Source organism: Solanum lycopersicum, chromosome 12, assembly GCF_036512215.1.
Source record: "Solanum lycopersicum chromosome 12, SLM_r2.1".
NCBI classification, from domain to species: domain Eukaryota; kingdom Viridiplantae; phylum Streptophyta; class Magnoliopsida; order Solanales; family Solanaceae; genus Solanum; species Solanum lycopersicum.
Genome location: NC_090811.1, coordinates 15149441 through 15221529, shown reverse-complemented (window position 1 = coordinate 15221529; position 72089 = coordinate 15149441). Strand labels below are relative to the sequence as shown.

The following is a 72089-nucleotide window of genomic DNA, read 5'->3' as shown; positions in this document are numbered from 1 at the left end:
TGACACTGTCTGGCATACCAAAAATGGGTCTCCTTATATCTCCTAGTCTTTGAACCTATACCTCTAATATAGGGATCTAGCTGGGTTCAATTCCTTATATACGCTAGCATGTTTCGGTTTACTTTTGCCGGTGAATCCACCTCTTTTTGTTGTGGGGATTACACACTAGATTTCATGATGCTCACATGATCTATGTCGGTTAAGGTTAAAGTTCCCAAAGAAAGAATGAGGCCAGCCTCAACGAATACACATAATGAAATAAACAATATCAAATGTGTTAGGATAGGATAATCAAGAGGTGATCAAGACTTAAGTAATAGCACCAGGTTATTCTTGGTCGTTGCACAGCAAACCCGATGACAGTCTTAAACTACATCCTATGTATGACTAGTGGCTGCACTAGTATTTGAAAGAATGAAAATGAAGTACACATGAATGAATGAAGCAGACTCTGTGTTTGTTAAAGAAGGCTCCCTAGTTGAGGTCCCATATGTTGAGCCCTCATTTTGGGAAGTCCTAATGTCTAGTCCATGATTCCAAGGTCACATGAAATATGAAAGAATGAAATGAACTACGTGATATAATATGTGCAATATGTTATGTGTTGCTTGTAAAATGATATGTATGATGCATGTTACTCTCATGGCATGACTTTCCTAATACAAATCTGGCAAGTCCAATGACTTTTCTAATCCAAATTTGGCAAGTCCACTAACTTTCCTAATCCAAATTTGGCAAGTCCACTGACTTTTCTAATCCAAATTTGGCAAGTCCACTGACTTTCCTAATCCTAATTTGGCAAGTCCATTAACTTTCCTAATCCAAATTTGGCAAGTCCACTGACTTTCCTAATCTAAATTTGGCAAGTCCACTGACTTTCCTAATTCTAATTTGGCAATTCCACTGACTTGACTTTCCATAATTTATATAATTAGAAGAGATACTTTTCTTAATCATGAATATCCTTGGTGTGTGCTTGCATATACCCATACTTAGTACAAGTGTGTACTAATCCCATACAACTCTATACTTTTAGGTGCGGCTTAAGTCATCGATAGCCACTTAAAGTTGTCCGCAAAATTCACTTAAACACCTCTTCTTAGGCTTGTTCCAATTGAACCCCCGTACTAATAAACAAATTTACCTATCAAACACTTTATAGAAAATTAGCTGAAATAAGAGAGAGTGTGTTATACACTTGCTGGTGATGTGGCATAGTAACAAATTAAAAAAAGACACGTGATATTGGACCTAGAATAACTAAAAAAATAATAATGAAAAATTATATATTTTTTTAGACATAAAAGAAAAAGAAAATCAACATTACCCTTCTCCTCTTTCTCCATAACCTTCCCCAAATACACCATAGACTACCATTTTTAAATCTTACTCTTATCCTCAAACTTCATTTATATTTATTGATGTTCTTTTTTCTTCTTGTGTTGTCAGTTCTTTAAAATTTAAATAAATTAACAATTTCAAAGAATAATTTCAAATTCATATTATTCTTGCCACAAAAAATGGAGTTTGCCGGAAATAATGAACACTAAAGTAAAGTAAAAAGATGATTGATAACTAATTGCTCGTTATTTTAATTTTTTTTAATCTTTATTTAATGAAATTTGCTTAACATCCCATTTCAAAGGAAAGGAATTTCTGTTTCATCTTATTCCTTTTTTTGTTTTTCTTTTGTTTTAAGATTTTTATTTAATTTATGTTTGGGTTTAATTTGAAAAAATAGATGAACAAGGTTAGATACTTTTGATGGCAGCAGAGATAACATTTTTTACGGCTGAAAAACTTACGGTGGGTAATTTGAATGTGTAGTTGGTTGTTTGAAAGGCTAAGGTTGTTTGACAATGGTAGACTTGTGGATGATAGCAACCGATTTAATAAACTGGTGTATTGGAGAAAGAGAATAGCTGAAAATAGAAAAAGAAGGAGAAAGAATTATGAGTGGTGATGGTTGCAGAATCATGAGCGGTGATGGTTGCACCTTGCCATGGAAAAATGGTGATGAGCTTTCTCAAAGAAGAAGAAGGTATAAAATCTTTTTTTTACTGAAAAGTTATGCTTTCACGCTCCTTTCTTTGTGTGTACTACAAACGCTTTTCCATGTCAGCAAAAAGGGTTTAATAGGTAAAAAATTTTGTTGTCTAGGTGTTCAATTGGAACAAGCCTAAGAAGAGGTGTCTAAGTGAAATTTGCGGACAACTTTAAGTGGCTATCGATGACTTAAGCCTTTAGGTGCAGGTGCAGGCGGATGCTAGAGCTTACGATACGACGCTGCAGCTATTCGGACGTGGAGCATTCATCCGGACTTGGTAGGCCCTCATGCTTTCGAGGACGCTTGCCCATTATTTTTTAGCTAAGATATAGATTTGAGTTAGTGGAGTATGTTCCACTAATGTATCATTTCCCGTTTCATTTCATTTGTGTTGGTGTTGTTTTGGCAAGTATACATTTAATGCAATTATGAAATGCTTCTTTCATTTGATTATTTCTATTTTAGATGGTTGACTTGTGAACGCCTATGATGTTAAGTATAATGTGTTTCACATGAAATAAGAAAACAAAAAGTTCAAATTTTTCGCTAAAATTAACCTAGATGAAGTAACGATGACATATGTAGTCTTGTTTGTGACCACTGAGAGGTCAACGACGCCGCTCTCATCAGGGGTCTAGATTCCGGTCGTGACACTCGGTCACCCCTTTCTCCCTTTTAATGTGTTTTCTTTTTTATCTAAATTACATTCGACCTGCATTCTCAAGAATGAGATACGTAGACGGCCTACATCGGTCTCAACAGTGCTCCTTAGTTAAATTTTTATGTTTTTGTAGATCCTCGATAGTCGAACTATGTTTGACCTAATTCCTACTTTAATGAGATATGTAGGCACCACAACGGCTCGGTCATCTCAACCTAAGATTTCTATTTTCTTTATAATAAAAACTGGGCAAGAAGAGAATCTCTCCAATAAGTCAAGATTGAAGCCACATTGATAATTGTAATTGGGACAGAATTTTTGAGAGGATCTCAAAAATTCCGCAATTCATTCATCGACAATTCAAGATAGTCTAAAATATTTATTTGGGACAGAAATTTTTTAGAATGACCTGAAAAATTAATCATGACTTTATTAGATATTTAAGACAATTGTGAATAACTATCGCATGATAAGGGGTAGAAGTAATTTCAAGTGATCCCCCAACGTTGTGTTAAGATTAGAATTCAACTTCAACAATCTTTGACATTTCAAGTGTTAGATCGCCCAAACTTCAACAATCTTTAGAATTTTCCAACAAGTTGTCTTATATATCTCAAAACATCAACGCCAAATGCGTTCATCAGGCTTGACATGACATGATACTCGGTAGTGACCTTTTTCAATTATAGTTTTTTAAAAACCTTATTCTTAAAGATTTTTCTATATGTTTCAAATATAGATTCATAAAAAGTTTTGTCTTGTTTATCGAGAAGTAAGAGATCAGAGCGATAAATTGAAGATATTAAGACAAGGAGCAAGCGTTTGAAGAAGTCAACACAGATCATTTTGTTTATAATAAATTAACAATTTTTCTATGGATGCAAGTTTATGATATTGCCTCAAGTTCACCAAATTCCTCCATTCAACAAGTATAGCGAAGTTAAAAGGAGTAAGGAGCTCTCCAAAATTGACAACTTTTTTGTGAATGCAGGAAAGTAATTGAAGTTTTTCAAAAGAAAAAGAAAGAGTTTTGAATACGAGCAACAACACCTCGTTTAAATTCCCAACAAAACATGAGTCGTGACAAAGACAAAGTGTTCAAAATGTGAACAAGTGAAAGTATCAGCCTCAACATATACAACCATCTTCAATGACACGAGATGACATTTCTAGCATCAAGAAAGTTTGAAGAATATTCAAAAATCTTGTCGATATCATACGCAATTATGTGAAATACGCAAAAGGACATCATTTTTACCACCCGGATGGACATTCCTAATGCATCATCAAAATGAGATAAAAGCATCAGCAGAGAGACATCATCGTCATCCTACCAATGGTTCGTCAACATTATCCTACCAATGGATCAATATTACCCTATCGACGGATCTTCATTATCGTTATCCTACCAATGGATCAACATTATCCTATCAATGTATCATCAAAATTATCCTACAAATGGATCAACATTACCCTACCGATGGAACTACATTATAATTATCCTGTGGCGGAATGGTCTGGTGGACTCTTGTACTTGTATCAGTTTGTATTATGAACCCTTCTACTTAACTATTTGTCAACTGATCCCTTAGGCTCAACGAAACTCACGATTTTGAACCCCCTTGGCTTTGTGTGAACTTCCAACGCTCAACAAAAGTGATATGTCGTCATCCACGTTAGATTTTAAATGACACATAATTAATTATTTATTTTTAAGAAAAAAATGTTTTCCCTTCTTTCCTTTTTTTCATTCTTCTTTAACCATGTTTCCCATTTTTACGTAGATCTCACCACTACAATCATCATCCTCACCATTATCAGCACTTTCCTATATTACAAAAATCACCATTATTTTTTATGTTTTTGTCATTCATAAATTTCAGTTATATTTTTTTGTAAAACTTTGTTCATCACTTGAAACTTCATAAACCTCTTTTCTCCATTAATACAAACTTTATCACCATTAAAATATCTCAATATATCCAAATATTGATTTAACAATTATTTTTTACCCATCAAAATTATTAAATTTATTGCCACACAAATTTGTAGAAATGAGAAGAAAAAACTAGATGAAGGACACCATATTATAAGCTAAAGAAAAAAAATATTTTGAAGGTGCTACCGCCACACCACCAGATCTAGCCGTCGCCGCCAGATCTGGCCGTAGCCACCACACCATCACAAAACTACCGTTGTCGTCCTTCGGCGTCATACCACTAGATCTGGCCAAAATCTCTTTAATTATTGTAACTAGATTCTCCAACCTAGCCATCGCCGCCGCACTTTCTTAGACGAGCACCACTAATATTAACCTATCCCTTTAAAGGCGAATCAATAGAGTCAAGAAGGTTTCAATGCCAAGATTTGATGACAAGAGTATAGAAAAATAAAGATTGGGCATGGAGATGGTTGCTATTGAAGGTGGAATATGGTGAAGAAGATGTGGTCTTCTTAATTATTTTTTAATTTTTGTATTATTTATTTTTTTATAAATATTTTTAAAACTCAAATATGGTACTCACTCGCCTTAAGGAGTGTGAAATCACACACTTTCGCCAACTCAACCATCTTAAAGCCACATAAGCGTGGTTAATGGTAAGAATGGTCCGATATATTGTGTTTTATTGAGTCTAAGGGTACATATGACAAATAGATAAGTAGAAGGGTTCAGAATACAAATTGATACAAATACAAGGGTCCGCCAGACCGTTTCGTCTTATCCTATCAATGGATCAACCTTATCCGACTAATGGATCGTCAACATTATCCGACCAATTGATCATATTATCCTACCAACTGATCCAAATCCTCATCATCATCATCATCGCAACAAATCTCATTCATCATTATCCTACCAATGGATCTTCATCAGTATTATCTTATAAGTGGATTATTGTTAATCATTATTTTATCGATGGAGAATTATCATCATATCAATGGAGTAGTATAATCTTACCAATGGATCATTAACAAAGAATCATCATCCTATCAATGCAGCATCAACACCATCCTGTCAATGGAGCATGAACATTATCCTACTAAGGGAGCATCGTCATCTCGCTGATAGATCATCAATCATTATCCTATGAATGGAGCATCGACATGATCATCCTATCATTTTACAACATTATCCTACCAATGGGTCATCATCATCCTAGCAATGGAGCATCATCATCATCCTATTGATAGAGCAACATCATCATCCTATTATTATCGTCATCATACCAATGAAGAATCATTATATTATAATTGAAGTATTAACATCATTATCCTATTGATGAAGTGTCATCATTATCCCTTCATTTAGCAGCTTTATCCTATCAATGGATCAAAATTATCCTAACAATGGACTATTGTCATCTTACTAATGAAGAATCATATCATTATTTTCATTTGTAGGAACGACATCAAGAAAACCATCAACGTATTTCATCAATCTATATTTTATTACTTCAGCATCAAATGAAGAGTACATTGAAGATTATAATGCAAATATGAGTCACATGACTTATTTGCTTTATGTCAAACCCGAAGAAGTTGACGTCAAATGTTCAAAGAGAAAAATCAAGTGTCAACATGGTAAAAGACACTATCTCCCCATTTGAATTTCACTTTTATGCTAAATGAGTTTTATTTCAGTCTTTGTCAAGAGCATCCAAAAGGATGAATTCTCCAAAACAAATCACAGGTGTGGACGACATCAAAGAGGATGTTGCACAACGTGAAACTTTTTCTTAACAGCAAACTGGGACATAGTCCAAAGAGAGGTATTAAACTCTTAGGATGCGAGCTGAGGAAAGACTTACACGACAATCAAACCATACCCCTATCAGAAGGCATGTGGATTTTTCTTTAGGTTTCTAAGTTTCAGCTTCGCATCCAAAATTTTAGTCTCCACCGAAAGCATCTTTCCAACTTGAGTGATAGTGTACCAAGAACTTAAAATTATGTCCATGTAAGTTCTTGCTTATGGATGTTAAGAGATCCACACTCATGGCTAAGAGGTTGCAAGCCTCTTTTTCATAATCAATTTATTTTTCACTCTTCTAGAATCGAAGGTTATCTAGCATAATAGATTCTCTTTTCAACCGATCGAGTTGAACTACAAGCAGCCTAATTTCCTAAGTTGAGGGATATGTAGGCAAGATTAGTGTTGAAAACTCGGTTGTATCCCATCATTCTCTCTTAAAACTTATTCATTAGCATTCTTGTCTCTTCATAATTTGATATTGGAATGGCTTTTAAATTCTTTCGTTATTGTGCGTTCAATCAAGCGTATCAAACTACAAGTGACCTAAATTCTCATAAAGCTAGGAAACCCATTTTCGAGGTTTGGCCAAATTCCTTAAGTCCGTAACAAATCCCTTTTCTAAATATGAATATGTGGTCAGTTAAAATTGGCTTGGCCAATTTCATTTTCCTCGAATCTCTTGCATCAATACAAGTAAAATGAGGGACAATTGTTGACACCTAATTTTGATCATCCACAATACATATTAATCATCGAGATTCTTAAATTCCAAACGATTTGAAATAATTTACTTTATAAAATTTAAAATATTTTTCAAGTTATTTTAATTAGTTTCTTCACTTTTTACAATTTTAAAATAATATGCATGTTCTATATAATTTTGTAAATAATTAGCATATTTTATAAACATTCAAAAATCATCTCAAAAATATTTTGTTTATTTGAGTATTTAATTAATTAGTTTAATTATTTGTTAGTTTATATTTTTGAGTTAATTAGTTATATATAAGTTAATCATTTTATTTCATTAAGATTAAGAAGCTTATTAATTAATTAGTATTAATTTGTCTTATTTAGATTTTAGCCGAATTTGTTGATTTAAATAAATTTGGCTATATAATAAACTCCAAGATCTAATCCTTCTATGACATCACCTGACACCCATCAATAGGCCAATTTTGGGCCATTTTCTAGTGGCCCAATTCAACAATTTGAGTCAACCCCTAGTTAAACAATTTCAGATCCATTTAAGGAAAATTTTCAAAATGTCAATATTTTGACATTTAATAGGACTAATTGTCAATATTTTCAATATTTAATAAAAATGTCAAAAAAGAAACAATTATTAAAAACATAAAGGAGAAATTAAGGGGAAAGAAAAATATTAAAAAGTACTTAAAAGTTTTATCAGTTACAAAAATTCAAAAACAAAGAACTAATTGGCAATTTATCAAAATACAACAACTTCCATCTCTTTCTTCTTCTTTCACAATGTTCTAAAAAACACACCTATCACCATTATTCTAAAAATTCAATTTTTGATTTTCTTGATTTTTTTTTGTTTCTAAACACGTTTATTTTCCATACATTATCATATTTGAAGTAGTTTATTCTATTAAGGTATCATTTTGACATTATGAAATTATAATTTTATATTTAAAAATGTCTAAAATTTTATGAAGTTATTTCGCTATCATGTTAAGGTTATGAAGTTTATGTGTCTCCTTTTAAGAAATTTTCCAATATTCAAAATATAATACTCATCTATTCATGGTATAGGTATTAATCCATCTTACATATATATTTTATTTTGCTTATTTCCAATATCACTTTGTATACCAAATAGTTTGTATTTAGATTTGATTTTATATTCGTCCTAATGTATACCAGATAGTTTGTATTTAGATTTGATTTCGTATTCGTCCTGATGTATACCATAAAATTTTGTATTTATATTTTGATTTCGTATTCATTCTCAACTATAAATAGCCAAAATACAGTTTATTTATGTATTCATTATATGTGTATTGGGATAATGCCCAAGTACCCCCTCAACCTATGCCCAAAATCCCAAAGACACACTTATACTATAGTAAGGTCCTATTACCCCCCTGAACTTATTTTATTAATAATTTTTTACCCCTTTTCGGCCTACGTGGCACTATCTTATAGGCCCAACGATGATTGACTTTTTTTTTAAACTAGTGCCACGTAGGCAAAAAAGGGGTAGAAAATTACTTATAAAATAAGTTCTGGGGGGTAATAGGACCTTAGTATAGTATAAGTGTGTCTCTGGGATTTCGGGCATAGGTTGAGGGGGTACTTGGGTATTTTCCCTATGTGTATTCATCCTAATTGAATCAGTCAAATAGTTTTGTATTTTATTTTGCTCATTATATGTGTACTTTGATTTCGTATTCATTCACAATTTTAAATAATCAAAATACAGGTTTGTATTTAGATTATCACTTTGTAAAAACTAATTTGACTACAAACTACAGAACATACAAAATACTTTCAGATACTTTTGCGAAACAACTCAATACCTAAATGCTAATGTAGATTCTACTAAATTTGAAATATAAAAACAAATAATAAAAAAAGATAAACAAAAAATATTTTTAAATACTAAAATTCTGAAATACAAAAATAATTGATGAGTATGTTAACAAATTCACATAAAAATTAAAAAAAAGAATGACGAAAAATCTTCAATACATACAATTCAAAAGTTCAACATAATGTGTGATTTTGAAAATAAAATCTTGCAAAATAAATGATGAATTCAAAAATACCTTTATCAATTGAGAGATTTTTTGATTAATTGATAAATCTGAACAAATTGTTACTAACTTGAATTATTAGTTCTTCTTCAACAATTAGAGAGAATAATGGCGAAATTTTGATGAAAGAAAAAAAAGTGAATGATGGATGGTGAAAACTGAAAAGTTGATGAAAGAGAAAAAATTTGAAAAGTGAAAAATGAAAAATAAATTTAATGGTACTAAAGCATTGGAAGAAGTGTAAATGGATAATGAATGTAGAATTTGATTCGAAATTGGACTATTTTGAGAAATAAAATTTGAATACAAATTATTTTCTAAAATATTGATATTTTGACATTTTCAATAATTATTTTAAAGTGTAGATGTTTTTACTAATTAAGTTAAGGATTGTGACTAGTTTGCTAATTTTTCCTTATTTTTTTAATTATCCAAATATTATATAAAGCCTCAACTTAAATCAATAATGTGATTTCAAAATTTCAATAAAGTTTAAATTCTTCTACTTGCAATTGTTGAAAGAAATTTAATTTTCATCAGGTAAAGAAAGTTCTAAACATCATTTAGTCCAAGTAAGTTGCCAAATATTTTTATAGTTTTCTTTGTTCATCAAAACGAATTGTAATTAACCTCCATTTTGTGTGTTATTCTACTTCAATTTTGTGTTTGAAATTATGACAACAAAGAGCAACATTAGAGTAAAATTACGACTCAAAAAGGATGCTCATAATTTGGGAATGGGACAGTTTTTTTAGGATTCTTTTAAAATCAAATCTGAAAAGTTGAAAATCCTTTTAGAGGATAATCAAAATTATTTAACAATATTCATTTAAAATCAAAAAGAAAAGAAGAAGAAGCAAACAAAATTTTAATGACATAAAAATTAAACTGACGATTTGTTCAAATATGCAATTACTACTTATTTTTGAATTTCTATACTAAAGGAAATCATCTACCTATTTATGCATTGATTCCTTCCTTCTATAAATATATGTCCTCTTTTTCAAGAAAAAAATATTGATTTCCGATAAGTTTTTTTAATTTTGTTGAATATTAATTTTGATTTTCTTTATGAAATTCAAACTTTAAAATGATTGAATTTTACATGAATAATCAGGATGATGAAAATAACAATATAATTTAATTCTTAAAAGTTATTTTTCTCAATTTGATTATTAATAATTAGAAATCATATATCGTTTCAATAATTAAAATTAAAATAGATAAAGGATTAACATCTATCTTAATTTGATTTGATTTAAAAATGTAATAAAAAAATTACTCAAATGAAATTACATTTGCTTTTCTACTTCTAAAAAATATGTAGCACAGACAATTTGACTATTAATATATTTAATTAATTTAAAAGAATAAGAATGTGAACAAATTAAATTTAAGAAAACTAGATTTTCATCTTAAATCATATTATATATAATGATTTATTTTAAGCTCACATTAATTTAAGTTAATTTTTTATTTTTAAAAAAATCATGAATATAATTATGATTATTTTAAATAATTACGTTAAATCAAAACAGTTTTAAACATTATTTTTCAATGCATAGAGAAACCGTTAACTATATTATATAATTAATTAAATATTTAGTCTTATTAGTTGAAATTTTAAACTAAATAAAAAATATAAATAACAATTAAATGTACTGCTAAAAAATTCAAATAATTTACACTATTTATTAACCGTTTGTATAATATTTGTTTATTCTTATTAAATTAATATATTTGCTTATTCTAATTAGTTTTAAATTTAAAAGAAGTCCCTTTATAAATTTTATATAAAATAATACGATAATTAAAAGAACAGAATTCCCCATTACATCTGCATTACTATGTAGTCCTAAAAAATTATGAAAAACTATGTCGATAACCATTATTATATCATTAGGCATCTTAAATTAAATTTAAAATAGAAATGAATAATTACGTATTTTAAATAATATCAAATTATAAAAAAATAACATTATTTTTGCCTTTATATTGTAAGTTTATGTTTGTTTATGATTATTTTATTTCGTAAAAATAAAAATATAATATTACATAGTGTTAAACAATAATTATACACAATTCATTTCACTTTTCAGATATAATATTTAAAATTAATATGAAAAGGTAACGTTTTGAGTTTTTTTTTTCAGGATGATTGGTGTGGGAGTGGATTTAAATTTTTATTTTTTTTCGACATATTGTTAAAGTTATTATCTACACATACTTAAAGTTAAGAATTTTTTTGATAATATTATTTAATAATTAGATAATTTTTTGAAATTGTCTATAGATCAATTTATGATTATATATTTATCAACTAATCGCGCAATGCGCAGCACGTATACTAGTATTACCTTATAGACGATATTTGTTGTGCATTTTTCATTAGTCAGATGTATTTTGCACGTGCATTTCACATTAAACTGTATAGATATTTTTCTTAGAACTATTTTTTTGGTGTATTAATTTTTATTTTTATAAGTTATAACATAGTAGATGACGTTCTTGCTGTTGTCACTCATATTTGACTTCTCGATTCACTGTATACATAAATCAAAGATAGTTATCTCACTGCCGATAGTTAACTCAGAAAGATTTTCATTTTTTAACCGAAAAAACTAAAATTTAAAAGTAAAGAATTTATTATATTCGTACTAAATATAATGACCTGTTTATTTTACACCCAACAAAAACATTATTCATATACTTGTAAATAATTTTCAATTTATTTAACTAAGAATTATTTGTCAAAGAATAAATAACAACATGAGTTATCACATATATAGGAACGATATAATGATATGAACAACTATTTATCAAGGATTAATACAAAAAAAAAAGATGAAAGATAAAAATAATTAATTTAATAACTATGAGAATTCATAATATTATAATTAAATAATGTTAAAGAGTGTGAATAACATTTGCAATAATTATTAATATCTAAAACAATGTATAATCTTATAACTAAAGAATTAAGGTGCAATAGCTGAATTTCTAAACAATCTTATACATACATAAATAAATAAGATTTTAAATTAATGTTATGATTTTTTATATAGTTATTAGATTTTAATTTAGTTTAGGGACAAAATGTAAATGTTTATTCCATATCAATGAATATAAATTTATTTTGTAAATGCTAAATTTAAATGATTCATATATATTCACATATTTTCACATTTGTTGTAAGTTTTTCTCTTAAAAAAGAAACGTACTCAGAACATTATAAAATAATATATGATGAAGTTAGAAGATCTTATTAACTTGATATATAATACATCCATACATATATAATACTTTAATTTTAATAAAGATACCTTTTAAAAAATAAACTAATACATACTATGTTTATATAGTAATAATTATTTTGAAGCAAACTTTCTGACAATTTAAATCACAAATGTGAATTGATAAATATAGTAGTCATTGTTTTATTTTGAACATAAAAAAAAATCATGACAATTATCTAACTCTTAAGAAATCTAATAATTTTGAAAATAGTTATTCAGAAGTATATATCTACATCACAAGAGAAATTGTTAACGAAAATAAATGTATTTAGATTACATCATGTTAACTTCATATGTTGGAACATTACATACTAATGTATATATTAAGTAAAAAATAATTATTATATCATCAAATTTATTTTTCTCAATTACTCATGGTTATGAAATATATATTTTTAGGATATAACAATTTACTTCATCAGAACAGCGGTGTCTCATATTCTACTCTCACTCAATGACAATACAGAATAGTGGTGTCTCATATTCTACTCTCAGTCAATGACAATAAAATTATACGTTTTAAAAAAAATGTAATAAGAAGAAGAGTAGAAGATTAAATAAAATTGTATTTGAAAAATAAGAGGAAGACCTTCTATTTATAGTTAACAAAGGGTAGTATGAAAAAATTATTTTTGTGTCTTATCTTGAAAAGTCATGACCTTTTTTGAGAAAGTCACAATTCTTTGGAAAAGTCACAACTTATTGAAAAATTCACAAATCTTTGAAAAAGTCACAATTCATCGAAATATCACAACCCTTTGAAAAAGTCATTACAAAAAAGTCACAACTCATCGAAAAAGACACAGCTCTTTGAAAAAGTCACAACTTAATGAAAAAGTCACAACTCATCGAAAATGTCACAACCTAAGTTGGAAATATTGTAGTAATTTAATATTAAAGTTAGGAGTTCATGCGTTTAAGGTAATATAAAAGATATAGATAGATATAGATGTACATTGGTATGTATTCAGTAAATTAAGAATATTTTTATACTTAAATACTGATGCTATTTCAGATTGTATTATGAATTCTTATTGGATGATTTTGTATTCATCATGATATATTTGTTGTATTTGTGTTGTGTGATTTTAGAAGGTATTGTACCTGGAGGTTTTTGTGTTCATTATGCTTTGTATATCATTTTTTCAGTTATGGACATTGTGAAATCGTTGTGTATCCAATTAAGTAAAGATACACATTAACTTATAAATGTCACGACCCAAAAATGGGCGTGATGGCACTCGTCTTATCCCACCAAGACAAGTTAGCCTAAAACTCAACCATTACAATAAAGTGCGGAAGTAAAATATAAGTAACTTAATAAAACCCCCCAAAACCTGGTAGTCACGTGTACAAGCCTCTAAAGTATTACAATTGATTCAAAAGAAAACTCAAGTCTCAAATGAACTTGTTTCTAGAATAGAACAAGATCATAATTAAGGAGAAGAAAGTCTGTTGCGATGGAAACAACTACCTGACAAATCTCCAAGAAGCCTCGGAAAAGAAGAGAATGACAAGTAAAACAAAAATTCAGGCTCATAACCTACAAAAATTTGTAGAAGCAAGGGGTGAGTACCAAACCACACGGTACTCAGCAAGTAAACGTCTAAACACAAGCTAAGGGAATGAAATACGGGTACCCCTACCTCCCCAACCGAACCTCCACAACTACAACCTGCATAAAATTCAGTCTAACCTAATAGTTTATATTTACATAGCACGTAACTCTACAACAACAATTATAAAAATTACATATATATCCTCCACAACCACACTTTATCAAATTACATATCCTCATTAACAAGCTCAGTATTATCAATCAAAAATTCCGCAGAAAGGCAATCACAAGATCAGCAAAACACAATATCAAGTTCACCAATGAAAAGTATGTGTAATGCAATGTCAAGTATAATGATGCATGTCTGACCTAGTGATACACACCCGCTGTCTCTCAGTCCGGGACCCATGGGGGACATATTTGTCCATGCATCTGTCGCGGCGCACGACACGACCCTCGATAATAGTAACCATCGCGGCGCGCGATACGTCCCTCGAAATACAGTATCCATCGCGGCGCGCGATACGTCCCTCGAAATAGTACATCCTCTTTAAGTTATCATTCTTTCTCAAGGCACATAACACTTTCACAACCATGTCTCAGAATAATGCAAATGACATGTTCACACAAATAATGAGGATATGACCATTTTCACAACACTGCACAATTCACAACAACATCAACAATGATTCAACAAACTTTTCAAATCATTCTTTATTATCAACACATCACACACAAGCAATTATTCACATTGCCTTTTATCACCCTTTGTTTTCATCATTAGAATTATTCAATGTGGACAAGTCAACCCATCACCAAGTCCCATTACTCCCAAACATATACCACATATACCACAAGGAAATACACGCATTCCATACACTTAACAAGTGTTTAGAAATTCACTTGCCTCAATTTATCGAACAATCACTTTGGAACTTTAGTCTTCCTCCTTTGTTACACTTCCAAATAAAATTCGGTCTATTCAAATTAAACACTATTAGGTTTCGAAGTTAACAACACACATATTGCACGTGTCTAGACTAAACCAAAAAAACTCACGCAAATTTATAATTAAGTTCTTAAGTTTCAAGATTAGGATTAAATTTTTAATTTCTTTTCAATATCATAAATCTTAAGACATTCACTTAATACCATATACCTAATACTTAATTATATATATTAATATATCAAAAGTTAAATGATAATATGGAAACTATTAAAAGGATCTCAAATTGATCCCAATTTATATCACCCATATTTGAACACCAAAATAAAGATATTTCATGAAATACTTTTATACGGAAGGCTTCTTGCATGTCTATTTACCTCCCTTCCCAATAATTGTTTCATGATCATCAACAATTGGTTATAATTACTTAATGACTAAGGTGAAATTTATGCTAAATAACATATGCATACGTGTACACAAAATTAAAATTAGTTTCACATATTAGTGTAAATTATACACGTTTTAATCTAAAAATCTACTTCTAATTACATAAAAACTTAATAGAAAGGATGAAAATAATTACCTTGACGCCTTGAGATGAAAATATTGATTTTTCTCCTCCTTTTCCCTTTTATTTTCTCCCTTTCTTTTCTTTTCTTCTCTGCTTTTTTTTCTTTTTCAAATCGTTTTTTCTTTCCTCAAATAAGCCGTCACGGGCTTTTTATAAATTTAGGGCACTTTGCCCCTTTTCTTTTTATTTTATTTCATTTATTTAATTAATTAATTTCCTTTTCTTTTTTTTCATTATTATTAGCAACAAAAAAATCTTTTATTAAATCTAAAAATCGTGCCACTCATTCTTACAAGTCATATAAATTATTTATAAAATCTACTAAAAAGGTTAATACAAAAAAAATAATAGTTGAAATTTCTAAAACGACTAAGAGGGTCATTACAATAAATTTGTATTCCTTTTGAAATGACTAGTGATTATATTTCAGATTGTATTCACTCCTTGTTATTTGATTGTTTCGTATACATTATGACATATTTGTTGTAGTTGTGTTATGAGCTTTAAAAGTTACTATATTTACATGTGTTTATATTCATTATGCTATGTGTATCATTTTTTAGTTATGAACATTGCGAGAGTATTGTTTGTATCCAGTCAAGTTAAGATACATATTAACTTATACATTTGTATTGATTTTAAACAAACATTGTGTAACGACCTGTTTAGTCGTTTTGAGCAGCAGATATTATTTCTGGAAAAACAGGCTGAGACGACGGAACCCACGACGGAACCCACGACGGAATGTCATGGGCACGACGGACCGTCGAGGGTGTCTCGTCCCAAAACACTTAGAAATTCTGAAATTTGGGTGCTGAAATCGACTCTCTGAACTTTGTAATGAAATGGCAGGACGGACCGTCACAGGTGTGACGGACCGTCACAGACCCTTGGTGGAAATTTGGGTCTCTGAACTTTGCGACGACCTGCAGGACGGACCGTCGCAGGCACGACGGACCGTCACAGGTTGCGCAATCCCAGTCTGGGTCGGATTTCTTGATACGTTTTAAGGGACGTTTTTGACTATTCTTGCCTTAATTATAAAGTTAGTGGGTTAATGTTAATAAGTCTAATTACTTGGGGGTTAAAAGAGGTAACCTTAAGTTAATTAGTGGGGCATTATTGCCATCTTTTATTCTTAATTATATACTAATTAGGGTAAAAGAAAGAGGGTTGAATAAAGAAAATAGAATGAACAAGAGAAAGAGAGAGAAAGTTGAACGAGAGAGAGAATCGAACGAGAGAAAAAACACAAAGCTTGGGAAATTGCTTGCTTGATCACGAATCTTCGAAGGAGGTAGGTTATGGTTTTCATGCTTTCATAGTAAACTCTTAATAGAGAATGATATGTATTGGTAGTATTGTAAACCCTGCTATGTGCTTAATTGTATGCATGCATGAACGTGATTATATAATTGTGATTATATTAAGCATGATGAAGTTATTGAATCTCAAATCTTGATAAAAACCTAATCTCTTTTTAATGATGATGCCTTGGTAAGGGAGAAGGCTTGATGAACTAAAGTAATGAGATTGATGATGCTTTGGTAAGAAAGAAGGCTTGATGAATTGATGGAAGGAGATTTAGGGGATCGGGTGTCATGAACCGACACGTAGAATTAGGGGATCGGGTGTCACGAACCGACACGTAGATTTAGGAGATCGGGTGTCACGAACCGACACGTAGAATTAGGGGATCGGGTGTCACGAACCGACACGTAGAATTAGGGGATCGGGTGTCACAAACCGACACGTAGATTTAGGGGATCGGGTGTCACGAACCGACACGTAGATTTAGGGGATCGGAGTGTCACATACCGACACAAGAGGATTAATGAATATGAGGGATCGGAGTGTCACGTACCGACACAGGAGGATTAATGAATATGAGGGAGCGGAGTGTCACGTACCGACACAAGAGAAATAAAGATAATGAATCTTGAAAGATGTTAATATACTCAATCTAATGAACATGATTCCCAAATGAGTATGGTATCGAGGCTTGAGTCCTCATGTGTGAACTTGACGGTAACTGTTAATAATATAGTATTTGTTGTTGCTACATGTTGAGTATCACAGTTGACTTTATGATATTACTTGGTATATATTGATTTCTATTTTGAGTTGGCCGATGATATCTACTCAGTACCCGTGTTTTGTACTGACCCCTACTTTTATGTTCTCTTCTTGTTTATTTGTGGAGTGCAGCAAACGTGCCATCGTCTTCAATTCAACAGTAATTCAAGCCAGTCTTACTACATCGGAAATTCAGGGTGAGCTAATGCTTCTAGCTTGGACTGGATCTTCTTCTTCAAGTCTTGATGCCTTGAACTTCCGGCATGGACTAGCTTCTTATGTATTTTTAGCTTTTAGAATACTCTTAGTATAGTCGTTTGATCGTAGATGTTCTTGTGATGATGACTTCCAGATTTTGGGGAATAATAGATGTTGAATTTTAGAAGTTAATGAATTGGTCTTTAGTTAATGAGTTTAAGTCTTCAGCATTACTTTCTGTTGATATTATATTGAAATGTTAAGGTTAGATTGGTTGGTTCGCTCACATAGGAGGGTAAGTGTGGGTGCCAGTCGCAACCCGGTTTGGGTCGTGACAAACTTGGTATCAGAGCATTAGGTTCGTTGGTCTCATCACACAAGAACGAGTCTAGTAGAGTCTTAAGGAATGGTAGGGGGTGCCTTTACTTTTCTTTGAGAGGCTATAAGACTTTAGGAAAATTCCATTCTTTCTTTCTTTCTTTCGTGCTACTACTTGAATCCAATTGGTATCTAGGTGATACAAATTGGTATCTGACCATCTTCACTCTCTTTCGCAGATTGTTAGAACTAGAGCAACGACTACGCCAACACCAACACCAGCACCGGCGGGACAGGGTGCGTCTGAGCAAGCCACTGGGGCTGTTGCTCAGGAAGAGTAGCGGCAAGAGGCCGTGGTAGAGTTCGTGGGAGGACGTCTTCTACGGGAAGAGGACGATCACCTAGCCCATCTGATACTAGGGCAGTGACTCCTCCACCGACTGAGGAAGTAATAAGAGAAAGGGAGGATGGGGAAACTGAACAAGTGCAGAATGAGGGATTGCCACCCCAACCTACCCCAGAGATGATCAATCAGGTTCTCGCCTATCTCAGTGGGTTGTCTGATCAAGGTCTGGCACCTCCAGTGTTTTCTGCGCCAACACCTACGGTTTCAGAAGTGCAACATGCAGCCACTATGGCTCCTCGTATGGATGCCTCATTGGACATAGGCACATTTCCACGTCTGACTACTAGGCCTATAATGACAAATGATCAGCATGAACTTTTCAGGAAGTTCTTGAAATTGAAACCTCCGGTCTTCAAGGGTGCTGAATCAGAGGATACTTATGATTTTCTGGTTGACTGTCACGAGCTACTACACAAGATGGGTATAGTAGAACGGTTTGGTGTGGAGTTTGTGACTTATCAGTTTCAAGGGAACGCCAAAATGTGGTGGCGGTCACATATTGAGTGTCAACCAACAGAGGCACCACCTATGACTTGGGCCTCATTCTCTAGCTTGTTTATGGAGAAGTATATCCCCCGAACTTTGAGGGATAGGAAAAGGGATAAGTTCTTGAGCCTAGAGCAAGGTAGGATGTCGGTCAATGCATATGAGGCTAAGTTTCGTGCATTATCCCGGTATGCCACCCAACTATGTTTCAGTCCACAAGAGCGGATTCGCCGTTTTGTGAAGGGGTTGAGGTCAGAGTTGCGGATTTCAGCCTTACAGGTAGCGGCTACGGCAAAATCCTTCCAAGAGGTGGTAGACTTCGTGATAAAGGTGGAAGGAGTGAAGCCAGATGACTTCACCACGAATCGACATCAAAAAGGTTTCGAAAGGGAGGCGAGTTTAATGGTTCTTACTCTAGAGGACAAGGTTTCGGAGGTTACTCAGTTCGACCCATTCAGTCTTCATTACAGACTGTAGTTGGGGGTCCACCTCAGACCGGTCAACACTTCTCTGAGAGACCTATGCTTGACTCCAGAGAGTGTTATGGATGTGGGGAGACTGGACATATTAGGAGGAATTGTCCAAAACAGAGTTATAGACCCCCAATTGCTAGAGGTAGAGGTGGTCATGGTAGAGGCCGTCATTCTGGAGGACGTGGTGGTCGAGGTAATGGTGGTCACCAAAACGGCCGAGGTGATGGGCAAACTGGAACCACTACATCACAACATGGTAGGGGCAACGGACAGACGAACGATAGGGCCCATTGTTACGCTTTTCCTGGGCGGTCTGAAGCGGAGGCATATGATGCTGTCATCACAGGTAATCTTCTGGTTTGTGATTGCATGGATTCTGTATTGTTTGATCCTGGATCCACATTTTCTTATGTATCTTCATCATTTGCTAATGGTCTAAATTTACATTGTGAATTACTTGATATGCCTATTCGTGTTTCTACTCCGGTGGGTGAGTCCGTGGTAGTTGAAAAGGTGTATAGGTCTTGTTTGGTGAACTTTGTGGGGAGCAACACTTATGTAGATTTGGTTATCTTAGAAATGGATGATTTTGATGTAATTTTGGGTATGACTTGGCTTTCTCCGCAATTTTCGATTTTGGACTGTAATGCTAAAACGGTGACGTTAGCCAAGCCTGGGACAGATCCGTTAGTTTGGGAGGGCGACTACACTTCCAATCCGGTGCGTATCATCTCCTTTCTTCGTGCTAAGAAAATGGTTAGTAAAGGGTGTTTAGCTTTCTTGGCACATCTCAAGGATGACACTACCCAAGTACCCTCGATTGAGTCGGTTTCGGTGGTCCGTGAATTTCTGGATGTGTTCCCCGCAGATCTTCCTGGTATGCCACCAGATAGGGATATAGATTTTTGTATTGACCTTGAACCGGGTACTCGACCCATTTCGATACCCCCTTATAGAATGGCTCCCGCGGAGTTAAGAGAGTTAAAAGCCCAACTTCAAGAGTTGTTAAACAAAGGCTTTATTAGACCAAGCGCATCTCCTTGGGGTGCTCCGGTTTTGTTTGTGACGAAGAAGGATGGGAGTTTTCAAATGTGTATAGACTACAGACAACTAAACAAGGTAACCATAAAGAACAAGTATCCTCTTCCCCGCATTGATAACTTGTTCGATCAGTTACAAGGTGCTTGTGTCTTCTCTAAGATTGACTTGAGATCCGGTTATCATCAATTGAAAATACGGGCAACGGATGTGCCAAAGACTGCTTTTCGAACGAGGTATGGGCATTACAAATTTGTAGTGATGTCTTTTGGTCTTACGAATGCCCCTGCTGCGTTCATGAGCTTGATGAACGGGATTTTTAAGCCACATTTGGACCTCTTCGTGATCGTATTTATTGATGATATATTGGTATACTCAAAGAGCAAGAAGGAACATGAAGAGCATTTGAGAATGGTATTGGAAATGTTGAGGGAGAAAAAGCTTTATGCCAAGTTCTCTAAGCGTGAGTTTTGGCTAGATGCAGTGTCCTTCTTGGGGCACGTGGTTTCTAAGGATGGAGTGATGGTGGATCCTTCTAAGATTGAGACAGTGAAGAATTGGGTAAGACCTACTAATGTGTCAGAAATAAGGAGCTTTGTTGGGTTAGCTAGCTACTACCGCCGATTTGTCAAGGGATTCTCTTCTGTTGCTTCCCAACTGACGAACTTGACTAAGCAAAATGTTCCATTTGTATGGTCGGATGAGTGTGAGAAAAGCTTTCAGAAGCTCAAGACTTTATTGACTACCGCACTCATTCTCACCTTGCCCGTGGAAGGTAAGAATTTCATTGTCTATTGTGATGCATCTTATTCGGGTTTGGGTGCAGTGCTAATGCAAGAGAAGAATGTGATTGCTTATGCTTCAAGACAATTAAAAGTGCATGAACGTAACTATCCAACTCATGATTTGGAATTGGCCGCGGTAGTGTTTGCATTAAAGCAATGGAGACACTATTTATATGGGGTTAAGTGTGAGGTCTATACGGATCATCGTAGCCTACAGTATGTCTTTACTCAGAAAGATTTGAACTTGAGACAGAGGAGATGGATGGAACTACTGAAGGACTACGACATCACTATTTTGTATCATCCGGGGAAGGCGAATGTTGTAGCGGATGCTTTAAGAAGAAAGGCGGGAAGCATGGGAAGTTTAGCTCACTTGCAAGCTTCTAGACGCCCGTTGGCTAGAGAGGTTCAGACTCTAGCTAATGACTTGATGAGATTAGAAGTAAATGAGAAGAGAGGATTGTTGGCTAGTGTGGAGTCAAGATCTTCTTTTCTTGACAAAATTAAGGGAAAACAGTTTGATGATGAGAAACTAAGGCGAATCCAAGATAAAGTATTGCGAGGAGAGGCTAAGGAAGCACAAATCGATGAGGAAGGTGTTTTGAGAATCAAGGGAAGGGTATGTGTGTCCCGTGTTGATTTGATCAACATATTCTGACAGAAGCTCATAGTTCAAGGTATTCTATACATCCGGGTGCAACCAAGATGTATCGTGACCTAAAACAACACTTTTGGTGGAGTAAAATGAAGCGTGATATTGTTGACTTTATTGCCAAGTGTCCAAACTGTCAACAAGTAAAGTATGGACACCAAAGGCCCGGAGGAACACTTCAGAGAATGCCCATTCCGGAATGGAAGTGGGAGAGAATTGCAATGGACTTTGTGGTTGGTCTTCCAAGGACAATGGGTAAGTATGACTCCATTTGGGTGATTGTTGATAGGTTAACTAAATCTGCTCATTTCATTCCGGTAAAGGTGACTTACAATGCAGAGAAGTTAGTCAAGATCTATATCTCAAAAATCGTTCGATTGCATGGGGTTCCACTATCCATCATATCAGATAGAGGTACGCAGTTTACTTCTATGTTTTGGAAAACATTGCATGCGGAATTGGGTACTAAGTTGGACCTTAGTACTGCGTTCCATCCTCAAACCGATGGTCAGTCTGAAAGGACGATTCAAGTGTTGGAGGATATGCTTCGTGCATGTGTGATAGAGTTTGGTGGCCATTGGGATAGCTTCCTACCCTTAGCGGAGTTTTCATACAATAATATCTATCACTCAAGTATTGATATGGCCCCATTTGAAGCATTGTATGGGAGGAGATGTAGGTCTCCCATTGGTTGGTTTGATGCATTCGAGGTTAGACCTTGGGGTACTGACCTTTTAAGGGATTCGATAGAGAAAGTGAAGTCTATTCAAGAAAAGCTTCTAGCGGCGCAAAGTAGACAAAAAGAATATGCAGATCGAAAGGTTAGAGACTTAGAGTTCATGGAAGGTGAACAAGTCTTGTTGAAAGTTTCACCAATGAAAGGGGTGATGCGATTTGGTAAGCGAGGTAAACTTAGCCCAAGGTATATTGGTCCATTTGAAGTACTTAAGCGAGTAGGGGAGGTGGCTTATGAGTTAGCCTTGCCTCCAGGGCTGTCCGGAGTGCATCCGGTATTCCATGTGTCTATGTTGAAAAGATATCATGGGGATGGAAATTACATTATCCGTTGGGATTCAGTTTTGCTTGATGAGAATTTGTCTTATGAGGAGGAGCCTGTTGCTATTTTAGATAGAGAAGTTCGCAAGTTAAGGTCAAGAGAGATTGCATCCATCAAGGTGCAATGGAAGAATCGACCGGTTGAAGAAGCCACTTGGGAGAAGGAGGCGGATATGCGAGAAAAATACCCATATCTGTTTACAGATTCAGGTACTCCTTTTCGCCCTTGTTTACCTTCTTGTGATCATTCGGGGACGAACGATGGGTAAATTGGTATCTAATGTAACGACCTGTTTAGTCGTTTTGAGCAGCAGATTTTATTTCTGGAAAAACAAGCTAAGACGACGGAACCCATGACGGAACGTCATGGGCACGACGGACCGTCGAGGGTGTCTCGTCCCAAAACACTTAGAAATTCTGAAATTTGGGTGCTGAAATCGACTCTCTGAACTTTGTAACGAAATGGCAGGACGGACCGTCACAGGTGTGACGGACCGTCACAGACCCTTGGTGGAAATTTGGGTCTCTGAACTTTGCGACGACCTGCAGGACGGACCGTCGCAGGCACGACGGCCCGTCACAGGTTGCGCAATCCCAGTCTGGGTCGGATTTCTTGATACGTTTTAAGGGACGTTTTTGACTATTCTTGCCTTAATTATAAAGTTAGTGGGTTAATGTTAATAAGTCTAATTACTTGGGGGTTAAAAGAGGTAACCTTAAGTTAATTAGTGGGGAATTATTGCCATCTTTTATTCTTAATTATATACTAATTAGGGTAAAAGAAAGAGGTTTGAATAAAGAAAATAGAAAGAACAAGAGAAAGAGAGAGAAAGTTGAACGAGAGAGAGGATCGAACGAGAGAAAAAACACAAAGCTTGGGAAATTGCTTGCTTGATCACGAATCTTCGAAGGAGGTAGGTTATGGTTTTCATGCTTTCATAGTAAACTCTTAATAGAGAATGATATGTATTGGTAGTATTGTAAACCCTGCTATGTGCTTAATTGTATGCATGCATGAACGTGATTATATAATTGTGATTATATTAAGCATGATGAAGTTATTGAATCCCAAATCTTGATAAAAACCTAATCTCTTTTTAATGATGATGCCTTGGTAAGGGAGAAGGCTTGATGAACTAAAGTAATGAGATTGATGATGCCTTGGTAAGAAAGAAGGCTTGATGAATTGATGGAAGGAGATTTAGGGGATCGGGTGTCACGAATCGACACGTAGAATTAGGGGATCGGGTGTCACGAACCGACACGTAGATTTAGGGGATCGGGTGTCACGAACCGACATGTAGAATTAGGGGATCGGGTGTCACGAACCGACACGTAGAATTAGGGGATCGGGTGTCACGAACCGACACGTAGATTTAGGGGATCGGGTGTCACGAACCGACACGTAGATTTAGGGGATCGGAGTGTCACGTACCGACACAAGAGGATTAATGAATATGAGGGATCGGAGTGTCACGTACCGACACAAGAGGATTAATGAATATGAGGGAGCGTAGTGTCACGTACCGACACAAGAGAAATAAAGATAATGAATCTTGAAAGATGTTAATATACTCAATCTAATGAACATGATTCCCAAATGAGTATGGTATCGAGGCTTGAGTCCTCATGTGTGAACTTGACGGTAACTGTTAATAATATAGTATTTGTTGTTGCTACATGTTGAGTATCATAGTTGACTTTATGATATTACTTGGTATATATTGATTTCTATTTTGAGTTGGCCGATGATATCTACTCAGTACCCGTGTTTTGTACTGACCCCTACTTTTATGTTCTTTTCTTGTTTATTTGTGGAGTGCAGCAAACGTGCCATCGTCTTCAACTCAACAGTAATTCAAGCCAGTCTTACTACATCGGAAATTCAGGGTGAGCTAATGCTTCTAGCTTGGACTGGATCTTCTTCTTCAAGTCTTGATGCCTTGAACTTCCGGCATGGACTAGCTTCTTATGTATTTTTAGCTTTTAGAATACTCTTAGTCTAGTCGTTTGATCGTAGATGTTCTTGTGATGATGACTTCCAGATTTTGGGGAATAATAGATGTTGAATTTTAGAAGTTAATGAATTGGTCTTTAGTTAATGAGTTTAAGTCTTCCGCATTACTTTCTGTTGATATTATATTGAAATGTTAAGGTTAGATTGGTTGGTTCGCTCACATAGGAGGGTAAGTGTGGGTGCCAGTCGCAACCCGGTTTGGGTCGTGACACATTGATGGTTTTTCAGATTCTGTTCGATATTGCATATTTGGTGTATTCATTAGATCATGACAATTATTGTATATGTTTGATGTGGACTATAAGTTACATTATGGTATAAATTTGTATTTATTTGATGTGTTTCTAAGTTACACTATGACATACTTTTTTTAATTTATGTGCTTGTCAAGTTATGTGTTTATCTTTTTACAAAACTCATATGTTATTTTGATTCTAATTGGTGTATTATTTTGAATTGGGAAAATGCACAAGTACCCCTCAACCTATGCCTGAAATTTCAGAGACACACTTATACTGAACTAAGATTCTATTACCCCCCTGAACTTATTTTATAAGTAATTTTCTACCCATTTTCGGCCTACGCAATACTAGCTTGAAAAAAAAAGTCAATCAACATTGGGCCCACAAGATAATGCCACGTAGGCTCAAAAGGGGTAGAAAATTATTAATAAAATAAGTTTAGGGGTGTAATAGGATCTTAGTATAGTATAAGTGTGTCTGTGAGATTTTGGGCATAGGTTGAGGGGGTACTTGTGCATTATCCCTTTTGAATTTAGTATTCTCCTTTATTTATCTATTTGAATTTTTATTTTCTCTTCTCTTAATGTACGTAGAGCTTACGGTATTTATATGCGTGCCTATGTCGAGTGATTGTCTTATGGACAAAAAAAGTTCAAGTTCTGCCAGCAACTTTGATTTAATCTTTTTGAGGTCAAGATATGCTACATTTCTTTGAAAGTATGGCCAACATAATAATAATGTCAGGGCCACTAGTGATAGTGAAGCACCCCCAAGACATAACATGCCTCAGACAGTTCGTGATGATAGTGAAACAATTGAAATACAATAGTTTATAGTATGATTAATCTTTTCTTATTCTAAAATATTGTCTATTATACATTAAATTTTTTATAGCAGTTTATTCTGCAAAGTCATCATTTTGATCTTATGAAGTGTTATTATCATTAAAAAGTTTTGATACATATTATTGTATTGCATTGATTGCATATGTTGTATCTCTCAATAGAAAATTTAAATACAAATGGTTATGCTTTCAAATAAACTAAGATAAGTCGAATTTATTAGCCATTTTTTAAATACAAATAAAATTTGTGTTGCCACGATTTTTCATATACAATCTTAATTAATATTTAAAGTCACAATGAATGTATTCATTAATGTTCATTCAATCTCTATTTATCATAGTTGTTTCTCAACATTTTGTTTTATATTTTAATTATCAGATATTAATTTACTTTCTGTATTCGTTTTGAATATACTGAACTTGAACAATTTTGTATTTAGTTTTGATCATCTTGTATTTAGGCTTCGTAATGATATACTTTGTATTTATAAATTAAAGACTAATCAGATAAATATAGTTATATCTACTGTTACTCCAGAAAATAAAGTCAATTATTATAACGACCCCCTTTTTTGAATTTTACCCATTTATCTAAATTTAATTATTTTAGTAGTTTTTATAAGTAATTTATGAGTTTTAGAAATGAGTGCTATAAATTTTAAAATAAATTAAGAGTTAATTAAGTTTTATAAAAATAATAAAAGGAAAATAAATATACTTAATATTAAGAAAAATATAATAATAATAATAATAATAATAATAATAATAATAATAATAACAACAACAACTATTAGAAAAAAAAACAAAGGGCTAAGCCCAATTGAAAAGGGAAAAAAAGGGGGTTAAAAGTTGTTGCTAACAACAGAAGCAGCAGTCACACATAAAATAAAAATAAAAAAAGATAAAAAAATTCTGGCAAAAACTACTTAGAGGCGGTAGCAAGTAAAAGGAAGTTGTTGTATTAGTATTTCACATTCATGCTGCCACTCTAATGGAGACTCTTGTAGCTTCAGGTAATTAATTTGAGTGTAAATATATTCCCAATAATATAATTTTTCTATTAGAATGAGGATGAACTAAAGTTGAGAACTTCTCATTATCACAATTGACTTTAATTATATCTTGCCTATTCAAATAAGTATGAATTGATATGTCTTTTATACTAAAATAATAATAATTTCATAATATTTCACCATTGTGTAATAAGGATAGAATGTGTATAATATTAACGATTACTGATTCTTGAATAGGTTGACATTAATCATTTAGTGCCTAACTTATTTTCATGTCTAGCTTCTGGTGACAAACCTTCCGTATAATTATCATAACAATTTTGATATATTGGTATGTTTCATTACATATTGGGCGAATTGTATTATATACATACTATTACATTTATGAGTTTGGAGAAAATAAAACATAACTCTAAACTTGAAATTTAAAAATATGAGAGTTGCTATATTAATTGATATCAAAATTAGGAACTTGATTAGGAATTTGGGTGAGTTTTTGGATCTAAACTAGACACATAGTGATATGAATGTTGTTAGTCCAACATCTTATTGTGATTGTTATGTGAATAGATTGCACTTATTTGGGAGTTCAATGAAAGTGGAAGGCACAAGTTTCAGAGTGAATTCTTGATTATTTGAGGCAAGTAGATTTCTAAACTCTTGTTAAGTGTATGAAATGCGTGTACTTCCTTGTGGTATATATTTGGGAGTAACGGGATTGGTGATGGGTTAACTTGTCCACATTGATTAATTCTAATGATGAAAAAAATGGGGATAACAAAAGGCAATGTGATTAATTGTTTATGTGTGTTGTGTTGAGAAAGGGTTGAAGGCTTGTTGAATCATTGTTGATGTAACTTCATGTTTGTGTGGTTGTGAATTGTGCGATGTTATGAAAATGGTCATCTCCTCATTATTTGTGTGAACTTTTCATTTGCATTATTCTGAGGCATTGGTTGTGACAAGTGTTATGTGCATTGAGAAAGAAAGGGTACTTAAGAGAATGTACAATTTCGAAGGACGTATCGCGCGCCGCGATGGATACTATATTTCGAGGGATGTATCACGCGCCGCGATGGTTACTAATATCGAGGATCGTGTCGTGCGCCGCGACAGATGCATGGACAGATATGTCCCCCATGGGTCCCGGACTGAGAGACAGCTGGTGTGTATCATTAGGTCAGGCATGCATCATTATACTTGACATTGTATTCCATTGCATTGCACATATTTATCATTAGTGAACTTGATATCGTGTTTTGCTGATCTTCTGATTACCTTTCTGTGGAACTTGTGATTGATCAATATTGAGCTTGTTATTGCGGATATGTAATTTGTTGAAGTGTTGTTGTTGAGGATATTTAATTTGTCTAAGTGTTGTTGTTGAGCTACGTGCTATGTAAACTGTGAGTTATTAGGTTGGGTTGATTTTTAATGCAGGTTGTAGTTGTGGAGGTTCGGTTGGGGGTGGTAGGAGTACCCGTATTTCATCCCCTTAGCTTGTGTTTAGAGGTTTACTTGCTGAGTACCGTGTGGTTTAGTACTCACCCCTTGCTTCTACAATTTTTTGTAGGTTATGAGCCTGGATATTTGTTTTACTTGTCATTCTCTTCTTTTCCGAGGCTTCTTGGAGATTTGTCAGGTAGCTGTTTCCGTCGCAGCAGACTTTCTTCTCTTTAATTATGATCTTGTTCTATTCTAGAAACAAGTTCATTTGAGATTTGAGTTTTTCTTTTGAATCAATTGTAATACTTTAGAGGCTTGTACACGTGACTACCAGGTTTTGGGGGTTTTATTAAGTTACTTATATTTTATTTTCGCACTTTATTGTAATGATTGAGTTTTAGGCTGACTTGTCTTGGTGGGATAAGACGAGTGCCATCACGCCCATTTTTGGATCGTTACAATTATACAAGAACAATTTGAAGTAATATATTGAAATAAATACATAATAAATGAAAAATATAAACTGACATCTGAATACATTTCAAAATATAATATTTATTTAAAATGATCAAAAACCAATTACATAAAATTAAGGCAAACAAAATTATCCAACACTTTTTTTAAAAAATATAAACATATCTAGCTATTCAATGCATGGTCCATTCTTGCATGACCGTCTATCATGCCTCTTACATTCACTGGTACTACAAGAGTTCTGTTCTTCTTTTCATATGGTTGATTAGTACAATTTAACAGATACTACATTCATTGATTATATCCTTTTTGATAAAGGATACAATGTAGTTCAATAAACTGAAAACAAATAACCAAATAAAAATGAAAATACAATACAATATCGTAAAAAATTGTAGTTGCTCCAATTTATTTTTCATATGGATACAATTTGATTCAAAAACTAAAAACAAACAACCAAAGAAAAAATCATGTCTCAAACAACCCATTGTTAATTTCGTATTCAACAAGCAAAAAAATTCTACGAGTCCACTAGGAATACAATGTAGTTCAAAAAACAGAAAACTAATAACTAAACAAAAAAAGGGATAATGCACAAGTACCCCTTCAACCTATACCCAAAATATCATAGATGCACTTATAATATACTAAGGTCCTATTACCTCCCCTAACTTATTTTATTACTCCCTCCGTTTAAAAAAGAATGTCTCTATTTCCTTTTTAGTCTGTTTAAAAAAGAATGATCCATTTCGTTTTTTGGCAACACTTTAACTTTAATTTTCCACGTGGCATGTTTAAGACCACAAAATTAAAGGACATTTTGGTACATTTGACATAATTTTAATTTAGAACCACAAGATTAAAAAGTCTTCTTTCTTTTCTTAAACTCCGTTTCAAGTTAAACTGGGTCATCCTTTTTTAAACGGAGGGAGTAATAATTTTCTACTCTTTTTTTTACCTACGTGGCACTATCTTGTGGGTCCAACGCCGGTTGACTTTTTTTTCAAGCTAGTGCCATATAGGCCGAAAAGGGCTAGAAAATTACTTATAAAATAAGTTAAGTGGCGTAATAGGATCTTATTATAGTATAAGTGTGTCTCTGAAATTTCAGGCATAGGTTGAGGGGATACTTGTACATTTCCCCCCAAAAAAATAAATATACATTACAAATTGTCGTAGTATATTTTACTTCCTCCAATTTGAATTCCGTGGGGATATTTTTTTTTCTTCAAAAAAGTAAAAACAAAAATCAATAAAAAAAAGTTTGTCTTCTTATGATCCATTATTATTTTCGTATTTAACAAACAAAAAAATTTGAGAAATTCCGCAACACTAGTTATTCATACCTTGTTCATGATACATACAATTTAAAACGAAAATATATACGATTTACAATTATGTAAAAAGATTCATATCAAATTATAATCAATTACAAACACATTAATGATGAAGCATTTAACTAATACATGTTGTAATTTACATTCCACCAATTTTATTGAAATTTCTTCTCAGAACTTGCTTGTCAATGAACTTTTTATCCCATTTTGTCCAGATAATTTTTTACCAAACAGAAAAAATAGATTTTGTTTTCAGTTGAGGTGTGAATGTCGATAATGAGAAAATTTTGTTTTGTAAAGGATTAGACTTTTAAGCGTTTGTTCCTTTTAAAAATAATTCTCTCCCCTAAATTTCTCCAATCTGTTATATAAAAATTATATCTTTCAAATTAATACAAATAATAAAAAAATAAATAAGATACATAACAAATTTAAAAATTAACATTTTTATTAAATGTTGAAAGTGTTGCTAATGAATCCTCTTAAATCTTAAAATATTGACATTTTGAAAAATATTCCATTAGAATATTTGTTCACTTTTTTCACTCTTTTAAATTTATATGTTCATTTGATTCCCAAAAATATCAAATAGTAATATTTTTTGGAAGCAAAAGGATAAATTATAAAATCAAAAAGATGATTGATTAAAGGATAAATGATAAGAAGTTATAATTATCTTTTTTTACATTATTAATGTTTGTTACTACGTAATCTTGTATGTAAGATAATATAATGTTTAGTTTTAGTATATTATCTTGACCAATGAGTGATTTCTAAAGATAATAGACTGAGCACCGATATGGGGTAGAATTCGGACACCTCATATTCCCCATATACTACGTAACCAACGTGTTAGAGAATAATACCGACATTCGAACAACTCTTCACTGCCTTTGAGAAGGCCTATTATATAGATCCACGAGTGTGTTCTCTACCTCAACAAGGTATAGGACAATTCTGGCAATGTCAACGAGATTCATCATCACGTAACTCATAAAAAAATTATCGATAAAAGAATCTCCCAGATAGAGTAAAGAGTATTTCATGATCATATTTATATATGTACAGCTCATTGAGTTATCATATTATTTGTAAAGCTTTTAAATGATTTTATATCATATTATTTGTAAAGCTTTTAAATGATTTTATCTCTACTTATGCTTTACATTCAATTGAGTATCTTGCTTCAGTCAAGTTATTTATTTTTCTCAACCTACACTATATACTCGTACATTCAATATACTAATGTCATTCAACATGCATCCCTTCATAATACAAATACAAATGTCCAGGATCACCGTTAGATATTCCATTGAAATCACTTTGCACTTTTTACTAATTGCATTTCAAAGGATCCACTTCTGTCTTTCAGTTTAGTTGTTTTGAAGTGTCGTGGATCTTGTTTCAATATCCATGTTGAACTATAAGTACTTCATAGATTAGTGTTGTGTTTCTTTCAATATTTCCTTTGAATTATATTGACAAACTATTATTGTTTTCAAAGTATTTTTTTAGACAATTTTGAAATACTATTTTGATATAGTTTGAGCTTTGCAAGTTCCAAGACTTAAATTTAAATTATGTCTTAAAGCTTAAATCTGTTTAAGTTAATCTTCCGTTGAGTAGTCAGCCAGGTCAAAAGTTTGCTAGATGAACAACAATGATTATCAAGTGTCAGCCTCAGGGTAAGCTCGAAGCGTGACATAAAAACATGAGTACATTTATTGTAAACTAATTATTTTAATGAATAACACTGAACCTATCCCTTTTTAACTTCCTCATTCATGAATATATTTACAATCAAGCAACGTTTAGGATCCAAGAAGAAGTATGAGTGCAAAGAGCTGCATTTTAAAAATTTACAGTTCACAGGGTTGGGGAGAATTCATTTTTAGCAGTTCATGAGGGCTGAAGGTCATCTACATGATTGTGTAACCAGGGCCGCCTCCACCTTCCGGAACTGTCCATTCGAAATTCTGTTTCGGATCTTTAATACTGCAGGCCTGAATGAAACACAAGTTTTTACTGTTATCTGGATGTCAATATGAAACATTATCAAGTTGCATATGAACATAAATTAAGCAAGTGAACGATAGACTCGTTGAATTGCCAAAGGATTATCAGCAAGACCCATGGCAGCTTGCCGGATGAACAATATCTTTTATGGATTATTGCAGCTTAGACAAGTCTACACAGGTATCTGACCCAATTTTGTAGCTGGCTTTGGGTTGTAACAGCTTTAACTCAAGATTTTGAACCAGGGACACAAGACAGAATTACCTTGCAGTGCAAGCAGTTCTGAGCATTGATCTGCAACTTTAAGTCACCAGTCTCATCCGGGATGTACCTATCATTTTGAAGAGGAAAATTGAACAAATACGTAGCACATGAGAAGGAAATGAAAAATTATTTTCCAGATGAGAATATTACTCATAAACTCGTGCAGGACAATATCGTGCCTCAGGTCCAGCATATTTGGGCAAGTTGACATTTTCTGGAACAGTGGGATCTTTCAGATGAAGATGAGATGGTTGGTCATGATCATGATTTGTGTTGCTCCTACAGGAAGGGGGAAATTAGAAAGGAAAATCAGCAGTTCTGTTATAAAAGAAGATCTGACCACTCGAGGTGGGGTTAAAAAGTAAAGATCTTTTAGTCCTTCCTCAACACAAAGGGTCTTAATTCACATATTTAAGTACTTTACATGGCACAGTGATGTGATATGTTCAACCGTGATGGCAACCTCTATTAAAAAGAAAACTTAACCAGGATTCACAGACCTTAGTCTAGAGTTCTTACATGATGAAAAAAACATAAACAAGAATTCAGTTGGATAAATAATTCCTGGTTAACTTGCAAGAAATTCATTGTTAATTTGAGAGATCACAATTACTGCTTTGACATTCCATTCAAAAAAGAATGTATGTGAAACTGTGCATCAGATAAGCACATTTAAATCGTATTGCATCGCCTTCGACCAAACTATTCAACTTTACTTGCCATATAAAATTTGTTTTCTTATAGGGGAAATATAGCCATAATATAACTTGAGGTAGAACAAACAAATTAATCACTTACAGACCAATTAAAGAATCAGAAGATGTTTGTGACTAGACCGTCTACCTGTACAGAGAGGTCGGTACATCAAAAGAAACAACACCATCTGGCTTTGGGTACTCAATCGGCGAGAACAATTGTGCTTCCTGCAAACAAAGGACCAAATTCATGTAATTACCATAGTTGATCTGTGAGCTAGCTAACTTCTCTAAAAAGAGCACTCTTAACCTCAGCTGTATATTGTGAATCGAATAAACACAGAAAAGTTGAGTCGGCTTGGTATGCAAGATCCTACGGTTTATGGTTCATTTGATAAATGAGAAACATAGTCTCTTTTAGTTTTAAAGAGAATAAACATCAGTATATTTTTGTTTCTCCAAAGATGTCAATCAATAAATCAACGTACTTTGATTTGTGACCAAAAGAAACCAGACCTGGGGATAACAAAATGTGGTATAATGATTACTCTCCTAATTTTAACCCTTCGAGGTGGCCCAGTGGTTTAGGCTTGGGATTTCCATGTTGGAGGTCTCAAGTTCGAAACCCCTTGACAGCGAAAGCAAGGGATTTGCCTCTGGGTCGAGCTCGTCGCATCAGGTTTGCCTTGTGCGGGTTACCTCTCCTATGTGATTTGCGAGCTATTGCATGGGGGGGGGGGGGGGGGGGGGGAGTTTTACCCTGTGCGCACCCAAAGGGTAGCGGCTACGGGTTTCCCTTGTCATTAAAAAAAAAAGAAAATGATTACTCTCCTAATTTTCCTTTTTTCATCTAAATAACCAAAAAATTCCTGTGTTGTAACAGGAAAGTGAGTTAATATGCCAATTCCCCTTAGCTAATGAGTCCTCTCTGTAGCACTGACCAATATGCTTCGGTTTCTATCATCACCATGAACATTCATAGGCCAGTGCCATTCAATTTCATATATCATAGAGATCAACATGTCAATGAGAGAGCACTTCTTCCACAATAAGAAAATAAAAGTGAGCAACACCTCTAAGCTACATTGGTGATCCAGTGACTTCAAAAGAAATGAATCACTATAGCGTTTCCCAAAAGAAAAGGAAAATAATATCTGAATTTCATATTGCTGATGAGCAATGATAAAAGTCCTTCAGGGTAATGCCTGAAGCGATGCATAATCTGCTGGAAAGCTAAAATAAGTACAATTAAGGGAGCATGCCAGCATGGTCTGAATTACAGCATCCAATCTGGAGACATTCTGAAAGAATGCAGCATGAGGGCTCTTTAAGGGGAAAATAAAATTGAGATTGAACTGAATGTTATCATGCTTTTGTTAAATTTCTTCAAACTCACATGACATACCAACTTGTATAGATAAGTTTTTTTAATGTTTGTGAAGGATAACCATTTTTAGATGTCCTTCCTAGTCCACAACCAGAGCAAACATTGACAATTATGGTATATTTAGATGCTCTAGATATGAGAATATTCCCCAATCCCTTTAATTAAGTAGTTAGGATAATTTATTAGTTTCTTTCCTTATTTACATTATCTGTAACAACTATTTAAGTCCATCAACTTGAGGGAATAATAAACAATTTAATTCCCCATATCTCTTCTTTTTCTTCTTCTAATTTCTCATGGTATCAGAGACACAAGGCTTTTATTTTCAGCCCCCTCTCTCTGGATGTTATCTGCAGTAAAAAAAAAGAAAAAAGATCGCAGGGATGATCAATAGTTGTTAAATCAATCATATCAGATTCACTTCATTTTCACCTCTCTCATTCTTCTCTCATTCTCCAAAGTCTGTCTAATTTCTTTCTTTTTTACATTTGGTTGTCTACTTTGTTTCTCCATATCTGTTGAAGACACTTACTTTCTTACTTCATCAGCACTACTTTTTGTGACAAATAAAAATGCCTCATAACCAAACTGATAATCATATTACTCCAAATCAGATTGTTAAGTCAATTGTTTCTTCTATCCCATCACTGGTAATCACTAGGGTAAAGTTAGATGGTAGTGGTAACTACACCTCATGGGCAGCCTCTGTAGAATTGTGGTTTATAGGTCAAGGATTTGAAAATCACTTGCTCAAAAAAAGTATTAATATTGGAGCAACTGATAGACCTGCTTAGGTTAAAATTGATATACAATTGTGTATTCTTCTGTGGAATTCACTTGATCCTAAGTTGTTAAATTTGTTTCAGTCTTGTAAAACTTGTTGCGAAGTGCGGAACAAAGCCAAAACTTTGTATACAAATGATATACAACTCATTTTCGACAAAAATGGAGTTGCTGAGCGGAAGAACAGACATCTAATTGAATAGCTCAAACATCGTTCATTCACAATCATGTCCCTCTATGTTTTTGGGGTGATGTTGCTGCTTGCTAATTAATTAATCACATGCCTTCATCTGTATTGCAGTATCAAAGTCCATTACCGGGACCAAAATTTGTTTTCTCTTCCTCCACGTGTGTCTGGTTCCAATTGTTATGTTCATAACCTTACCCCCAGAAAAGGTAAACCGTAAACTTCAACACAAGGCTTTTATAAAAAGGTTGTAAATGCTTTGATCCCTCTACAATAAGTACTTGATCACTGTAGATGTTACTTTTTTGGTGACTTCTCCATATTCTTCTCCTAATACGAAAGATCAGAAGACCATAGCAGTCCTTCCCATTCCAACCCCAGCTCCACCTCCAACTCTTAAGGTCTATTGCCGACGACCTCAACCTCCTGCTGGACTTGCTAATCCAGTTGGTATTTCTAACTCTGATACAGGTGCACATAGCAATCCTGGTGACTCATTACCTGCTCCAACAATGTCTTCTGCTACAGTCGAGCACTTACCAATGATCTTCACATTGATCTTCGTGAAGGTACTAGAACCACTGCCAATCGAACTCTTGCTTATTCTTGTTCAAGTTATCGTAGTTGTCACCTTCATATCATGCCCTTACTAGCATATTATCAGTCAAAGTTTCTAAGATTGTGGCAGAAGCACTAGTTCATCCAGGTTGGCGTCAAACTATGATTAAGGAGATGACTGTTTTGCATGATAATCGTACTTGAGAGTTTGTTCCTTTACCTTAAAGCAAAACCACAGTTGATTGTCGTTCGGTATTCACAGTTAAGGTAGGTTTGGATGGAGCTATTGATCGTCTCAAAGCAAGACTAGTTGCTAAAGGATACACTCATATTTATGGCATCGATTATGGAGATACTTCTTCACCAGTTGCCAAGATGGCTTCTGTCTGTCTTCTTATCTCTATGGCAGCAATGAATCATTGGCCCCTTTTTCAACTGGACATCAAAAATGCATTCCTACATGGAGAGCTTGCTAAAGAGGTATATATGAAGCAACCAATAGGGTTTGTTACTCAGGGGGAGTCTAGACTAGTTTGTAAACTTTGTCGGTCCCTCTATGGTCTCAAGCAGTCTCCTAGAGCATGGTTTGGTCGTTTTCGAGTTGTGTTGTCCAACAATTTGGAATGATCCGAACAGAAGTTGATCCCTCTGTATCATATAGGCATTCATCTCATGGCAAACATATTTTTTTAATTGTTTATGTTGATGATATTGCTATCACAAGAGATGATTATGAAGGTATTGCTCAACTCAAACAACACCTCTCAAGTCATTTTCGACTAAGGATTTGGGCAAGTTTAAATACTTTCTGGGCATTGAAGTGGCACAATCAGGCCATGGTATTGCTATTATTCAAAGGAAATATGCCTTAGACATTCTGGAAGATGCTGGTATGTTGGATTGCAAACATGTGGCCAGTCCAGTGGATCCAAATACTAAGCTTATTCCAGGACAGGGGGAGACTCTTAAAGATCCTAGCAAATATCAGAGACTTGTTGACAAACTCAACTATCTCACGATCACGTGACCAGACATTTCATTTGTTGTTAGTATAGTTAGCCAGTTTTTGCAATCACCTTGTTATAGTCACTGGAATGCAGTTATTCGCATCCTGCAATATATCAAAAGCTATCCAGGACAAGGTTTATTGTATGAAGATAAGGGACACACCAACATAGTTGGATATTCTGATGCAGATTGGGCAGGATCTCCTTCTTACAGGCGGTCCACATTAGGTTATTGTGTTCTAATTGGAGGCAATCTAATATCTTAGAAAAGTAAAAAAGCAAGCTGTCATAGCTAGATAAAGTGCAGAAGCAGAGTATCGAGCCATGACACTAGCTACATGTGAGCTTATATGGTTGAGACAACTTCTCCCAAGAATTGAAGATGGGAGGAGTTGAACCGATGACATTGATTTGTGATAACCAAGCTGCCCTACATATCGATTCTAATGCAGTGTTCCATGAAAGAACGAAGCACATTGATATAGATTGTCACTTCATTGGAGAGAAGATTGAGACTGGATACATCAACACAAGTTTTGTCAACTCAATAGATCAACTGGCAGATATTTTCACAGAATCACTCCGAGGATCTAGAATTGACGATATATGTGGCAAACTAGGAGCTTATGACTTATATGCTCCAGCTTGAGGGGGAGTGTAAATTATGGTATATTTAGATGCTCTAGATATGAGAATATTCCTCAATCCCTTTAATTAAGTAGTTAGGATATTACATAATATTTTATTAGTTTCTTTCCTTATTTACATTATCTATAACAACTATTTAAGTCCATCAACTTGAGGGAATAATAAACAATTCAATTCCCCATATCTCTTTTTTTTCTTCTTCTAATTTCTCATTGTGAAATTAAGTTTTAGGCCTAACTCACACCTCAAAAGCTAGCTCAAAGGGAGGAGGAATGCCCAAGCCTTATAAGGAGTCCACCCATCTCATTAATGACCTTGTGTGACTTGTGTACTACTTGGTCTAGAACTCAGATAATTTGTGTTTATAGTAATCATAACCTTGTTTATGTGACCATGTTAACTTGTTATTGTTGTGTGCATTGATTGTATGCTTTACTCAAACTCACTTACTGGTGTCATCACATTCATTTTGGGAGAAGTAGCCAACCTCCCCAACCATGAGAGCCACAAAGATCAGGATTAGTGTTATGGTCTCTAGAGAAGGATCGATCATGTCCGAGATACATAAATTCAGCTCCTGAAAGGGAGGCTAAAACCTAGAGTTCAATGGAAGAGAGAACTCCGATCTCTTCAGCTCTTTAAAGGGAGACTGAAACCTTAGAGTTCAATCTAATCTCTTGCTTTTGTCTGAAATATGACTCAATGATACCATAAGGTTCAAATCCTAGCTCCACCTCTGTTTAAGTTTGTACTTTAATATAGAACCAGTTATTCAGTTATTGGTTGAATTATGCCATTTTGTCAGTTAATACACTGATTAGAATAATCACAGCGGAAAGAACCAAGGTTTGCTTGGCGGGTAGTGAGAGCCTGGTGCCAATAATGTCCACCAGAGCATTAAGGTGTGACGAAAATAAATCTGGCATTAGATAACATCCATGAACCTTTATGATTAAAAAAAAGGTGTCTTACCCTTGTTGCTTCATGATCAGGTTTCCCATGATTAAGAGTGACTGGAGATCTTCCCTTGAGTATGTAACTACCAAATATAAGCTTATCCATTAGTCATACAGCTTAAGAAACTGGTTTGGAAAAAAAAAGAGGGTTGAAAAAACTATTTGACTAAGCAAAAGGAAAAATCTTACTGCTCTACAGCACTTAAAGCCAAACCAGGATACAGCCCATATTCAAATGCCTGCAAAAGAGAAATTAACAAGGATAAAAGATAAAACCGAGAATATTAACGGGAATCCTGTAGCTAATCTAATTAAAAAATAATAGTTGCTTCAATCTATAAGAGGCAACCAAATGTTGGTCATCAGAGCCATTTGTGTCCCTATATAAGGAAGAGCATAGAGGTGCATCCTCTCCAGCAAATATTGTGCATTATGCTCCAAGATATGTCAATAATATCGAGAAGATGCAATGTCATGATTTATTAACCTACCAAATATGCTCCTAAAAGGTTTTCGAAACACAACACTCACAGGGCGATAGTTCCTTGCAGTATATAGTTCTTCCCATATCCATGAACTTCGTAAATTGTCCCAATAATTTTCCATCTTCAAGCCTTCTTGGAGCATGCTGAATGCAGATTCTGCCGCTAGCATTCCTGTCTCAGATTTTTTAAGTCAACAGGTGCATTATTCATTTTCTTGAGTATAAGCAGAATAAAAGTCAGAAAAGTCCCATGCTCATATTGTTGTATTCCCCTGTGTTACATTAAAGAGTCTTTAGATGCATCAGTAGCTATGGGGCCGTGAAGCCCTTTAGGCTAAAGCATGACTGACAAGTGACAATGTTGGAGAATCAAATACCCATTAACGTGTAGTCTGCAACCAAGCAAGAATTATCCGTTTAAAAGAATGACCTAAGCCTATTTGGACATGTATCTATGCACAGATACTAGATGAAATTGATTTTGGATATGTAGATATATAAAATTGATATTGGATACACAAATACATGAAATTGTGAAACTCAGATAAATTGTGAAATACAAATACATTATGAATATTTTCTATCAATTACATGCACCTGGGGTGTATCTTTGCTCCTAGATACATGTATATATGCACGAATACACTAGATACTTGATTCCCGATACACTAATGAAATTGATATCGGATACACTGGGTGAAATTGATATTGGATACACTGGATGAAATTGATTATGAATACACAGACACATGAAATTTTGAAACTGAGATACATTGTGAAACACAGATATAGAAGTAGACGGACGAGAGAGGCGAGATACGTTCTCTAGAAACAGTGTATCCAGAGGCAAATATAACGTATCTAGATGTAACTTGGACAAAATATGTAATTACTGAAACTATCAATGTGTTGAGTAATTGGCACCTATACTAGTGTGTTTTATGAAAGTTGCTTAAATGTTATCTATGTGAAACTTCGAATTTTGAGTCATACGAGACTAATAAGTTTTGTAATGCAAACTTAGGGTAATGTATTCCAACGATGATTTAACTACTGAATTTTTCAATACAATGTTCGTTATGAATTTTGCACTCGAATAGCTTAAGCTATCCATCTGCAGGGCAACAGTTTAAAATTAACTGAACACCGTGGAGTCTTCAATAAAGTAACTTCAACTTTCAATTAGTAAGATATGAAGCTATTATTTTGATTTTCCAGGTCAGACTAAGTACAAGAACAATAGGTAGTACCTGATTTCATAGCTGTATGAGTGCCCTTAATCTTCGGCACGTTTAAGAAGCCAGCTGAGCATCCCATAATTGCTCCACCAGGGAAAACTGGATATGGAATAGACTGGAATTTAACCAAATCATTTGTATTTGTATGACCAGGAATAAGTTTTAAAAAACATGCCTCGAGTATGTCAAAATAAGTATCAGAAGAGAGCTAAAGTTCATTCAATTTATCAGACGTGTTCTCATATTGAACTGATATTCACAAATTTCTTTACTGAAAGGCGAAATCTACTAAACATATTGAGTTTGTAAAAAAAAGCATGACTAATCCTTATAAGCCATATCACAGATGCATATTAATATTACTATATGGCAAAGTCCCTAACGCACCAGCTCTTTAGAAACACATTATTGAAGCTGAGGAAATGCTATGAATAAGACAAGCAAGATGTGAATCCATAAAATAATAAGGAAAAGTATTATCCATCACACCTGAAAACCTCCTTCATTTAAAGACCGAGCACCATATTGGAGAACATTTCCACCCTCAAGAAGTGGCCTAATAGCAGGATGACGTTTAAACCTCTGAGATTTAGGATATGTGGAGTAAGTAACTAGATGCTTAAAACAAAAGGAATCTTGAAATTTCTTATTCTTTGAGCAAGTACCAAAGAGAACAGTAAGAGAACTCTACACAAACAGTAGTATCCTCATATTTACCTGATATTCCTCGTATGGATTCAGGAAAGGGTTTTGATAATCTAGAGCAACCACAAGGCCAACAGCGACTTGTCTGTCCTTCATATGATACAAGAAGGAACCTCCATAGGTCTTCTGGTCCAGAGGCCAACCAAGTGTGTGAAGCACATGACCAGGCTGATGTTTGTCTGCATCAATCTCCCAGACCTGAAATACAAACAAGTTCAGGAATCCACTGAAGATGATATAAGATCATAATACATTTAAGTTTCAGGCGAAGAGTGATGTATATTTACTCCTCTTTATAAGTTTTTGAGAACCTAGATGAACAACCTATTTAGAATATAATGAAGTAAATAACCGTGTGCTACTCTCTACATGGTAAACCAAAGAATGTTCATGTTGCTCAAACTGAATACACTGACAATCCCACCAATCAATTCTCTTTGTTTCAGGTAGAATACAATGACTTTCTTCAGTGTCATGTGAGTAGCTGATTTCTTCATCAATAGCTTCCATTGCCCAAGTTAGTAATCCTGTTGCTTGTATCTCATAGTCCACCACACTTGGCCCTATGGTTATGAACTCAGGTGCTTCTAACCACATTGGTGGTAACAAATTTTTATTGCCTAATATTACTTACTCTCAGTCCCTTCTCACTATTACATTAGCTAATGGTTCTCACACCATGGAAGCCGGAGTCGGTCAAGACAATCTCTTACCTTCCTTGACTCTAAATAATGTCCTTTTTGTCCCTGACTGTCCCTTAGCCTCTTGTTAATAAGTCTTTTGGCTAAGGCTTTAACTGTTTCTTCTCATTTTTAGTGACTTCTTTGCCATACAGGGCAACAGTATGGGAAGGATGATCGGCGAAGGGCATGAGTCAAATGGACTTAATTATCTCAAATCTCACATATCCACTACAGTTTGTTCAATCTCAGCCTCCCCAGATTTAATCCACAGGCGATTGGGACACCGTATTTTATCCAAACTTCATAGTCCTAATAATCGTGCAACGTCTATTTTTCATTAAGTTCATCTTGATATTTGGGTCATAGTATACTCAGTGCTACATTGGGTTTTAAGTATTTTGTTACTTCCATTGGATAAGGCACAAGTACCACCGACTATGACTGGAATTCCTTAGACACAACTTAACTAAACTAAGGTCCTCCCCCCACCCAAAACTCATTTTTTTGTAATTTTATACACCTTTAATCTAACGTGGCACACTTCGTGACTCCATTTAGTTGAGGTGTGTGGGAGATGTTGGGATGCCACGTAATCCAGAGAGGTGCACAAAATTACAAAAAAAAAATGGGTTCGAAGGGGCAATAAGTCTTTAGTTTAGTTAAGGTGTATCTCTGGAATTTCGATTTAAGGAGGTACTTGTGCCTTATCCCTGCTTCCATTGATGATTACTCAAGGTGCACTTGGATGTTCTTAATGAAAGATTGTTTTGAATTATTTTTTCATATTTCAAACTTTTTGTGCTAAAATAAAAATCCAGTTTGGTGTTTCTATTCGCATTTTTCATAGTGATAATGCAAATGAATATTTATAATCTCAATTTAAAAATTATGTTTTCCCATGAAATTCTTCATCATACATCATGTCCTTACACTGCACAACAAAATGAGATTAAAAATAGAAAAAATAGGCATATTGTTGAGACTGCACACTCTTCACATGAAGCAAATGTTCCATCGCGATCTTGGGGGATGCAATGCTTACCTCTTGTTATCTGATTAACCTTATGCATTCCTCGCTATTCATAATCAGGTAACACACACTATTTTGTTTCCAAAGTCAACCTTATTCTCTCATCCAACATGAGTCTTTGGGAACACATGCTTTGTCCATATGCTCACTCTAGGAAAAGACAAAATTGGTCCCCATCCTCTTACATGTCATTCTCGGTTATTCAAGGGTATAGAAGGGATATTGATGCTTCTCAGCTGACCTCCAATAATACCTTATGTCAGCTGATGTTACTTTTCTTTGAAGGTCAGGCCTACTTTTACATCCTCTTCTGCTGAACAATTACACATTTATGAGGTTCTACCAGTTCTATCTTTTGGAGATCCTACCACAGTTTATCCTTTCAAATCATCTCCTATGACTCTACTATCCTTATATGCACCTCCACCACTATTAACCTATCATCTTCCTTTGCGCCAGATGATTCATGCCCTCTGCCAGAATCCTTGCCTGATTAGGACTTGTCGACACAGAGTCCTTCCATCGCCACTCGAAAAGGTAAGTGCTCTACTCATAACCCTCATCCTAGTTATACTTGTTTGAGTTAACATCGTTTGTCACCGGCCAATTCTGCCTTTGTATAATCACTATCATCTGTGTCTATTCCCAAGACTACAGGTGAAGCTCTTTCTCATCTAAACTGGCAACAAGCTATGATTGAAGAGATGTCTGCCTTACACTCTAGTGGTACTTGGGAGTTGTTTCCTCTACCTCGAGATAAATCTACACTTGGTTGTCGGTGGGTATTTTCTGTAAAAAGGTAGGCCTCAATGAACAGATTGATCGCCTAAAAGCTCTACTAGTGGCCAAGGGCTATACACAGATTTATGGTCTTGACTATGGTGATACTCTCTCTCCTGTGGCCAAGATTGCTTCAGTCTGTCTCTTTTTATCCATGGCTATGGTTCATCATTGGCCTCTCTACCAATTAGATATTAGAAATGCCTTTCTTCAAGGGCATCTCGAACATGAGGTATATATGGAGTACCACCTGCTTTTGCTGCTCAATAAGAGTCTAAGTAACATGGTGTTTAAGATGAATTTAAATTTTATAATTTTTCTCAATAACCCAGAAATGTGCTTGTGACCTGGCCTTTGGACCAATCACAGCCTTCTGAACCCAGTAGACAATGGGGCCGCCACTCTAGCCTTCTCCACTTAAATACTGGGTTCGCTTTGCATGGTGTGGGGTTTGAACTTGTGACTTAAGCCACAAATCCTCCACCTTTTGCCACTCGCGCTAGGCCTTAGGAGCTTTTAGATAGGTTGTTTGAATTGTTGAGAGATTTTAAGTTGTTTTGAACTTTCTTTTGAAACTAAAAAAAAAGAGTTTAAAACAACCTAAAATTTAAATTTTAGATTGTGTAGATTATATTTTTTTATGTTGGCTATTTAAAGCCCCTCAATGCTTATATCAATCATTTTTTTGCTGCCCCATTTTTGAAAAAACACAAACAGTAAATAAAGTGGTTAATTTGTTAGAAGAAAAAGTGATAACAAATGTATTAATCGACAGTATACCAAAGTCATGGTGTTCCTAGTTCCTGCTCTAGATGTCTGTCCACTAAAAGGAACTTATTTCTAAGAAGCTAATTGATCAATATAGGTACCAGGCCTAAGAAAAGGAGGGAAGTAATGCCTGCAGGGTAAAGGTTATTGTTAATTATGATATATTTGGATAGTGTACATATGGGAATTTTCAAATATAGTATTGATTAAATAATCTAGATATGAGAATATTCTCTGATCTCTTTAATTAGGCAATTAGGAGATTGTGTAATATTTTATTATCTTCTTTCCTCATTTACATTATTATCTCCTCTTCTTCTTTCTTCTTCTATTTCTGATGGTATCGGGAGCTATTCGGGTTTTTTGGCCCTCTTTCTGAATGTTCTTTAATTTCAGTAACAGAAACTGAAAAACATAGAGTGATTGATCAACTGATTGTTAAAACAACCATACCAGAAAATTGTCAAGTCTCATCTTTCTCTTTCTCCAATACTTCTTTTTGAGACAAAAAAAAAAGGAGGCTCATAATGGATGAACCATCTTAATCTATCACTTTAACTGGAGAAGACATAATGACCTTCTTCAGTACCAAATATTAAAGCAACAATCATCAATTGCTTGCACGTGAGTCACAGGGTTGTACCTACACTCCATCCCAAAACCACATGTTGCTTTCACTTCTGTTGTTTCTTCTGAATTGCTTCATAGTCAATTGGGTCATCCAAGTCTCCTGAATTGTAAAAGATGGTCCCCAGTTTATCTAGTTTATCTTTGTAAGAATGTGAGTCACGTCAACTTGGTAAGCACACTCGTTCCTCTTTCCCAAAAGTGTCAATAATAGGTCCACCTCTATGTTTGAAATCTTCCATTAGGATATATGGGTCCAAGTCGTGTCAGTTCTTCCTTAGACTTTCATTATTTTGTTACTTTTATTGATGACTATTCTCGATGCACGTGGTTATATTTAATGAAAAATAGATCTGGGTTATTCTCTATCTCTCAGAAATTTCATGCTAACATTCGCAATCAATTTGGTATTTCCATTAAGAAGTTAATTAGTGATAATGCCCGAGAATACTTCTCTACTTCTCTCTCTTTCTAATGTCATTCTAGGCATATTGCTTGTTGTGCACATACTCCTCAACAAAAATGGAGTTGCTGAGCGGAAGACATCTAATTGAATAGCTCAAACATTGTTCATTCACAATCATGTCCCTCTACATTTTTGGGGTGATGTTGCTGCTTGCTAATTAATCAATCACATGCCTTCATCTGTATTGCAGTATCAAAGTCCTTTACCGGGACCAAAATTTGTTTTCTCTTCCTCCACGTGTGTTTGCTTCCAATTGTTATGTTCATAACCTTACCCCCAGAAAAGATTAACTTCAACACAAGGCTTTTAAATGTGTCTTTCTTGGGTATTCTCGTCTATAAAAAGGTTGTAAATGCTTTGATCCCTCTACAATAAGTACTTGATTACTGTAGATGTTACTTTTTTGGTGACTTCTCCATATTCTTCTCCTAATACGAAAAATCAGAAGACCATAGCAGTCCTTCCCATTCCAACCCCAGCTCCACCTCCAACTCTTAAGGTCTATTGCCGACGACCTCAACCTCCTGCTGGACTTGCTAATCCAGTTGGTATTTCTAACTCTGATACAGGTGTACATAGCAATCTTGGTGACTCATTACCTGCTCCAACAATGTCTTCTGCTACAGTCGAGCACTTACCAATGATCTTCACATTGATCTTCGTGAAGGTACTAGAACCACTGCCAATCGAACTCTTGCTTATTCTTATTCAAGTTATCGTAGTTGTCACCTTCATATCATGCCCTTACTAGCATATTATCAGTCAAAGTTTCTAAGATTGTGGCAGAAGCACTAGTTCATCCAGGTTGGCGTCAAACTATGATTAAGGAGATGACTGTTTTGCATGATAATCGTACTTGAGAGTTTGTTCCTTTACCTTAAAGCAAAACCACAGTTGATTGTCGTCGGTATTCACAGTTAAGGTAGGTTTGGATGGAGCTATTGATCGTCTCAAAGCAAGACTAGTTGCTAAAGGATACACTCATAGTTATGGCATCGATTATGGAGATACTTCTTCACCAGTTGCCAAGATGGCTTCTGTCTGTCTTCTTATCGCTATGGCAGCAATGAATCATTGGCCCCTTTTTCAACTGGACATCAAAAATGCATTCCTACATGGAGAGCTTGCTAAAGAGGTATATATGAAGCAACCAATAGGGTTTGTTACTCAGGGGGAGTCTGGACTAGTTTGTAAACTTTGTCGGTCCCTCTATGGTCTCAAGCAGTCTCCTAGAGCATGGTTTGGTCGTTTTCGAGTTGTGTTGTCCAACAATGTGGAATGATCAGAACAGAAGTTGATCCCTCTGTATCATATAGGCGTTCATCTCATGGCAAACATATTTTTTTAATTGTTTATGTTGATGATATTGCTATCACAAGGATGATTATGAAGGTATTGATTGCTCAACTCAAACAACACCTCTCAAGTCACTTTCGACTAAGGATTTGGGCAAGTTGAAATACTTTCTGGGCATTGAAGTGGCACAATCTGGCCATGGTATTGCTATTATTCAAAGGAAATATGCCTTAGACATTCTGGAAGATGCTGGTATGTTGGATTGCAAACATGTGGCCAGTCCAGTGGATCCAAATACTAAGCTTATTCCAGGAAAGGGGGAGCCTCTAAAAGATCCTAGCAAATATCACAGACTTGTTAGACTTGTTGGCAGACTCAACTATCTTACGAGACATCTCATTTGTTGTAATTGTAGTTGGCCAAATTTTGCAATCAACTTGTGATAGACATTATCGCATCCTGCGATATATCAAAAGCTCCCCGGGACAAGGTTTATTTTTTGAAGACCAGGGACACACCAACATTGTTGGATATTCTGATGCAGATTGGGTAGGTCTCCTTCTGACAGGCGGTCCACTTCAGGTTATTGTAGTCTTATTGGAGGCAATCTAATCTTGGAAAAGTAAAAAGCAAGCTGACGTAGCTAGATCAGGTGTAAAGGCAGAATATCAAGCTATGGCACTAGCTACATGTGAGCTTATATGGTTGAGACAACTCCTCCAAGAATTGAAGATGGGAGGAGTTGAGCCTATGACATTGATTTGTGATAACCAAGTTGCACTACCTATCACTTCTAATGTAGTGTTCCATGGAACGAAGCACATTGAGATAGATTGTCACTTCATTCGAGAGAAGATTGAGACTGGATACATCACAACAAGTTTTGTCAACTCAAAAGATCAACTGGTGGATATTTTTACAAAATCACTCCAAGGATTCAGAATTGACTATATTTGCGGCAAACAAGGAGCATATGACCTATACACTCCATCGTGAGGCGGAGTGTTAATATATATTTGGATAGTCTAGTTATGACAATCTATCAATATGGTATGATTAAATAATCTAGATATGAGAATATTCCCTAATCTCTTAAATTAGGCAGTTAGGAGATTGTGTAATATTTTATTATCTTCGTTCCTATTTACATTACTAGTTACTGAGGACGTGCTTCGCACGTGTGTTTCATATGAATTTTTATAGATACGTTAGAATGACTAAAATCTCAAGAAAATATATATGTAAATTGTAATGAATAATAAAATGTATCATTTACAAAATTCAAAGACTTATGGCAATAAAACATTCATAGAAAACTAAATTAAGAAGTCTAAAAGAGTGAAAAAAACGACAAAAAGAAACTGAATATTTAAGAAAAAATACAATATAGACATTATTCTTAGAGTCTGTTTGGCTCAGCTTAAAAGCTGGTCAAACTGACTTAAAAGCTGGTTTTTGACTTATTTAGCTGTTTGGCCATACTCAAAATAACTTGTTTTAAGTTTAAATAAACTTATTTTAAGCCAAAAGTTAAAAGTTGTGGTAGGGGTGCTTTTTTTTTTTAGCTTATAAGCTGTTTTAAGTTGACCACATTTTTATCTTTTTGCCCTTAATATTTTTATACAATCTCCAAATAACGCACATAACCCTAACATCTCTTTCTTCCATTTTTCCCTTTTCACGTTTGACATAGCAACTTCAGCACTTTTATCCAAACGCATAACTGCTTATTTTAAAAATAAGTTTCAGCACATTCAAAAGTACTTTTTTAAAGCTTCTTTTATTAACCCCATCCAAATGGGCCCTTATAAGATTGATGTATATATAGATGAAAATATAAGTACAAAATTAGTACATAACTCTCTTAGTTTTTATCGACTCCTTTCATATCCTATCAAAATTCAAGAGTCTTCATCATCAGTTTTTACTATAGAATAAAAATAATAGCCTAATAATCTTGATAGGGGTTTCATGAGATAAAGAAGTTGAATTGATATAAATAGAATAGAAGGAATATCAAAAGATATCTTAAAGTTTTAGTTTAAATGTTTGGAGGTTATGAATATGAATAGATGAGAGTTATGAATATTAAGAGTATAAAAGTTAAATAAGTAATTAGAAAATAATGATAAATAAATGAAGAATATGGGAAAAAAATTAAAGTTAGCAAACCATGTAAAAAGAACAACTAAAGTTCTTATCATGTAATTAAGCATTAATGAATTTAAATTTGTGAAGCAAGAGTCATTCTTTAATAATAATCAAGAGGACATTATCAATGTGCGTCTCCATTTTGTAGATTTGCACCCTTTAAATTATTAAATTTCGTTATTTATCATAAAGGATAATACTTTATTCACATCAATTTTATTATTCATGAGAGGGGGGTTAAGGAAAAAGTTATAAGAAGAGGGAAAGAAAAGAAATTTAGGAAAAGATTTAAAAAAAAATTATAACTATTATATATATATAGATTATAGATGATAAATATTAATAAATTAGATATTTAATCAGGAATTAATCTTAGGAAGTCTAAAAGTCATTAACATTTAATTAAATTTATACAATCAAATATTTAAATATTTTATAATAATTGAATTTATAGAAAGGGTAAAATCGTAATTCAACTTTCAACTTTTTTGTTCATGCTTTTAGTAATATATGATTAAAAAAAATTATAACTATTATATATATATATATAGATTATAGATTATAGATGATAAATATTAATAAATTAGATATTTAATAAGGAATTAATCTTAGGAAGTCTAAAAGTCATTAACATTTAATTAAATTTATACAATCAAATATTTAAATATTTTATAATAATTGAATTTATAGAAAGGGTAAAATCGTAATTCAACTTTCAACTTTTTTGTTCATGCTTTTAGTAATACAAGTTTCTGAGGACGTGCTTCGCACGTGTGTTTCATATGAATTTTTATAGATACGTTAGAATGACTAAAATCTCATGAAAATATATATGTAAATTATAATGAATCATAAAATGTATCATTTACAAAATTCAAAGACTTACGGCAATAAAACATTCATAGAAAATTAAATTAAGAAGTCTAAAAGAGTGAAAAAAACGACAAAAAGAAACTGAATATTTAAGAAAAAATACAATATAGACATTATTCTTAGAGTCTGTTTGGCTCAGCTTAAAAGCTGGTCAAACTGACTTAAAAGCTGGTTTTTGACTTATTTAGCTGTTTGGCCATACTCAAAATAACTTGTTTTAAGTTTAAAAAAACTTATTTTAAGCCAAAAGTTAAAAGTTGTGGTAGGGGTGCTTTTTTTTTTAGCTTATAAGTTGTTTTAAGTTGACCACATTTTTATCTTTTTTCCCTTAATATTTTTATACAATCTCCAAATAACGCACATAACCCTAACATCTCTTTCTTCCATTTTTCCCTTTTCACGTTTGGCATAGCAACTTCAGCACTTTTATCCAAACGCATAACTGCTTATTTTAAAAATAAGTTTCAGCACATTCAAAAGTACTTTTTTAAAGCTTCTTTTATTAACCCCATCCAAATGGGCCCTTATAAGATTGATGTATATATAGATGAAAATATAAGTACAAAATTAGTACATAACTCTCTTAGTTTTTATCGACTCTTTTCATATCCTATAAAAATTCAAAAGTCTTCATCATCAGTTTTTACTATAGAATAAAAATAATAGCCTAATAATCTTGATAGGGGTTTCATGAGATAAAGAAGTTGAATTGATATAAATAGAATAGAAGGAATACCAAAAGATATCTTAAAGTTTTAGTTTAAATGTTTGGAGGTTATGAATATGAATAGATGAGAGTTATGAATATTTAGAGTATAAAAGTTAAATAAGTAATTAGAAAATAATGATAAATAAATGAAGAATATGGGAAAAAAATTAAAGTTAGCAAACCATGTAAAAAGAACAACTAAAGTTCTTATCATGTAATTAAGCATTAATGAATTTAAATTTGTGAAGCTAGAGTCATTCTTTAATAATAATCAAGAGGACATTATCAATGTGCATCTCCATTTTGTAGATTTGCACCCTTTAAATTATTAAATTTCGTTATTTATCATAAAGGATAATACTTTATTCACATCAATTTTATTATTCATGAGAGGGGGGGTTAAGGAAAAAGTTATAAGAAGAGGGAAAGAAAAGAAATTTAGGAAAAGATTTAAAAAAAATTATAACTATTATATATATATAGATTATAGATGATAAATATTAATAAATTAGATATTTAATCAGGAATTAATCTTAGGAAGTCTAAAAGTCATTAACATTTAATTAAATTTATACAATCAAATATTTAAATATTTTATAATAATTGAATTTATAGAAAGGGTAAAATCGTAATTCAACTTTCAACTTTTTTGTTCATGCTTTTAGTAATATATGATTAAAAAAAAATTATAACTATTATATATATATATAGATTATAGATGATAAATATTAATAAATTAGATATTTAATTAGGAATTAATCTTAGGAAGTCTAAAAGTCATTAACATTTAATTAAATTTATACAATCAAATATTTAAATATTTTATAATAATTGAATTTATAGAAAGGGTAAAATCGTAATTCAACTTTCAACTTTTTTGTTCATGCTTTTAGTAATATATGATGATGATATGATATGATGTGTAAAAGCTCTTTAATCCCATCAACTTGAGGGAACGATCCATCAATTAAATTCTCAATATTATCTCTTCTTCTAATTTTGCAATTATCTCCGGTGTAAGTTGCAAGTTGGTGAATTTGCATTTTCTGCATACCCATGAATTCCCCCACCCCCCAGCCCCTTAGTTGTGATCAGGAGACTTCCGAGATCACGTTGGTGAGCTTTATGATTGCCAGGATGAATCAGTAATTATATAGACGTTTTTGCATCAAGATAGAGTAAAGAAAAGAGAGTCAGAAGAAAATTACCTCTTTGATTCCTAAAGCATAGGTTTGATGTTGCCCCTGCCCTTTCTCTCTCAAGTTGTACTTCTTGATTAATTTCTGACAGGATAAAAAGGTCAACGGTCGGTGCTGAACTTCAAATGATGTATAGGACATAAAAATAGTTGATAGAGACGAAAGAATAAACCTTCTGCATACCTCTGATAAAGATCCTCTACATCCTTCTGCCAGGAGAGTAACACGCCCTACACACCATCATAGAAAACAGGGGTTAGTAAACTAGGAAGTACGGGTAATGAGCCAAATGGTGTAGCGTCCCTCAAACTTTTTAATTTGTTTGGGCTTAATACATGCTTAGTTACATGTTAAATGATGAATAATATATGTGGAAGATACCATATGTTACTGTAAATATTGTTGAGATAAAGATACATGTGTTGTGTGAATGATTTTTGGAATGTATTGAAGTGGTATTGTAGCTAAAGTGGGAAGATTATAGAGTTCTGATATGAAAATCATTCTCAGGCGATTCACACCATACTTGTGCATCGTATAGCTGTTGCACAAAGGTCATTCTTGGCCTGGACAGTTTCATGATATAACGCAAGTAACGCGTGAAACGTGATCCTCACCAAGGCCAAAAAGGTGAGGCGGGACAGTGAAAGAGAGTTGTGTAACACTACAGCTCAATATGAACAATTATATCTCAGGGAAATAATCAGGATGCATGACTGGTAATCCAATGTCGATTATATCATACAGAAGTGCAGTTCACCACACCCTTCTGGTAATCGCGGTTGAGTCCCACATCGGTTATTAAAGGGATGTGTTGTCTGATTCGCTTTAATGGTCCTGGGAAATCCTCCTCTCATGAGCAAGCTTTTGGGAATGAGTTAGGCCCAAGATCATTTTCTTTAATAACCCTTTCGAGCGGATTTTGGAACACAAGTAAACTTGAGCACGTTTATCACCCTTAGACCGACATGAAAACTGAAAGACCTACTCAACCACTTGAGGATATGCATGGGCATGTGCCATCGACTTCGGTAGCAATTAGGATGAGCATCTCCGGATTAATAGAGCTTGCTTATAACAATATCTATAAGGGAGCATCAAAATGGCGCCATTCGAATTATCATATGGGTGTCAGTATATATCTTCTTTTGGATATTTTGAACAGTCGGAAGCCAAACTTCTTGGCTCAGATCTTGTACAAGAATCCTTGGAGAAAGTTAGACATGATTAAGAGTCTTAGAATAGCAGAAAGTTGTGAAAATTCCTGTTTGCCATTGGACAAGAGGCACCGAGAGGTCGAGTTCATGGTTGACAACTATATGTTTTTTGAAGATTTCACCGATGAAAAAGGTAATGAGGTTTGGTAAGAATGGTAACTTGATTTGAGGTTCATTGGGTTATATGAAATTCTCACACAGATTGAAACATGACCTATCAACCTGCCTTGCTACCAGAGTTGTAATCAAACCTCCTTGCATCTATCCTATGAAACTCTGGGAGTGATCCTTCATGTGTTGTTCGATCTTAGACTATGGAACTTGATGAGAAACCATCATATGAAGAAGTTCCTGTGGCATACAATTTTTGTTTTTTTTTTGAGAACTTAAGTTCGTATGTTGGTATACTTGATAGGCAAGTTCACAAATTCAAAACAAACGAGGTTGTTGGCTTAGCATCACTAGCAGCATTGGAGCCTCTATATCAGTGTCTCACCTTTTGTATGAAGATGACACACAAATATTCTGTGGGCAGAGAAATTTTAGCAGCATTATCTTGATCTATCCCTTCTTATTTTTATTATTTCAGGTCCCATATATTTATATGCTAAAAAGCATGTTGTCTCCAGTGAATGAGGTGCCTACCCGGAGTAATTTAGCTGGCATAATGTGTTGTGGCATTGGCACGTTGCCTACAATATATCTAGGATTGCCTCTGCAAGCCAAATACTAGTCAGAGGAAGTATGGAGTGGAGCAACTGAAAAAGTGGAGAAAAAACTGGCTGCTTGGCAAATTCAATATCTTTCACTGTGGGGAAGAGTGACTCTAATCAACAGCGTCCTTGACAGTATTCATACTTGCATTATATCTCTTTTTCCAATGCCGAGCAAAGTCCTTCAAAAACTTGACAAACTGGGAAGATCCTTCCTCTGGGAAGGAAACAGGCCACAAATTCCCCCTGGTGGAATGGCCTTACTGTAATTCATCAAAAAATACAGGGCGGACTGGGGATAAGAGACTTGGCTAAGCACAACAAATGTCTGCTACTGAAATGGTTATGAAGGTATGGGCAAGAGGGTCCAGTTGTGAGAGCCAAGTATGGCCATCAGGACAATTGGAGCACTGGGAGAGCTAGAGCCTCACATGGAGTGGGTCCTTGGAAGCACATTAAAAACTTGGATTATTTCTAGCAAGACATCTTTTTCAAGATTGGCAGTGGTTCTAAGGTGAAATTCTAGATAGAGAACTGGCTTGGTGACTCCACTTTGCAAGTCATGTACCCATCTCTTTTTCTATTAGCCAGTAACCCCAATTCCATGGTGGAGGAAATTAGATCAGGCAGCACATGGGATGTTTAATTTAGGAGGAATATGGAAGATTGGGAGCTATATGATGTATTTGATCTGTTGGAAAGATCAAATAGTTGTACAGTTGATAGCCAAAGCTCTGACAGAAGGACATGGGGCAGTTCCAGGGAGGGTACATACAGTGTAAAGGCAGGCTATCACCAGATGTGCTCACGGAATGAGTTATTAGCCTGGAAGTTAATTTGGAGAACAAAATTACCCCCAAAAGTAAGTTGTTTCACATGGACAGCACTAAAAGGGGCCATCCTGACTCAAGCCAATCTATGTAGAAGAAACTTCAGCTTGTGAATGGATGTTATGTGTGCTTAACTTGAAATCTATCAACCATCTTTTTTTGCATTGCCCAGTGGCTGCTATCCTCTGGCACATGTTCCTATCAGTATTTGGTCTCAATTGGACACAACCCCAGAGTATCAAGGAAGCTGTTAAAAGTTGAAACTTTTGGAAAGTCGGCAAAGGTGTCAAGATCATCAAGCAAATGATCCCAAGTTGTATTATCTGGAGTGTGGACAGAAAGGAATAGAAGATGTTTTGATGGATTTCAACTCCTAACTCAGTAATTAAGGCTAGGTGTCTACTACAGCTTTTTAGTTGCAGTAATAATGCTCCTGTAAATGATGTTGTTTCTTTTGTAGATTTCATTGGCTCTGTGAGCTAGCTTAACAGCCTACTTTTGCTTTTGGTTAGCTCCGATGCTTATAGAACTTTTTCTCTTTGGAGCTAACATCACTTTTTGTAATCTTTGCATCTTCTTGATGCCAGCAATACGACATGTTACTTCATCAAAAAAGAGTAAACTAGGAAATTAGAGGACACGGAAACAAGATATCCTCACCTATGCCAAAGCAAAGTATTTGAGGATGACTGTTCCTAAGTGGGAGAATATTGCTCCCTACAAAACTTTAATTTGTTTAACCTTAATACATGCTTAATTATGTTCATAAGTGATGGATAATATGTGTGGATGATATCATTTGTGTGGAACATGTTGATTACATTCTACCCTCCACAGATCCTACTTTAGTGGACTATACTGGGTATGGTGTTGTTGTGGTTGATTTTACCATCTGAGTTACCTTTCTGCCCTATAAAGCTCCATATGAATAGCATCATGTTCCAACTGATACTGATTGAACTGATGTTCCAGTTTGGTATTGTTGGCAATTAGTTTCCACAGCACACACAAATACTCACCACAAACTTCTGGAACAATTAAACTGAACTGGGGTGTTGTAATGTAAGTACTGAGATATTTGATTAACTCCCTCTATAATCTTATAGGGCACAAATAACATTAATGATTATATTCAATTTACTTGAATTATAGAGTCAACTCACAGATCAAAATTGTTACTGGGGATAGTTGATGTTAAAATAAAGGGAGATTTGTAACTTCCATTAGATAGTCATCTAAAAACTGCAGTAACTGTGGACAGAATGTAAATTTGGAGAACTTCTTTGCAGAAAATAAACAAGGAAAAAAATGAGTAACAGAACTTGCCCTTCAGTGCAACACCATGCTGGTAGTTCTCTTTTCTGGAACCATCCTTAGCCACTCCCATATCATTAGTAGCAATACCAGTAACCTCGTTGTGTTCGTTGCATAAAATCTGAAATGTTTCTAGCTTAGCAAGGAAATATCAAAAAAAAAATAATGAAATAATCCAGAATAGTGAGGCTAATACCTCACTAGCAGCAAAACCTGGGTATATTTCAACTCCTAGCTGTTCAGCTTTCTGCCCCAACCAACGTACCAACTGACCCAAACTGCATTACCATGATTCTAAAGATTTAACATACACGGAAAACTCGTAACTACATCAGCAAATTGTGCATTCCTTTAAAGAAGAAAAGCATGCACATTTCTGTCTGTATGATGATATCGGAGGGTGTATGGACCACCAAGTATGATATCATGGCCTAATGGTATTAACACTGTTTTACCCTGTGCGCACCCAAAGGGTAGCGGCTGCGGGTTTCCCTTGTTATAAAAAAAAGTATGTAAGTGGGGATTCGCATCTAGTGCTTCAGTTACATATTTGCAAAGGAACTGCACTCGCTTCCCTTCTCACGTAACAAATGTCAAATACAAGGATACACCTATCAAGCACCAGTCAAGACCAAATCGGACCATGTTAACCATTGGACTAGTTCCTTACCCTTCCAAATACTGTTACCCCACTCAAACAATGTGTATATGAAAATGCTCTGTCCAAGCAACCATTCTCTATAAGTTGAAGCTTCATGGTTAGTAAAACATCACAGAAGTGCAATTGTGTGATGTTTCAAAAAAAAAATTAGTAGTATTTGAAGTTAAGATGGAAAAAAAAGGTATTTGGAAGTTGAAGTTGTGTTTGAGCATGCAGTCGCTTGAAAAAATATTGAAGTTTTGTGAAGAAAAAAATTACTTGAAAACTTTTTTTCAAGTTTGGAGTGAAAAATTGACGCAAAGCATAGCCAAATTGGTTTTCTGAAAGAAAAAAAAAAGAAAAATTTCATGTCCAAACAGATCCTGAGTTGGAAATGCTCATCCACGACATACTTTGCTACTTTTCAATCATCAAAAGTACTGCATTCCATTCAAGACATATTTCCATATCTTAAAATTGTCCTTGATACATCTGCAAATTAGTTGATCAAGGACTTTGTGGCCAATCTTTTTTTTTAAAATACTAGGAGAGAAAAGATTAGGAATGAACACATCTGCCACAAGGTAGGAGTGGCTCCGATAGAGGGCAAGATGCGGGAAACGAGGTTGAGATGGTTCGGGCATGTGCAGAGAAGATGTATGGATAACCCAACGCGGACGTGTGAGAGGTTGACTATGGATAGTTTGAAGAGAGGTCGAGGTAGGCCAAAGAGATATTGCGGGTCATCGGAGGTTATGAAGGACAAAGTTTAGACAGAACATGTTGCTGCTTTAGCTTACTAAGAACATGACCATAGATGGGAGATTATGCGGGAAACGGAGCAGGATATAAAGATAGTTAGATAATTAAGTGTAGTCGTAGTTGTACTTCGATTAGACATTATTTCTTGCCCTTTGACTATTAGTTGTACAATTAGGCGTAGTATTACTCTTGTAGTTTTTTTTTCTTTGAGTTTGGTTATTCTCAATTGTTTATGTACTTCAATTATTGTTTTGTCTTGTTATGACTACTACTTAGGATTGGATCTCTATTATTTCTCTCTGTACTGCTTTGGACTATTTCTTTCCTTAGTTGAGAGTCTATCTAATACAACATCTTTACCTGTAAGATAAAGGTAAGGTCTGTGTACACTTTACCCTCCCCACACCCACTTTGTGGAATTACAATGAGTATGTTGCTGGTGGTGGTGATGTCCAGGCCAGCTTGAGTGCAACTTGACTAATTCCATGGGACACATGTTATCTCTCACTAGCACATGTATTTGGTTACACTATCCACCAAGGTTGGGATATAGGAAGGGACTGTGGCCAATTGAATTACCAACTTTACTTAACACTCTGTTTGAATCATTGTTAACCATACTTTCATAATGTATTGTATTGTATTGTACTCTATTGTACTGTATTGTATGATAGATACAATGTTTGGATAGACTGCATTGTTTGTTGTTGTTTAATAACATTTTAATTGTTTGATTTGATTGTATCGTACTGTATTGTAATTTATAAATTTACTAAAATATCCTTAATTATTCTAGGGTAGGAGGTTTGAATAGAATTAAATAATATAAGGTAAAGGGTAAAATAGTATTTTGAAATATTATGTAAAGATATAATTGAAAAAGAAATTAAGTAACAACGGGAAGACACCAAATCGGTTGTTCCATAAAATAGGGGTTTTCATTGTTACGTAAAAATGAAATTTAACAATACAATATAATACAATACATTATAAGTAACAATCAAAACAAACATTGTAGATATAGTAACGATACAATATAATACTATAGGTAACAACGATCCAAACAGAGTGTAATTCATTTGCAAACACATCCAACTTTTCCTTCACCGACTAGTAGAGCCCCTTCAATACTAGCAGGACCTTATTGTTGTCTTTGCTCCTCTTCTTTTGGTTTGTGCTTCTTTTTTAACTTATGTTAATCTCTCTAACTTTCTTTTTGGGTGTGTATGTTCATATTTTTTTCATTTTCCGCCCTTGATAATTAATATGCACAAGCTACCAAAAAAAAAAAACAATGCACAAGCTACATTGATGTCCTTTAATTATATCAGTATCAAATAGAACACGATCTCAACCTTGCACGCATGATATGCCTTGAAATGAGGGCACATCCTATGTACTTTAATTGAAGTTCCATATGTTTTTATGTGTTTTAGTGTTAGAATGTTGTTTTATAGGTTTTAGAAGTAGGAATGGCTAAAAGGAGGAAAAGGTTTTTTAAAATGTCAAAAGGAGGGGCTTCCACGATTGTAGATCAACCCGTGAGTTGTGGATCCACTCGTAGAAAGAATCGGAGAAGGTGTCAAAAGGACCATGCATGATTGGTCAATGTACAATGGGAAGTACGGAGATGTATGTCACATTCATGGCCCGTACATGCATAGCATATCAAGCCGGAGGACCTACGACTGGACTTACAGATCACGTATTAATATACATTAAGTAGTTCAATACACAATGAAGATTCAAATACCCTAAAGAGCCATTGACAGCAAGCTTAAGGGCAAACCATGTCTGCAGGCAATTCTAAGTTGCTAGGATTCCGAATTTATGGACTATTATAAATAGTTTTCATAGAGTTATTTTGTCAGGGAACTCCGCATAATTTCTAGTTTGGAGTTTTGGAGTTCTAGTTCCAATATTTTCTCTCTCTAGATTACAAGTCGTGTGAAGAACAAAGAACAGTGTTATTTCTTTATTGTTCATATTCAAAGTAAGTTATGAATTTATTCAATTATTATTCTTGTAGTTTATCTTCATTCATCAGTAACTAAATCTCTCTACTGAGGTTGTGAACCAAATGAGGGTGAAGCGTTCATAGGTTTTTGTGTGTTGCATGATTTTTGGAAATTAAGACATCAACCTTCTTCTTGCTTTTATTGGTTGATAGTTGCAAACATAAACATGCACCATAGTATCTTAATTTTGCTTGGAAAAGCAGATCAAGGTTTAGTAGAAAAAGCGTGACCTCAAGGCACTAACTTGTTAAATAGATTTGTTTAATGCTAAGTTGAATTTACATGAATAATCCATCGTTCTTATCGGAATAACTCATACAGGTGGGAACATCCCATTGAGATAAATCATTCAAATCTTGAAAAGATCGAGTGATGGTTTAAGGACTGAGTGCATATCTAAAAACCTAATAATCCGTAATATCATCAAACCGAAGAGCGGTGCCTTCTGGAAATACAAGCTTAGTGCTTTAATCATATAGTTTAATATCTCAAAGTTAGTAATTACTGCAATTCTTAGTCTAAAGTTAAACAGATTCTTTTCGACTCCTATAGAAAAGAAATTAGACTGTCAATCTAGTATTTGGATGTGGTATTTCTCCCTATTCCCTGTGGGATTTAACCCCAACCTTGTTTGGGTTACTATATTTGCATATGACCGTGTTACAACATCTTAAGGTGTAATTTTGAGTGTATCAATGCACCAACGCCATGGCATCACATTCAAAAAACCACACCTAAAACATAACCTAATGGTTGTTAAAAATCTCTGTGGTGACACATAGCACGGACTGATACATGAACTCATAAAATGCCATGCCTAAATTCCCAATCTGGTAAATTGGAATCCTATAAGGCTTCTGATTGATTTCTTCCACATCCTACGTGCTGGAGATCAAAACAAGCAGTTAAATGGCTGATACTGCATTAGCTGTGCAGTAGGAAGTTTGATTATGGATGTGACAACTTCTTCCAAGGGAATAATAATAATAAATATAGAGGAAACCAAGACTAGCAATTTTAGGCAAAGGAGTAATATCATTATATGCTCACTTAATCCATGTTTCAAAGTAGATACAAAAGTACCTTATGACATAGTTTCCCTTATTGTCAAATGGGCTTGGAAGTGAAAAGGCACGATTTTCCGTAAGCAGCCAAAAGTTATCAGAGGTAACAGGGACATCAATGGGAGCCTGCTATCAGAAACGGAGCTTTAGCAAATGATGGTATTACAAATGATATAAATAAAGCCACAGAAACCAAATTCTTATTTCGAACTTCATTTTCAGAATAAAAAAGTAAATAAAGACCCATTTATTACAATTCAGACTTGCCCAAGTTAAAATACTACATTCAGTTCTGAATAGTAACTGTTTGAATACAAGTATTAAAATGGAATTAATCAATTTATTATGCATAAATAATCACATGAACTATCTATGTCCGGAAAGAGCCTTTTCAAGCAGATGGCTGCCGAAACATCCAACCCTTGCCAAGTTCCTTTCCTAGCAGTGTGAAGTGTAAAAACAAGGTGAAGAAAATGTAAAGTAGAACTGAAATTAAAATAAATTGAATCAAATTCAGCACAAAAGAAAAACAATTTTATACATCACTGACATAATTAGCATCTGTATACCAGGTAGAAACATAATACCAAAATGTAAGAATTATGTCAAACAAGGCAGCTGAATTTGTATACCTATTATTTCAAACTAATAACCAGGGGCTTTGCAAGAGGGTTTCACTTGGTTCACATGAATGCATGCTCCCCTCCCGAAACTATATATGTATTATATTTTTTTAAAATATTTAAATATAGATGTGTAAATCCATACTCACGCGAAGTATTGTATAATGCATTGAAGATTGGGTTCATCTCTCTAAATGAGGTTAGAAATTTGAATGTTATAACTATCTTGTTTTATTGTTCTTTCTAAAATTAGATAACACCTCTCTTGGTGGTTATTGATAGCACTTTATATATATGTATAATTCAAAATTTTCAAGTTTGTCACATCGGAAATTTCTAATTTTTGTAGCTCTATTTTTTCCTAATAGTGCACCATCATCTAGAAATCATGGATATGCGTCTGCTAATAACATATGAGATTAGAGAGAAATGTTTGATATTGTAAAAGGTTACCTCTTCCTCTTTCCAATGGGGAACGAGTTCATCGAGTGCCCGTGGCTCAAATACATTTCCTGACAAGATATGAGCACCTGTAGAATGAAATCAATAATCAGCAGGGACAAAACAATGAATCACTTCAAGCCATATCCATTTAAAAAAAAAAAAAAAAAAAACCTACCCACTTCAGCTCCTTTCTCAACAACACAAACTGATAAATCAACATCCTTTTGTTGGCACAATTGTTTGAGCTTAATAGCAGCTGATAACCCAGCTGGTCCAGCTCCAACAATCACCACATCATAATTCATAGTTTCTCTATCTGATTCACTACTATAACTCCTAAATCCACTTCGACCCCATAAAACCCGATTTCCATTTCCGTTTTTTGGCTTATGAATTTTTTTAGAAATTTCATTTCTTGAATTTGAGACTAAATTGGATGAACATGCTGATTTATACAGAATTGAATTAGATAATAGGGGTATTAATTTGGATTTTGAGGAAGAATTGATGAACTTATACATGATGACTTTGTGACTGCAAACTGATTTCAATACTTCTCTTTTCTTTTTTAATGAAAACTTAAACAATATGAAATTGGCCAAACTGTAGTCGTATTTTTTATTGGGTAAATCGTATAAATATGTTATATCAAAAAAAATATTTATCATTTATGATAATATAATTTTTCTAATTGATTATAATAAATTTTTTAAATAAAAAGAAGTATCAACGCTTCGCCTCTTTTGATACCTTTTTTATTTTTCTCCTCTTCTTCTTTTTATTTTATTTTATTTCTTCTTCTCTTTTTTGTCATTTTTTATCTTTCTCCTCCTCTTATTCTTTTTATTTCTTTCCATTAAAACTTTTCTTTAAATAACTTTTCTCAAAATTAATTTTTATTCATTTTTTACTATTTTTTTCAAAATCACGACGAATAGAGGAATAAATAATCAAAAACTTGTATAAAATTATATTTTCAAGTAGAAATTTAAAATCTCTAAAATCACAGCAGCAAGAGTTTACCATTAATAGTCATTATAAAGCTTCAAATTTAAAATTCATTATTTGAACTTTACGAATTTACAGTTTGGATAGGTTGTTCCTACAAATAATTGAAAATGACGTTTGGAGTTTCTATCTCAATTTTAACAAGGTTTGGTTAAGTTTATACAGTTGATTTTAGGAGAAATATTAGACTAAAATTTGAAAAATGTGAAATTTACGAAATTGTATGGCAATTGCATAAAAATTGTATTAGACATGTTTCATAATTGTATTACACTTGTATTTAAATAATTTGAATAACACATTTATAACATAGACACAATACATTTGCAATGCACATTGCAAACATCGCTCTTTTTCTTAGTGATACAAATCAAAAAATTTATACGATATATATATTACACGTTTTATCATGAATAGTACATTTATAATACATATTGCACACTTTACTTCTTTAGGTAACACACTAATAATACATTTAGAAGACACATGCATTATACTTATTACAGCGGTCACTCATTTTTTTAGTGATATAAATTAAAATAATATACAATACATATGATATAAATTTTATTCGTGAACAATACAATTTGAATACAAATAACAAAAATTACTCACAATCATAGTAATACAAATCAAAATAATTTATAACACACATATAATGCATGTTTTATTCATGAATAATATAAGTTTAATTCAAATTTCTCAATCTTTCTTAATTTTCTCTTCTTATTCAACTTTAATACGATGTAATACACTTTTAATGCAAATTTAATTCATTTTTAGTTTATTGGTTGATTTGTTGCTAGTGGACTTTTTTAATTCATTATTGATACAAGTTCGATTCACTTTTATATATCAATGTGGTCTTTTATTAGTTACGTCCTTCATTTATGCTTGATTCTTTCTACTAATTCAATTTTAATATTTGTGTAATACAAGTTAAATTTATTTTGCAGTTTATTTGTTGATTTGTTACTATTAGATTATTTATTTAATTCATTATTGGTATACGTTTAATTCATTATATAAATCATTGACTGGTTTACTAGTGGTGTTTTTTTATTCATGTTTAATTCTCTTTTGTAATTCAACTTTATTATTTGTGTAATATACTTTTCGTACAAGTTTAATTCATTTTGCAGGTTATTGGTTGATTTGTTGCAGTTGAATCACTTGTTAAATTCATTATTCATACAAATTTTATTTAGTTTATTGATTATAAAATGTATTTCCGTTTGCTACATATTGTATTCATGTTTGATTCTATTCTAATTCATTTTTAATATGTATGTAATACATTTTTAATTCAAGTGTAATTCATTTTGTTGTTTATTATACATCTTCATTTGTTACAAAGATGAATCATATCTTCAAATATCATTTCTCTTACGAATGCACCTTTAGATTTAAGAAAGTATAGACTATAAAGATGAGATCGTATCTTCAAATCTCCATTTATTTAAACTTTCATATCTTCATATATATTCAAATCTATAAATTCTCATCAAGTATGAACACAATTATTTATATAACCTTCATTATAATGAAAATTGTATTGTCGACACTCCAAAGTAATAAATAAATAATTAATCGACTTCTTCTACAAACTAAGCAGTCCCGAGTTTTCGATTCATGACTCCCTAACTATTTTTATAGATCTTCCCTTTGATAAAAGCTTTTTTTTTTAATAATATTGAATGATCAAGGAAGAGCACAGAAAGAACAGTTGCAGGGAGGAAAAGAAAAGATAGAAAGAGCATATAGAGAGACCAGAGAGAAAAGAAAGAGAGAAAAAAACAAATAAAGAAGAGGTGCATGGAGGAAAAAGAATAAGCGAGCGACAGAAAGAAAGGAGAAAGAAAAGAACAAAAAAAGAAGAAGTTAAATCTAACAAAATAAGTATACATAATATTGCTATAAATGGTAATAATTAAAAAAAATATATCTAAAAATAGTAATTTTTAATTAAAAGGGACTCACTCAAGTAATTAAACCTTTTTTATTTATACATCTCATTTAAAATATAGAGTGAATTTTAGGGCTTTTTTTTTTATTGTTTAAAATAATTAAATTGTGAAAAAATTAAGATAAATATTTGAATTTTTTTATATTAATTTTTTAATTTAGCGAAGTTTTATATGTTTTAAAGATAAATTACATAACCTAAAAAGTTATATTTATGATTTCGCAAAGGTAATAGTAAAAAAAATGATTTAAATTATATGTTTGAATGTTTTTATTAATAGGTGTACATGACCATATAAATTCACCTAATCTATATATATAATGGGAGAGATAATAGCGTCTACGTGTTCACAATTAATCTCTAATTTTAATTTTTAAATTATTAGTAATTGTGGTTTTTAAAATAAAAGAAGATACTATTTTAGAAAATAAGTTAGAGTTAAATATATATATTTGAATTAAAATTTATATATTTAATAAAAAATAGTTTAAAATTAATTAAAAATTAATGATGTGTAATTAGTTTGAATAGTTATCTACTATTTTATTTTTAAAAAAATATATTAAATCAATTTAAAAAATTAACATAGTTTAGTTGTGAATTATAAAGCATTATCTAATTTTGTGAGATAAAGATCTGGTCAAGTATAATTAGGTCAAGTAATGTTCAATAGTCTTATAGATTCATGCCATGTATACTATATATAATAATTTATGATTGAGATCCGTTTAAATTATATATTCATCTTACTTGACCGGATCTTAATCCAATTTTGTGTAATCATCAAGTATTATTCTTCTAAAATATATTACTTAAAAAAATATTATGCCTAATTTTATGGAACTATCTAACATTATCTAAAAAATATATATTTAAAATAAATTTCAAAATTAAAAATGTCATTTTCTAAAAAAGAAAAAGACAAAAAATTTAAAATAAAATATAAAAAAGAAACATGACTACGTGTTAAACATACATAAACACTAAAACTGAAAAAAGACATCACTTTACGTACAAAATCTATTTTAAAACAAATTAATTTATACATATTTTTTTTTATAAAAAAGATCAGTTAAAATTAGAGTAGTTTCATAACTACTCAACAACCATCCACTTTACAAAGAAACTTTAACTACATCAATAAACTCCATCTTTAAATAGGAGTATTATATATAGAACTTCTTTCACCAAGAAAGTTACATTGTTCTCTAACATTTGAAAATATACATGGCTATGCAATTTTAACACAATTTCAGAAATTACAATCAATTCAATGTAATGAAATTTACTAGCTATATTGTTAGTTTGTGGATAATATCATTTAAATTCAAGTCACGAATAACATCGTAATCTTTAGAGATGGTATTGTAAGAAGAAAAGGTAATATTCATATAATAACCTTTTTTTATTTACATGATAATAAGCATCATAACACAATTAGTTTATAAACATCATTCCGATCTCTTTATTCATTAGTTTATTTTCATATAATCCTTCAAATTCTTCATTTTCTAGAAATTATATATATATATATATATATATATATATATATATATATATATATATATATATAATTAGTGGAGTAATTAGTATGTTGATTTTATTTTTTGATACTTTCTAATTAATTGAGTTTATTCTTTCCAGTTTTTAAAAATGATGAAATAAAAAAATTAGATTACGTACAATAAAATCTGATTTATCATATTTGACATTCTTTTTCAAAAATATAAATAGTCAGCAAATAAAATTTAGGAAAACGAGCATATTTTTTAAATAAAGAAATTAATTTACAAATAAATGTGAACTTATAAAAAAATGATGGTAAAAATGAGAATTTGTTAAAAGACCAAATTTAAAAATAAATAAAAAGCGGATGGTAAAATAATCACTAAAAAAATTAAATTAAATTAAAAAATTATGAATCTTTTGAATGTAGGTTGGGGAAGAGGTATTAAATTTAAAATAAAATAATCATTAAAATATTTTGTGTATTTTACTTTAGTGATTAGTAAAATAATCAGTAAAGTAAAGAAATTAATAAACTAAAACCAAGTAAATATTTTAAAATAATCAAATAGTTTTCTTCGTGCTTCATGGAGTAATTTATAGAGAGTTAAATCTCCTTTACAGTCTAAGCAATGATAAGGTGATTTTCTTTTTTTCTCCATTTTTAATAAACTCAAAATTATTATTAAATGACCATTATATGATAATTATTACTTAGTGTAACCACATCGCAAATCAATTCTTGCTACAATAGAAGATAAATGTGACTATCTTGAAAATAGTTTAACTATTTTTATATTTGAAGATGTATATAGGCAAAATTGACTTAAACTTACCTTTTTATTTCTAATACAAATACAAAATACAAAAATGTAAAAATAACTAATTCTAATTATTTGAAAAATCAGTAGTGTTTGTACGTTAGGTAATGTAGGTAGGGAACGTATTGATTAGTTGTCTTTTTTTAATTTTCTATTAATCTTTTATTTTTGTTCATAATTATTATTTTAATATTTTAAAGTCCATAATTATTTTTGGAAGATTTGTTTTAAAATTGTATAGATCATTAAACTGTACCTATTATTTAATTTTTTTTTCTTATGTTTTTTTACCTGCACAAACAAATCTTGATATACAATATCAATAATTTTATATTTTAGGGATTATTAAAATTTGTAGATTTACTTTGTCTTATTTCTTTTACTTTCATTTAATAGTTACAAAAAGAAGGATACATGTAAATTGAATCATTTAACTTAAATAAATAAATAAATAAATAAATAAATATTGTAAATTTAGTTAATTTAAATTTAAAGCGAGACTTATTTTTATATATTTATACAACACGTGAACACGTATACTAATATGAAATAAAAAGAGTATAAAATTGATAAACAATGAGAAATAGAAGGAGTGTGATAAATAAAGTGTGCACATAAAAAGAAAATTACTTTTTAAAAAATATAACAACGAATTGTTCATTATTTTGACAAAAAATACATAAAAATTTATTTATCGACCTATAAATCTTCTAAAAATACTTAATAGTTAATGAAAGTACTTTTCTTAAGTAGGGGTATTCATGGTTCGATTTGAATTGCTTATAAATTAAAATCAAAACTTCATTAATTTAATCGATTTTAAATTTTTTTTAAAATTAAACCAAATCAAACGAAAAAATAACAGTTAGTTTAGTTATTGTTGGTTTGGTTAAGTTTTTCTGATTTAATCGTTTTGAAACAATACAAGCACCTAGTACATGAACAATTCACCGAAAAACATTTGTCAGTTCAATTAAGCAATACTAGAGTTATCATTACGTAAACAAAGTGGTTCAATTAAGAGACAGTGTGACCATTTAATGTGAAGTAGAGTAGGCAAAAACAAATTTATTTTGATGAATTTGGACTTAATTATTATAGTTGGGTTTGAGAAAATGGTAAAGTTAAATACTTAGGCCTCATTTGTTTTCATTAATATTAAGATGTCCGAATTTAAATATACATTTGAATATTAAGATGTGCATTAAGATTAAGATGTTAGAATCTGAATGCATATCTGAATATTAAGATGTAGTTCCTAGGTCTGAACATTCTGAGATTGTTTGTTTTCAGTATCTCAATGTGCATAATTTTATTTTATTTTTTTTAAAAAAAACAAAGTTAGGAATTAAACATTATATTAATAAATATAAGTTATAATCTAAAACCAAGATAACTTCAAAAAAAATTATTTCAAGAATAAGATTAGAAACCATCCCTCCCCACCCAAAAAAAAAAAATTAAGTCTGTCTTCTCAAATAAATTTTTACAAGATAACTTCTTCCAAAAATGTTTTCACAGTAAATAAATTATGATAAGAAAAGTTTTTCATATATATCACTTCACCCATAAATATTCTATATATTAAAAATATTAGATAATTTTGTAATGTATTGAAAAGAAAGTTGTTTAATGGCTGACAATTGAATTATGTATTATAAAAATAAAACAGAAGAGGCTACAAATTGAAGTTCACATAATGCCTGTGGACATTGATTAAGAAAATGAATATTGTGTTTTCCTTTAATTACGTTTAATTAACAATATTATAAGTTATCAAAAATATCATACTAGAGCAACTTGAAACTTTGCCCAGAAGAGAAGATTACATTTGATTAACGTTTTGGATCCTACCACTTAAAAGATTATGAACACTTATTTTTTTAAAAAAACATTTGGTTGAAAAAGGAGAGGAAGAAATTTGAAACTTTGCCCATAAGGAAAGTGAGAAAGAACATATATTTTTTTTGAAACAAAGCTTAGTATTTTAATAGAGGTTAAACGGTATTAAGGTCTGATTTGTTTGCATTTAATGGAGGTTTAAATGTTAATCATTCAGATTCACCCAATTAAGTACGTTTGTTTTTTAGGTCTGAATCTGAATCATTCAGATTCAGCCCATTAAGTTTATTTATTTTATTTTTTAGAAAACCTTTTAATGGGCCTGAAGAGCTTTGAACGAATCAAGTATGTAGGAGACTGTTAACAACATTCAGACTCATTTGATAAGTTACCAAATGATAAATCATAACTTCTCTGCTTTGTGTGTGACTTTTTCTCATAACTAAAAACTTTTTTTCTCATTTTTCTCAATCAAACACCATTTTTTCCCAACTGGTAAGTTTCCATAAATCCTTTCAAGTATTTTTCATTATATTAATAATTTTCTTATATTGATGTTTGTCAAGAACATTGGTTGCAATAATATTTTTGGTGTATTGTTGTTTATCAAGGTTTTTGAATGATAAAATAGTACTCCAAATCATGATTATTAAATCTTTCAATTTTTTTTTATTAAAAGTGATATATTTTGTTGTAATGAAATAAATATTCTATTAATATAATGTTCACTTTCACTTCCACATTGAGATATTGAAAATAATCAACATTAATTGTTTAGCGTTCAAATTTAGCGACCACATCTTAATATTCAGATGTGTATTTAGATCAAAACACTCATATCTCAATGCAAATCTTAATATTCAGATGTGTATTCAGATTTAGACCTCTTAATCTTAATGGAAACAAATGAGGCCTAAAACTTTGTTATAGATTTGATTCTTTCAGACTCATTAAGACCCATTAAGAGATTTTTTTTTAAAAAAAACAAATGAACGGACTGAATCTGAATAATTAAGATTCAGATCTAAATACCAAACACACTTAATGTGTTGATTCTGAATGATTAAGATTCAGATCTCCATTAAGTGCAAACAAATGAAGCCTTAAATTAATTATAATTTAACAAAATATTTATATTTTATTTATGAATAATATATAAATAATTATAAAATTTATCGGTTCGGTTTGATTATTTTTTTAGTAAAATCAAAACCAAACCAAATAATATCAGTTTTCAAAATTTAAAATCAAACCAAATCAAATATCAATTTTTTAATCGATTTGATTCGAATTACAGTTCAACTTAATTTTTTAAACCATAGAACAACCCTAGTCTCAAGTGATATATTTGAGATGTGATTGAAATGTCCAAATAAAATAGGACTAAATAGTGTGAACTTTAATAAAAACTAATTGTCACAACCCGAGTCTATATTCTGGATGTGTCCGGCATTCGAAAACCATTGCTAGTCCCAAAACGAACCCTCATCCTGGATTATTACAAGCAGAAAACTAATTTAATCACATAAAAGCTTAAACTGAAATAAAATTAAATAAACTCAACTTTACAAACTTTAACTCAAATAAACAACTTTTAATAACAATAATATATTCAACTCGCCCTAAAATAGGCCACTTAAGTCTTTAAAACATTTAACAAAATAAATGAAGAATTTTGAAACTCTACTTTCTATCTATGAAGCCTCTAAATGACGATGATGGAAGTCGTGACAAGACCCACGAGCTCCTAACAATTGAAAGTAATGGAACCCTTCGGAAGCAAGGAGGCTCACCACAACTAACTCAAAATCTATGTGATATCAATGAAGCTCGTGTTGATGATCCTGAATACCTGCATTTGCATCATCAGAAGATGCAGGCCAAATGGATCAGTACGTGGAATGTGTGAGCATGTAAGGAAAATTCTAAAGCATAACATAAGCTTGAAACTTGATAAAAAGGAAACATACTTACCTTTTCTGAACTTACTCAACTCAAGAATAAGATACTAAACTCAAGATACTCAAATCAAGATACTCAACTCAAGATAAAGCAACAATAAAAAATGCAGTATATGGAAAACTTTATAAGATAGTAAAAACAACTCAGCTCGTTAAAGAAAATGCAATAACAAACTCATAATCATAATATCATATAAACATACCATGCTCCCTCTAAAAGTCTACTCGTGCAATGCATGAATGAAGTCTCTGTTAGGATCACATTCACGCACACACACTAGATGTAATGAAGAACACAAGAACTTTCAAGGAAAAGAGATGAGAGATCTAGAGAGAGAAAGAGAAAACCCAATATTTCGTGGTAACACCCGATGAGTAAAATTCCACGGCGGTGAGGTATATTTATATTAATAAATCAGAGTACTTTTGGTTACATAGAATAAATAGAGAATAAATAGAAAAGCCTAAAATAGAGAATAAATAGGAAAGCCTAAAATTAATCAGACTCCACTACCTAACAATTCTCCCACTTGGAGACTGACTCAGTCATCCAAAAAATACATTCTCAAAAAAAAATCTCTTCATCATCAACATCTTTACCGCACCGCAACATCTGTAGCAACAATACAGAAGACCAACCGAGGTTTTACATAACCTCAGTTTCCCAATATCAACACATTTTGTCAACATGTCTGCCAGGTTCTTTGCACCCTCTATATTCTCCAAGCACATATCACCATTAAGGAACACATGTATACGACTCTTCTAATTTTCATACTTACTACCTAAAAACATAGTTCAAATTTGATAGTTGATATCACATGATTCACGATTGAACTCAAAGACTTTCTTGAACTTTACTCTTAACCCTCTCTAGAATGTGAATTATGAATTCAAGAATTATGGTTCATGATATGAAGGATCTAGGTTATAATTTAGACTCATGAATATATACTCTTCACTCTTATACTCACTTGCTCGAGTCTTGAAACAAGTTATAAGAAGTTGTAGAAGACTCCTCAGAAAGACACAAAAGAACTTTCTTAGAATGTTCGAAAGAATTCTCAAAACTTAACTCTCAACTCTACCTAGAATTTGAATTATGAATTAAAGGTTATGATCATGCTAGGAATGATTTATCATGTTTTTAAAAGTAGCTTACAATATTTATAACCGAAAAGGAGTGAAGGTGCACTTTAAACGAATTCAAACGGAGCAATTGAAGACAAACTGGATGGGGCAGGAGACCCTGACGCTATGGGTTGCGCGGGGCGCCAGACCCTAAACTTCATAGGAGGGTTAGGGGAGATCTGGCTGGCACATCATGCCAGGCCAAAACCCAGAAAACCCGACAAAATTCTTTGCTCGTT

The 72089-nt window shown here is 33.0% G+C and overlaps 1 protein-coding gene across 2 annotated transcripts; it reads right to left on the bottom strand.

Moving 5' to 3' along the window:
- Positions 1-32179: 32179 nt before the first annotated feature.
- LOC101249710 (electron transfer flavoprotein-ubiquinone oxidoreductase, mitochondrial) lies at positions 32180-62229 on the bottom strand. 2 transcript variants are annotated; one of them, XM_026028564.2, is made up of 17 exons: positions 61791-62229; positions 61625-61701; positions 60568-60677; positions 56261-56342; positions 56077-56185; positions 52174-52220; positions 52000-52074; positions 41421-41606; positions 41193-41285; positions 40716-40818; positions 39513-39637; positions 39171-39220; positions 38998-39064; positions 33604-33683; positions 32911-33039; positions 32761-32827; positions 32180-32483 (listed from the first exon to the last, which is right to left on the bottom strand). In XM_026028564.2, the coding sequence occupies exons 1-17, from the start codon at positions 62134-62136 to the stop codon at positions 32400-32402; spliced, it is 1830 nt and encodes a 609-aa protein (XP_025884349.2). In that variant the 5' UTR covers positions 62137-62229; the 3' UTR covers positions 32180-32399. The 2 variants fall into 2 exon arrangements, with proteins under 2 accessions (XP_025884349.2, XP_004252014.2); XM_004251966.4 differs by having other exon boundaries at positions 60568-60674.
- Between the last annotated feature and the right edge of the window lie 9860 nt (positions 62230-72089).

What these genes read in the sequence shown, in the direction of transcription:
- LOC101249710 (XM_026028564.2), bottom strand. Translation starts at nt 62,136, where the DNA reads ATGTATAAGTTCATCAATTCTTCCTCAAAATCCAAATTAATACCCCTA. An exon ending in CTGCAAGGAACTATCGCCCT is followed by an intron (nt 39,221 to 39,512) that starts GTGAGTGTTGTG and finishes TCTCTTTTGCAG; the next exon opens with GCATTTGAATATGGGCTGTA. An exon ending in GCTTTAAGTGCTGTAGAGCA is followed by an intron (nt 39,065 to 39,170) that starts GTAAGATTTTTC and finishes TATATTTGGTAG; the next exon opens with TTACATACTCAAGGGAAGAT.